This window comes from Eleutherodactylus coqui, chromosome 2 (genome assembly GCF_035609145.1).
Source record: "Eleutherodactylus coqui strain aEleCoq1 chromosome 2, aEleCoq1.hap1, whole genome shotgun sequence".
NCBI lineage: Eukaryota > Metazoa > Chordata > Amphibia > Anura > Eleutherodactylidae > Eleutherodactylus > Eleutherodactylus coqui.
This window is the reverse complement of record NC_089838.1, coordinates 12,926,526-12,985,183: the sequence shown is the minus strand read 5'-3', so window position 1 is coordinate 12,985,183 and position 58,658 is coordinate 12,926,526. Positions and strand designations below refer to the sequence as shown.

The window sequence follows — 58,658 nt, the reverse complement described above, 5'->3', positions numbered from 1 at the left end:
TCAGATTTATGATAGAACACATCCTGTTTTGCTTGCATCAGCTATTATAGTGTGGGAGATTGCCATCAACTACAATCACCCATTGCAAGATGTTGCAGCATATACTTACATGGGATGAGATGTCCCAATCTAATCCTCATTTTACACCATCGTCTGTCTTTGTCCCAATTTTGCCCAAATCCAGACACCTTTAAAACAATGTAGGTTCTGTTCACACCTGCATTGTAGCCTCCATTATAAACGCATTGCCAAAACCTCATCCAAATAAGAAGAAGCTATTACTATAAATGGTAGGTGGGGGCCCAGTTACAGAATTTGCATTCGAGCCTTGGAGTACCAAGTTATAGCTCTGATCCCGTACATTGAATGGAGCTTTAAACAATAAAGCCCAATACTCTGTTTGTAAATCAAGAATATGAGAACTACATTTTCCCAAAGCTGCATAATCGGCCCTATCTTCTTCAATGATACCATCAATACCAAATGTTTCCTGATGATATTCAGAGACTTCGTGAACCAGCTGGATGTCGAGGAGCTACAAAATGGTACATCCAGCAAGACCGGACAACTTGTCACACGTCCAACCAGAGCATGAGAGAAATTCATTCTTTCTTCAGGACAGGGTCATCTTGAAGGATCTGTGGCCACCGAGATCACTGGACCTTACACCGGTAGACTTTTTTCCGTGGGGCCAGTTAAAGGGAAAAGTGTTTGCAAATAAACTCTGCACTGTTGCCCTACTAAATAATAACATTAGATGTGAAATTGCCGTAATCGGTGAGGGCATGTTGCAGTGTGCTTTTCAGCAACATGGAACCTTGGGTTCAGAAGTGTTTAGAGATCGGCGGTGGCCACTCTAAACATCTGCTGTGATAACTCTGAGCTCAACAGGAACCAAGGAAGGCGTCAATATTCACTCTTCATATATCATTGTTCCAAGCACAAGAGTTGGGAAATTACTGGGTTGCACTTCGAGTAAAACACCTTGTAGTTTTGCAACAACTGGAAAGCCAGCGGTTGAAAGCCATTGGTCTGAACAGCTAACGTATAATCTAATCAGTTTTTGGTTGATGTTGGCTTGATGCCCCCAACCCTATCCCCTGCTCTACTGAATAAATCATACAGGAGGTTTTATCATATATCTTTTATTGCACATTAGTTTTCTGTTTTTCCACATCTCACATCAATTCTGTTCATTTCATGCTGCAGAGAGAAGGATATACAGTATTACTTCAACTAAAACTAGGGAGGCCTGCAGTTCACAATAAGCACTGTGCAATGGTGCAAGGAATCAATTTATAATATGGAAAAAAAGATGGTCAAAACTTATCAGAGTATTAAAAGTTTCCACAGCGCCCCTAGAGGTCATAACTAGGGACAGGGATAGGTAGTGATTCCAATTGCATCATTTTCAGGAATTGTTATTTATGCAACTCACTAATAAAATAAAGTGGATCTGTCAACAGACGTGTACATAAAAGTCAAAGGGCTACACAGCAAAACTTTGAAAGGGTCCCACAAATACACTGAGAGCTCCACCAAAAGTGCTACACTTAAGTTAAGGTTAATGTGCACTATTACATTTCTAGATCCAATATATTGTGGCGATTAATTTAATCATATATCTGTATAAGAAGGGGTGTAACTAGAGCACAATGGGCCCTATGGCAAATTTGGGACTTTGCCCCCCACTCCCACCTTCCCCATTCGCCAGGGTCTATATATACCACCATGACAACTTCTGTTAGCTATGACTCATCTCTGCAGAACTTAGCACACAGATATCTTTGGCTCCTCACTTTCCTGGCACATCTCTCTCCCCCTCTAAACAAACACTTCATCCATAGCAGCTCAGACAGTAAAAATGGCACCTTTTAGGCCCCACAAAGTAGTAGTAATCCCTTTGTGCCCCCACATAGTAGCAGTGTTCTCTTGTATCAGTACTTCCCCCGTAGCTTCAGTGTTCCACCTACAGCAATAGTGCCTTTTGTGTTGCGCCTTAGAGCAATAGTGCCTCCAGTGTTTCCCCTACAGCAATGGTGCCTCTAGTGTTCCCCTACAGTAATAGCTTAGTTCGAGGGTGGAGCAACTCAATGATTGACAGATGCATTATCATACAGAGATAGCCATCAGTCATTGAGTAGGACCACCCAGTGGAGTCATCAGTATATAGAGCAGGGACATAAATTGCTATATTGCAAGTTCTTCTAAATCTTTCTCCACTAAACTATATATCAATGTACTCAGCCTGCCCTTCTCTATAACAGACCACAAGGAGATAAGATACTGTGTTCAACCTGCCGGATCCACTTTAAGAAATGTGATTCCAAACAGAACTTCAAATGATACCTGGTTTGTGATCCTCTTACTCAGGGTCTTAATCTGTATCATCAGGACATTCTTCAACTAGAAGAATATGGAAAATAATGACAAATCATCCCATGACATAACACTACAAACTCCACCCATTACATATGGGGAAAAGTTATTCCCCTCTCCCCATTTTATTAATTATCCATGCTGGGATCAGCCAAGCATGCATGTATATGGGTATGGTAGTAGAAATAAGAGCATGGTGAATGTGCGTTTGCTCCACAGCTAATGTATGTCTATAAGCAATAAATCCAAAGGAACGAGGAACTGGACTGCTCTGCTTTATTTCCTTTCTGCCATGTAAAACAGGAGAACACGTTTCGACCTCACCTGCTTCTCATGAGGTGGACAAGAACCGGGTGAAGTTCGAAACGTGTTCTCCGTCTGAATTTATCCTGTTTTACATGGCACAAAGGAAATAAAGCAGAGCAGTCTTTTGTAAAGAATTCCAACTCATTCTTTTGGATTTATTGCTTATAAGAAGACTGCGGTGACTGAGCGATACAGCCGGTAATGAGAGGAGTGCCGCGTTAATGAAGAAAGTGCTGGGACATCAGAGGAGGTGAGCTGTTTTCTCTTTTTCTTGGTATATGCTATAATGTATGTCTATGATCGGCTTAAGAACTGACAATTACTGCAAGTTCCCAGAGACTTTGTGCAGGGAGGTGCGATGCAGATATTTCATTGTGTGCTGTATAAATAAATGACTTACGCATGGTGAACATGTTTTCCTCTCCTCTTGTGGGATGGTGATCTGGCGTTTTAACAGTTGCTGGATCTTCTGTTGCAAAAACAATAATGTATTAAAAGCCGTGTGTAGTAGATGTAGCTAATGGAAGTGTAGAAGTAGCAATCACACCTAAGAAGACACCCATAATACAAATAGCACAAGGACGTTGGGGGTCCCTGTTACAGATTTTACATTGGGGTCCAAAAAGCATAAAGTCAAGTTGTAAACTATTTGTGGTCTATCCTCAGAAAAGGCCATCAATAGTAGATCAGAAGGGGTTTGTCGGCAGGGATCCCTGCCTATCAGTTATTTGCCAGGCCACTGCATTCACGCACTGAGCTGATTTTTACAGAAAGTGGACAACTCCGTTCCCGCTGCAGTGGCTAAGCTTGGTATTGCAGGCAAAGTTCCCATTCACTTTAATGCCTGCAATACCAAGCCTGGACACTGCAGTAAAAACAGAGCTGTCTGCTTCCTGCAAAAATCAGCTCAGTGCTTAAGCACATTGGCCCGAAGAACAGCTGATTGGCAGAGGTCCCTGGCGGCAGACCCTCGCTGATCTACTATTGATGACCTATTCTGCACATTAAAGTTATGTTTTTGATTGCCCCCAAGCCACTGTTGTATATCTATAGACTCAAAATCATTACTACTAAGGATGGAAAAGCCAATCAATTCACATCCCAAATGTATTTTAAGGTGAGCAGCATTGATAGTTATACAGGACATCACTACAAAACTCCATCACTGGTGACCAGACATCTTATATTCATATTATATGGCATTGGTGTCCTAATACTATGGACCTTTAGTAAGTCTCCAAATAACCTAATATTGTCCCCATCTATATATGTATATAGCTTCATAGGGCTACAAAAATGAGAAACATATCACCATTTTCTATCTTCACTTTGAACTCCTTCTTCAGGTCATTGAATAGTCCTTCGACCTCCACACGGCAGCAGTACATTCCTTCATCTTCCTTAGCGGCCTTAATGATGGTCAGGGACACGTCCCCCTGACTGAGGTTCCCCTGTAACTCATATCTGTCAGATTTCCTGCTGGTCACGCTTGCGTGATTAGTACTGATGATCATATCATTACACTTAGACCATGGACATGTGCCTCGGCCCCAGCAAATATTATTTGGATACTTATCTACAACATAATTGCAGGGTAAGATCAAATTGTGATTCACTAGACCTGTCACATCTTCAGCTGATGCTGCCATAGCTGTGGGGAAAAATGAGATGTGAGACTATACGTTATTATATTACTCCAGCAGGCTTCTAGAAATTCACAAATTTATTAAATACCCCAGGGTTAATTAATGGTCTCTTGCTAATTCACCCCCCACCCCACAGGTTTCATAACTTCAAGATCTTCAGATAGGCAGGGGAGGTCATTTAGGACCAGGCACTGTAAATTTACGGCGCCTGGTCCTGGGCTTAAAGCCTAGCAGTATGTAAAATTACAGTGGCGCTTTAAGCCCCCTGCTCTGCAATTAATCAGAGCAGGAACAGGTTATCAGCTGTTAGTGACAGAAGACAGGAGGGGTATTTAACCCTTTCTGCCTTCTGCTTCCCCAAGTACATAGCGCTCAAAGAGCACTGTGTGGGGAAAGTGAAAGTAAACTGTAACTTTCACTCCGGGAGGCATATTATCAATTTCTGCAACACCTCGGCCCTAACAACCAATCAGGTTGAATCAGCCAACCCAAACAACCAATCAGGTTGAATCAGCCAAACCAAACAACCAATCAGGTTGCTGGAATTGTGAATCAAAACCAATCAGGTTGCTGGAATTGCTGAATACGGCCGAGGTGTTGCAAAAATTCATAATATGATAATATGCCTCCGGGAGCCGGGGGGTCATGTGACCGCTGGGGTTACCTGCTACATCAGAGCTGGAGGGTCATACTAGACCCTGGCCAGCTCTGCCAGTGACCAATGTCATTGCAGGGGTTGTTTTCCCCTGTAACTGAGGCTCCCATTGATGTAAAACAAAATTACAGAATATAACAACAATACATACATAAGATAAATAATAACACAAAGCCGATGCCAACCTAAAACCGTCGCTATAAGTTTCCTGTATCCAAAACCATACATATTATATATCAAAACGTCCGAAACAAAATGAGGAACCCGTTCCCATACTTTATTTTAGTGTAAATATACTAATAGAAAAAAAATAACTAGAAATGTAAAAAAAAATTTTTTTTTAGCTTTTTACGCCCGATAAAAATAAAAAAACGGGAAAAAAAAGTCAGTAAAAAAGATATTAAAAAATAGCCCTAAATGTCACGGAAAAAAAGGCAGCAAAAATTATTTTGATAGTTAAAGGGAAAAAAAGGGCAGTTAAACCACCACGGGGTAAAATCCCTAAAAAGTGTCTTAGGGTACAAAACAGCCTAGTTCTTAAGGGGTTGAAGTGACCCTCTGATATATCAGGATAAAATTCTGTCCAGGGACAGGAAAGGGAGGGTATATATTACCTGCAGTTATTCTTTGTTGCACCTCTGATCCGACAGTTTTTTTCTAATTACCTAAAGCACACTATGCAGTGCTCTCTGATTGGCCAGTGCTGATCAATATGAGCAGCTCTGACCAATCAGAGAGCAGTTATAATGCACTAATAGTCAAACAACTACCAATACACTGTGGGGATTAAGGCCCAATGTCCACGGGAAAACAGATTTATTAAATCCGCGCAGGTCTCCTGCAAGCGTGATCCACGCCCATAGGGAATCATTGGGCACCCGCAGGTAATTAAATACCTGCGAATGTCAATTTCCCCTGGTGTGCGGATCGCATGCACAGGAAAACAACAGCCACATGCTCCATTTTTGTGTGGTTTTCCCGTACGGACGGCTCTGTGGCTTCCATTGAAATCAACAGCACAGATGCGGGCCGCAGGAAAGCAGGAGTTAAAAAAAAAGGCACATCGCCGGCGTTCCGGCTGCCACGGAGGAAATTCCTGCAGCACCCAGACAGGTGAATATAATCTTTTTTCTGGCTTCATGTCTGTGGGCCAGGTGGAATCCACTGCAGGCTTCTGCATGGGGTAACCGTGCGGGCCCGTGGACATGAGGCCCAAGTAGTGTGAACATTGTGTCAGATATCTTGGACAGCCGAAAACAGGACTCGGAACCCATTGATCAGAGGGATGGCAGAGAAGAACAACTGCAGGTAACATACTACTCGCCCACTTCGGTCCCCGGACACAATTGCAGAATTAAGTCCCAAAACTGGAGGGTCACTTTAAGACTATAAAGTTTTGAAAATGTTTAGAGGCAAGTCATAATTTGGGTTTCATCTGGTAGATGGGCCTTTTCATGACACCAGAAATAAATGTCTTCTACACTATTCAGGTAACTCCTAAGACTGATTCTAATGTGATACCTGCCCTTTCCTCAGACACTGATCACTTACTTAAAGGGATTGTCCCACTGTTTACTATTAATAACCTATCTGCAAGATAGGTCATCAATTGCAGATAGACAGGGATCCACTGCTTAGGATTCCTGCCAATCAGTTGATCACCAGGGTCGATCGCTGTCAGGGTGAAGTCACACGAACGTATATCGGCTCGGTTTTCACGCCGAGCCGATATATGTTGTCCTCGTGTGCAGGGGGGGGGGGAGGATGGAAGAGCCAGAAGCAGGAACTGAGCTCCCGGCCCCCTCTCCGCCTCCTCTCCGCCCCTCTGCACTATTTGTAATGGGAAGAGGCGGCGCGGGGGCGGGGCTAAGTTCCGATAATTAGCCCCGCCCCCGTCCCACCTTTCCCCATTGCAAATAGTGCAGAGGAGCGGAGAGGAGGCAGAGAGGGGGGCGGGAGCTCAGTTCCTGCACTTGGCTCTTCCATCCTCCCCCCCCTGCACACGAGGACAACGTATATCGGCTCGGCGTGAAAACCGAGCCGATATACGTTCGTGTGACTTCACCCTCAGAAAGGAGTCGTCTTTGTTTCCATTCACTTCAATGGGACTCAGCATGTAATTCCAGCTGGGCCACTGAGTACTGTATGGAACCGCCTGCTTCCAGCAACAAACACAGCATCTGAATCTATATATATAAAATTGAATATATGTGTGTGTATGTCTGTCTGTTTGTCCTTTATGCATTACTACACCATTCATCCAATCGCCATGAAACTTTGGAAAGTTGTTGAGTACACTCCTGGGAAAATTACTGGCATAGTACATCTATCCTATGATAAATGGGGCGCGTGCGAGCGTCGTCGACAGTTACGCCCCCCCCCACGTAGATCGTTCGATTTCCATCATTGCCACTAATTCTCTCACTTCCCGATGTTGTAGAAACATGAAATTTGGCATGAGCATTGATTATGTCATAAATAGGAAAAGTTAATGTGTCCCAACTCGATTATTCAATTCTAATTGAATAATTAGAATTTGGACGCAAAAGAATTAGTGTCCAAATTTTACATACGGAATCTAATTCTCTCACTTTCTGATATATAAAAATGAATGTATGCCTGTCTGTCCGTTAAGCATTACTACACCATTCATCCAATCACCATGAAACTTTGGGAAGTTGCTGAGTACACTCCTGGGAAGATTACTGGCATAGTACATCTATCCTACGATAGGTGGCGCGCCGGCGAGCGTCGTCGACAGTTATGCCCCCCAGACAAAGATCGTTCGATTTCCATCTCAAGCACAAATCAAAAGGCATTACGAGCAATGGGATGCGTGTTCAACTACAAAATGATGCATCCGACGAACGTTCCGCAAGACAATTGCTGGATATTGAGAATGCTGAGGTAAAATGAAAGCTGTGCTGTGATTGGTTGCTATATATTATACTGCTGAGGTAAAATGAAAGCTGTGCTGCGATTGGTTGCTATTTCTTATACTGCTGAGGTAACATGAAAGCTATGCTGTGATTGGTTGCTATATATTATACCGCTAAGGTAAAATGAATGCTGCGCTGTGATTGGTTGCTATTTTTTATATCGCTGAGGCAGAATAAAGGTTGCGCTGTGATTGGTTGTTATTTCTCTTACTGCTGAGGTAACATGAAAGCTGCACTGTGATTGGTTGTTATATATTATAAAGCTGAGGTAACATGTAAGCTGCGCTGTGATTGGGTGTTATATATTATAAAGCTGAGGTAACATGTAAGCTGCGCTGTGATTGGTTGTTATATATTATACCACTGAGGTAACATGAAAGCTGCGCTGTGATTGGTTGTTATCTAGATATATAAAAACGAATCTATGTATGTCTGTCTGTCTTCACAGCAACGCGCGACGGGTAAGCTAGTTGACAATAAACAAGCGTCTGTGTATCACATTACGCAATTCCCTTAGAACTCGGGGGTGTATGCTATCGGCACCCGGCGATTTGTCTATTTTAATTGTTTTAAGGCGACTCTGCACTTCCTCTTAGGTTAGATTGGTGACATTTAGTGGAGAGTTTACTTCATCACCCTGCATCTCATCTGACATTTCATTTTCCTCTGTGAATACACTGGAGAAAAAAAACAAGGTAATTGATTTGCTTTCTTCTCATCACCATCTACAATTTTTCCTACATAAAGGGCCAACACTTCAGTATTCATCTTTTTTCTATTTATACGAGAAAAAATATTAATACTGAATCCTTTTTCTCATATAAATAGATGACGGACAGTTTAAGGTTAGTTTTACTCTCTTTAGCAATAAGTCTCTCTGTCCCCAGCTGTGCTGCTTCTATCTGCTTTTTACATAATTAGTTTTTCTCCTTGCAGGTTTTTAGTGCTTCTTCGCTGCCTTCTTGTTTTGGTATTTCAGATGCTTTCTTTTTGCCGTTTATTGCCCCTTGACATTACATATTGAGCCGTATTGGCTTTCTCCTACTCCTAACCCTTTTATTCCTGTAAGGTATGAACCCCTTACAGTAAGTATTTAAGATGTTTTTAAACATTTCCCATTTATTGTCTGTACTTGAAAACAAAAGCTTTGGTCCGGTGTCGCCAGTAAAGCAAAATGTGATTGTTCTCAGTAAGAGAAACCAAGTGATCTTGTAGATATGATACCCTTTAATGGTTAACATCATGTAGTTTTGTTAGCCATTAACCCTTTCCAATCCAATGTCATGTCTGTCCTGACATCATAATTTCCCTCCACAGCTCCAATGTCAGGACAGGCTCGACACTGCAGTGCAGGAGTGCATCTGCACCGGATCGTCAGACACATCGGGTGCAGATACACTCCTGCACTGGTCCTTATCTAGGACCCCTGAGGAGAAGGCAGAAAGCGTTTTTAACCCTTTCTGCCTTTTCCTTTACACATTACATAGCGCTCAATTAGCGCTATGTAATGCACGGAGATTCCGGACGGCGATCATGTGACCTCCGGTGTCACCTGACCCCCAGCGGTCACATGAACGCTGAGCTGGGAGCCTGCACCGTGGGGGGGCCTGCTTACCTGTCCGGCGTCTTCTGCATTCTCCCTTCTGTCTCCCGGCTCGGCGATCATGTGACCGTTGGGTGCCACCTGACCCCAGCGGTCACATGATCGCCGAGCCGGGAGGCAGAAGGGAGAATATGGAAGACGCCAGACAGGTAAGCAGGTCCCCCCACGGTGCAGTGAGCACCTGCACCCTCCTGAACTCTGTCAGTTCAGGAGGGTGCAGGACAATGTATTTTTTCTCATTTATTCTCACCAGCTCCAATTTATTTGTAGCTGAGGAGAATGAATGAGAAAAAATAATTGGATTGGAAAGGGTTAAAAGGTATCATATCTACAAGATCACTCGGTTTCTCTTATCGAGACCAATCACACTTATATGTACTCTTATTTCTGAGGACATTTTCCTAGTCAATATGATTTTGGGCATCGCTGAGCCTTAAAGTTTAACCCTTTCCAATCCACTGTCTGGCGACATTTTGATTGAAGGCTGTACAGCTCCGATGTTGGAAGACGTCCGACAGGGTATTCTTAGTGTATATTACTGGCCGCTCTGTTGTCAGGGGCCTCTCCAGCATGTCCCATACCACAGTACTGGCTCTAGCCAGCAGATGGCGCCATTGTATAATGGCAGAAAGAGAAAGCCCCCTAGGAAACCTTCAATCTAAAATTGGATTGCAAAGGGTTAATATTTTTGTAGCTCCCTGATAAAACTCCCTTTTGAAAGACAAGTGGAAATGTATTATATTATGGTCACAATTATCTCGGTGCCCCCCAACCTACACCCCTGATATTCTATCAGGCCTGTTAGATAGTACTAAGTCCAAAATGGAGGTCCCTCTAGTCGGGTCCTGTACATGTTTGGTAAGGCAATTATCTTTAGTTATTGACAGAAACTTGTTAGTTCTTGGTAATCCATTTCTGATTGTTCGTTATCAGGGCTCCTACACACTGCGCTTTTCTTGCGCGTTTTTTTTCACACGATATGGCCGCTTGGAAGCCTGCATAGGATTGTGTTAATAAATGTAATGCTATGCAGACAGCTGTGATTTAGCCACGCGAAATCTCGCGCGGCATGCAGAGCCCCACACAGAAACGTCACTCACCTGCCGCCGGCTCCGGTCTGCACATGCGCCGGCTGACTGTCAGCCAGCACATGAAAGAGCTGGGGCCGCAGGAGCAGGTGAGTGACACACTGCTATCTGCAGGCGCTCGGGTCGGGTCCCGCGGCGAGAATCCTCGCCGCCGGATCCGATCCACCCGTCTGCAGGTGGCCTATCGCTGCGTTTTTTTCACACAATTGTCTTTCTTAAGTTAAAAACCCATCGCACAAAAATCACAAAGCACAAACTTGCGATGCATTTTTAACATTTGAAAGTCCCATTGATAATGGCGTAAAAAAACGAGCAAGTGTGCAGGAGCCCTCAGTTTATGCGTGCATGGATCTTGGAAATCTGAATGATAATAGTTGGCGGTAAATGCAGGCAGCGACTGAACAACGAATGATAATTTATTTGTCGGTCAGTTTCTGCAGGCATACAAATCAAACAATAATCGGCCTTTGTAAGCAGACCATCATTCATCTGGTGTAAAAGGGTCCTTAGTAGAGATGAGCGAGCGTACTCGGAAAAGCACTACTCGCTCGAGTAATTTGCTTTATCCGAGTATCGCTGTGCTCGTCCCTGAAGATTCGGGTGCCGGCACGGAGCGGGGAGCTGCAGGGGAGAGCGGGGAGGAACGGAGGTAAGATCTTTCTCTCCCTCTCTCCCGCCCGCTCTCCCCTGCTCCCCGCTGCGACTCACCTGTCAGCCGCAGCGGCACCCGAATCTTCAGGGACGAGCACAGCGATACTCGTATAAAGCAAATTACTCGAGTGAGTAGTGCTTTTCCGAGTACGCTCGCTCATCTCTAGTCCTTAGCTTTGTTTTCTTGGACTCCTATTGCAATCAGAGCTGTGGGGGGAGGCTCCTGCTGCAGGCAGTTCCCTAACAGTGAGGAATGGGATTGTAAGAAGGAGGGAAAAAATGTCTGATCTCCTGAGATATATAGAAGAATTCTTTATGTATTTCTATATTATTGAGTAAAATTTCAATATTTCAATTATTTTGCAATATTTTATTTATTAACTATTTTCAATGTATGTAGTTATTTATTCCTAACTTCAGACATTAGCTATAGAATGTTATACACAGTCCCATACTGAGGATGTTCCTCCTTTTCATTGGTGCGATTATAAATATTCAATGTATACAGACCGATGCAAAGACACTAGATAAAACACTTCGGTGTCCTAAATATAAAATATGGGCAATGACACTATACAGAGTACATAGATTATACCGCCATACTGTGCACATTAGTAATACCGCCATATAGTTCACAGAAATGACGTTACTATATTGTACAAATGAACACTGCTGCTGTTAGCATGCAAATGAAATCCCATATAAAGACAGAATGCCCCCAGAGTGGTCACAAAACTTTACGTCCCTGGGTTCCATACTGGGGTTATGTCTGAATCCCTGAAACAGGATTCAAATGGAACAACGGGATGAAGTAATAGACTTTCATTGCTCACTAGGAGACCAATAAGGTAAGTATAGTCAGCACAAATGCTCAAGTGGAGCATTCATCTCTGCTTGAGCGATGGAAGTCTACAGTTCTATCCCAGGGTTCAATCTGAATCCCATTTTCAGTGATTTAGACTAAATACGGGGGCGTAGACTTTAATGTATTGAGATCGCCCCCTCCGCCGTGTTCACCGGCGTCTACCTTGGTTTGAGTGTCAACTTAAGAAAATGTGCATTTTAACCCAGATGGACCACAATAACTACGGTATATCAACCAAATACTATCAAAGGTTTAATAAATGGAATGTGATATAGCGGCACCAGAAAAAAGTGATCGTATTCTGGTACCCAAAAACAGAAAAAATGGCAAAACCTGATCAGATACCCACCTGTAATGGACAGGAGAAGGATAATGGAAGCTGTGCACACATGCATTCTGCGCAGTCTTGTGGGGGATGAAGATCAGACAATGGCTCTATAGTGTTAAGAAGGCATAGAAATAGGAAAGGGAAGGGAAGTAACTTTGAGGTAGGAAGTATTGCTGCAGCATTTGTGGTAAAATTACCATTGCGGTATAAGGGTGAGAAAAGCATAAAGCTATCTTTTTTTTTCCCATCCACCACCGAACTTTAGCTAAAAATAACAAAAGGAAGAGTCATCAATGCAAGAATAGACCAAGTGGATTCTGACCTACAATACCTGCACCTTGGCATGCTCCTAAATAATGCTGTGTCAGATGCCCGGGCCTCAGAATGCCCCAGGGTTGTACCATATAATAGAGCACACTAATAGTGCCAGGCAGGGGCAGCACAAGGTGTTTGGTGAGAGTCTTTGTAACATAATGGTGGGCTAAATGCAAATATTTTTGAACATTTTCATATCCACCCAACTTTTGAAAATGAGAAAGTGCCAGTGCCCACCACCCACATGTGCCTGCGTGCTAGCGGTATAGTGTGCTGTACATAGCTTTCTCTGTGTTATTCTTGGTGTTCCTAGCACATTACGGACTAGATCCGTATCAAAGTGCCATTGGAATAGACGCAGAAGGATGGGTGACAAGGTCATGAAGACAGTAACTGTGACAAACCGCAGCTAACGTGGCAACAAATGCGGCAGTGCAACAAGCACAGCAATGTGAATGTAAAGGGGCCCATGTGAAGGCTTCAGTAAATATGCATGCACCCAAGTGAACATTCATTCACTCATGACATTTATTCGGTCTAACAAATGTTCTCTTGCTCGAGCGAAGCCCCGCCCCCTCCCGCGGGACTACTAGCAGCCATCTTTGGCTACATAAGAAATTAGAGTTGCACCATCAGGACAGAGCAGCGGCGCTGAGCCAAGTCAGAGGGCATAGTAACACAGCGGCAGCCGTTTCTAACGACTATGGAGTAGAGTGAGCGCACTGTCCCTATACCGGGGATGAGACTGCCGGATGAGAGGGCCCAAAGATCTGGAGCCACAGAGTACAGACCGCATGGAAGGAGGGGGGGGGGGGTCTTCCTTCCCATAAGGGACACGGTCTCCAAAGTAGATGACAGCACCGTTGTGTGGATAAAGAGGAGAGCTGCAGAGCCACTCTTAGGCCACATCCGCTCTAACCAAAATATAGGGGGATTAGCACTGGAAGGCACAGAGCATAAGATCGCAGCATATGCGGACGACCTCTTATTTTTTATCACCAAACCACGAATTTCCCTACCCAATTTAGTGTCAGAAATCAATCGATATTCATCGCTATCCAATTTTAAGATCAGTTCTCAGAAATCTGCGGTTTGAACATCTCGCTCCCACAGGCCTTAGCGGGAGAGCTCAAAGACTCTTTTTCGTTCCCATGGAAGAAAGACCAGATTCTATGCCTAGGGATCAATCTTACATCTACTGTAGCGGGGTTGTATTCCGCAAATTATCCTAATCCTATTAACAAGATTCGACAAGATTTAAACTCCTGGACAAAGGGACTTTTTTGGGGGTTAGGGAGGTGTGCCTTATTCAAAATGAACATCCTACCAAGAGTGCTGTATATGTTTCAGGCCCTGCCGATCCATGTACCCAGACAATTCTTTAGCAACTACTTTTGCTTATGTCCAAATTTGTCTGGGCAACTAAACCAACCCGCATAGCTCGCAACACCTTGACCAGGCCAAAAAAAGAGGGGGGTATGGGCCTACCAAACTTCCCTCGATACTACCAGGCGGCACATCTAGTGCGCATAATAGATTGGCACAGACATCGGGGCCTTAAACAATGGATTGACTTGGAACAGATAGCAACACCTGTGTCCCTATTGGTTCTTCCATGGATACAGGACCAAGTCACACAGAGCTGGCAAGCCATCCTACAATTGGCCCCACGTTGACAATTCTACCAAGGATCATAGAGGGGGCAGGTGTCTCCCCCAGACTTTCTCCCATGTATCCGATCCTAGGTAACCCGGAATTCCCTCCAGGTAACGAGAGCAAAACATACCGGGAATGGTTTGCTGGAGGCAGATTTAGAACAGGTCATTTCCTGCGAGAGGGCCACTGGCTGATGGGAGAGGACCTGGGAGAAACGACCGGCCAAACCAGGCTTTCATTCTGGCAAAACATTCAATTAAGACACTTTCTCCGATCTCTCCCCCACCCAAGCTTATTCTCCCGCCCCAAGACACAATTTGAGATGGCGTGCAGTGAAGAGGGTCCCTCCAGGCACACGCTTTCACGAATGTATGGTATACTAAACACACAAATGGAGACCATGCCCCCAAGATACCTACAGCAATGGGAAAAGGACCGCAATACTACATTCAGTTTAGAGGAAAGGGAGAAAATATTCTCAGTGACGCATTCAGCCTCCATATCAAGCCAGATACAGGAGTCAGGGTATAAGATCCTCTCGCGTTGGTACAGGGTGCCGTCCCGCCTACACAAGATGTTCCCTTCGGTCCCCTCTTTATGTTGGAGATGTGGGATAGAACAGGGCACGCTGTTACATGTCTTCTGGGACTGGCCGGTGCTGGCGGACTTCTGGTCAGAAGTATGGAGAATTACTTCTAAGTTCGCTCAATATGCCCTACCTAAATCGCCAGTCTTTTTCCTTCTGCGTCACTGCGACATCCCTCTATCAACGTGTAAAAAGTCAGTGGTGCGCCATCTGATTAGCGCAGCAAGATCCTGCATTCCCAGACCTTGGACACAGACAGCACCGCCCACCCTAAAGATGTGGCTTAATTCTATAAACTGGATTATGGAGATGGAGGACCTCACGGCCACACTCAGAGGTACGCAAGATAAATTTTGAAAGACTTGGTACTGCTGGATAGATTTCCAGAACACCGAGGAGTACAGGCAGCAGTAAGTCCCTGAATTGATGTTGTTTTCCAACTGCTTTCCCTTCCCTCTCCTTTCCTTCTATTTCTAATATATGTAGGTTCCCATATATGTTTGTCCCTTCTGTATTGCGTATTTAAGCAAAGAAGATAAGACAGTTGCAAAAACGTTCTTGTTCACAGATAGAGTGTTCAGAACAGGGGGAAAACGGAAATCTCCAGGACCATTGAACAGAACTTTGGTTCTCCCTTGTCTGTGTAGTTACATACTGGAATAATTGTTAAAGTTGATCAGAACTTGGATGTATGCTGCTGTAGATTTATGGCAGACCGTCAATGGAAACTGAAAATGTTAAATAAAGAATTAAAAAAAGATGAAAGCTGCAGGAACAACCTAAGACCGTTCCAACGACAGCTGTGTGAACAATAAGGACAGCAGATATGACAGATGGATGAGTTCGGATTGATGGACTATCTCCCCAGGGAAGGTGACATGATGAGAGTGATGTGACGCTCACAGGATATAGGATGTCTGTTAATGTAATGTGATGGGTAAATCGTGATGTGACGGGGGACAGGGCCCTGCGGAAATGGACGCACTATGTTCTTATATGAGATTTACGTGAGACTTGAGATGATGTTCGCACCTTAGGTGTGTGTGTATCCGCAGTGGCGTGGCAGCTATGGTGCATTAGACCGCAATGTCACCATACTGCAGACCTTCTGTAATACGGAGTACAAAGATGGTTATGGAGCATGATATGGTGATAGTAATTATGGTCCCTACCCGTACATGGACAATCTTACTCCGCGGGAAGCACACAATAAGAATTGCCAAACTTACCACTGTATGTGGCATGCCGCACCAGATCACGATTGACCACGTTTTAGGGGAGCAGCAGAGCCACCATGACTACCATCTTAATTTCCCACTGCTTTGCCCCTCTTGTAGGTCTGCACTCGGTTTAGCCTACTACAGACATAGATACATTTGAGCAGGATGCTGCAGCAGGGTCTCGGTGTGTTATACAATCATCACATTCATGCATGCACATATACGTACGCTCACAATATGCAAGGATGCACAGATATGTAGACAATCAAGTACATGCTCATGACACACATTCAACGTGTTTACTAGATTCAAACGTTTTAGGTTTTCTCCTAATTTGCTGTTACTTAGACCTCTCACAATGAGTTTCTGTATTGTGCACACCGTCTGTATCTTATATACGTCTTTCATCAAGTAGCCAATTCCATATGTGCCATGGAGGGGAGTGAAGCAGTAATGGGGGACAGTAGAAAATAGGGCGAGATGTGTTCCTTCCGAGTCACCTGGGAGCAGTGAGAACAGTTTCTATAAGGTAACTGAAGAATATGAGCCCCCTACTGTCCGTTAGTTGATAGTGCGCCCCTTGACTCTCTCCTGGTGAGATATTGTCTATTAGTGGTAGTACCATCCCTAGCAGCCTATGAAGGGCTATTTGTGCCACCAAAAGAATTAATCTAGTCTATAAAATGTTTGGGCGAAATGCCCTTTTAGCATTTTGAAGTATAGAGTATAGTATGAAGTATAGCAGAGACTGGGTAAGCGGTATTTTTTATTGTAATTACATGAAGGCCGCAACACATACAACGTTGTTCTAAAAAGCAACCTTCATAGGAGAATGGAAAAAGAAACAGATCTATATAATCCATATATTCCATAGTACCATACAATCAAACAAAGTTGATCCATAGGGCTAGTAAAGCTACTGATATCCGCTGTAGGATTCGAGGCTGATGAAGCTGTAGACTTCTGTATACTGAGTACAAAATGGCCGTCTTTACTCTACAGAGTTGTTTGCTTCTTTGGGGCTCCGTATAATTCATTCAAAGCTGCAGGGATATGCAATAACACACATTTGGTTAAACATAACAATTAGGAGCCTCACATATTAAAACATAGGAAAACACAATCAACCAAACACGGGCATAGGTCAGCATGGACAAGAAGACCATCCGTTCTCTGAGACAGCTGTGATACATGTACATGAGTTCAATGTACCCAACCCACTCTAGTGGTGGTACTAGATGTTATCTAGGAGACGCAACAATATAAATTCTGAAAGTCACATAAAGAGAAAAACTGGAACTATTTATATAATTTGGGTTAACGTTACCCACTTGGTTGTCCCAGAAAGCTAATAGACCTCTTCAGAGAAAAAGAGAACAGCATGCCTCTTGATATCCAGGGCTCAGAGATATCAACAATACATAACACAAAGGTTATAGAATATAGGCTGTTTGCCATTGACTGGGAGGCAGCTTGCAGCAGCAGAGACTTCCAACTGGGGGATTTTATTCAATGGAGACCAAGCAAGGCTAGCTCCACCCTATTCCTATTTAGTAGGATATGAAGGATTCTTGTTTTTGTGCTAGATTTCTACAAGAATGGTTTTAAGAATGACTAGGTGAAGATCTGAATAATAGGCGAAGCACACCCAAAAAAAGGTGCCTGTAAATGTTATTTCCCATGTTATGAGAACTGGAGACTAAATCTGGGCGGCGGTGCTGCCAATAAGCTCGAATGTTTCACCCAGATTGGTGGGCATGAAATTTGGAGACAGGAAGGCCAGAGAAAACGAGCCTAGTGTACGGCACAATAGGGATTATTTCTCACAAATTCATATAAATAGATTAGTTTATGGTGAATTATAGAACACCAGCATTAAAAACACACGTTTCAAGAAACAAGGGCTCTTCATCAGTTACAATGCCATGGAGGTGGAAAAAACAATGGTGAGGGTGCAAGGCTGTTCCCTGGAGGAAAATTTTGTATTATGTACCTGTCACAAGGATTGACATGGTGTCAGGGGTCAAGCGTGCGGCTACAGGAAACTTGAGGCGTGCCTGAGTCTCAGTGGCAAACCTGACCATTGGCATTAAAGCAATCCTTGCCACAGGTGCCTGATACAAGAACAGTTTTGCACCCTCACCACTGTTTTTTTTCACTTGTAGCCCATAACTGATGCCTGGAAACATGTTTTGATTGCTGGCATTCTATAATTCGCAATAAAAGAATGTACTTATGTGAATTTGTGAGCGCAGGTTTCGCTGTGTATCGGGTCCATTTTAAGAACGAGGAATGACAGATATACAAATAGTTTTTCTACATGTTTGAGTCTGGATACATTTATCACCTTCCCAAGGCTTCAGTTTGGAATGTTTGGAATCCTTGGAATCCATCTAGAAAAGAAAAACAAAGACATTTTGATATTAGCTTGTTTCCACCTTAATAATCAGGCCAAATTTAGGGAATCTGACATGTGTCACTTTAACGGTCCCTTTACACTCAATGATAATCTTTCAAATGGCCAAACTATTGAAAGATTAAGCAATGTATTTGCATTAAGTGTTAACAGCCATTAACACTTTATCATCTTCATTTGCATGTAAAATGACCTGCAGGAGTTGTTTGCAGAGCCCAGCATGTGTTTAAACACCCAGCCAGCTGTGTAAACAGCTGCTGCACATTCCATTGTTCTCCTCCTGGCTGCCAGCAGATTGCATTGTTCTCCTCATGGCTAGTGTGAACAGGCTGCGGGGAGACCATGAAATGTGTTCATTGGTTGAACGATGGATTTTATGTAAAGTAAAATCTATCGTTTAAATGAAAAGTGTCGGATGCCCATGTTTACATGTAACGATTATCGCTGATAATCATTGCGTGTAAAAGGGCCTTAATATAGAATAACTCTGCTTTTGCATATCCAAGTGATTCTGACATTATTTTTTCGCCACATGTTGTACTTCATTTAAGTGGTAAAAATAGACCGATAGAACCTGTGTAAATTTATTAAAAGGGCCAACATTGGAAAAATTGTGAAAAACATTTTCAACTGCAAATATGCGCAAACATACTGTGCGAATTTTTGATAAGATATATATTTCCATCCGTTTACTTTATTCTAGAAGCACATTGAAAAAACTTTAGTTTTTTTAACCATTTAGGAGACCCACAAATGAAGATTAATTATTAACATTTTGAGCAACATTTTCTTTTCCTGCACCAAGCCAAAACTGCAAAGGCTCACAGGTGTCAGAATACTAGATACCCCCCACAAATGCCCCCCTTTTTTTAAAATACGCGTCTTATTATATTCACTGAGGGGGTCGGGAGTATTTTGACCCCACAGTTTTTTTCAAGAGTTAATGCAATTTAGAGGAGGAAAAATAACATTTCATATTTTTGCAAATATGTCATTTTAAATACAGGCTTTTTTTTCAATAGTCACATGAAAATGAAAAAGGATTTGCACCCTAAATGGATCCCCCTGTTTGTCCCAGGTTCAGAAACATACCCATTGTGGCCCTAATCATATATCCGTATGCACAACGGGGCCCAAACCGAAAGGAGCACCCGGTTGTGTTTCAGAACAGACATTTTGCTTGGAGGCGTTTTAGACCCCATTGCCCACTTGTAAAGCCCCTGAGCTGCCAACGATGGAGAACGCCCACAAATGACCCCTTAACAAATTCATCTAGGGGTGTACTGTGTATTTTGACCTCACAGTGTTTAAATGAATCTAAGCAAAGCGGAAGAAAAAAGTATGATTTTCATTTTTCTGGACAATTATGTCATTTTGAAAACAGTTTTTTTGTACAGCACACATATTCATGAAACATGTGCCCCAAAATGGATCCCCCAGTTTGTCCTGTATTCAGAAACATACCCATTGTGGCCCTAATCTGCTTACAGGACACATGGCTCGGCCTGTAATGGAGGGATCACCCTTTGGCTCTCAGGGCACAACTGAATTAATTCCAGGCCCCATTACTCACTTGTAGAGCCATCAAGCTACCAAAACAATAGAACACTCTCCACAAATGACCCTGTAAGGGGTTAATTTTGTTGCTAAGCTATCAAAATAAGAATAAATAGTTGAAATACAAAATATTCTTTGGTTAGGGAAGACAGGAAACAGGTGGTTGAGAACTGATTTCTCTGAACTGTTCAAGGTCTTCCTTATCTCTAGCAGTTACAAGAACATCCTGTGGTAAACTCACAGGGTGTTCTGTCTCTAAGTTTTTTTTCTTTACAATAGCTCATTAAGAAGGAATGTATTCTTGCAATTATATGCTGACCATGAGATAAGCACATCCTGCCTGGACAGTGGTCTATGGTCTATATAATCTGATGTATTTGCTTGAATAAACTAGAATTTATTCTGATCACACACTGCCTGTGTTGTCAGTTCATGTCTTCTCCGAGTATACTCGCAAGACTCTAACAGATTGGGAAGCAGACAGCATCAGCTGATGGGTCCCCTTGTGACCCCCCACAATACTTGGCGCTCCAACGAGGGACAGAAGCTAACTCCATACCCGTAGCCGATACCTGACGACTAGAGATGAGCGAACGTACTCGGATAAGCACTACTCGTCCGAGTAATGTGCCTTATCCGAGTACCGCTGTGCTCGTCCTGAAAGATTCGGGGCGCTCCGCTGCTGACAGGTGAGTCGCAGCGGGGAGCGGGGCAGAGCGGGCGGGAGAGAAGGAGAGAAAGATCTCCCCTCCGTTCCTCCCCGCTCTCCCCTGCAGCTCCCCGCTCCGCAGCGCATCCCGAATCTTTCAGGACGAGTACAGCGGTGCTCGGATTAAGCACATTACTCGGACGAGTAGTGCTTATCCGAGTACGTTCGCTCATCTCTACTGACGACCCTACCTGCCGACCAGCCGGACCAGAGGTCACGGGACCCCAGATCTACAAAACACCGGTGTAAGGTAAGCCCTTGACTTACCACTCCAGCTCTGGGTTCCCCTGACTTCAGTCACGTGTCGACAGAAGGTTAGTCGCTGCATGTTTATAGGACACTTCTGCCTGTTATTTACGGTGTTCTTAGTAACCGTGCTAGACGGAAGAACCCTTGTGTGTATATTGCCATGCTGTCTGCTGTAGAAATTATTGCTTTTTGCCGGACTCATAATGTTAGCTGTAATTTGTAATAAGATTACTAAAAGCCGCCCAGCAAGGCAAGCTGTGGTCCTTCCTCTATCCCCGTAAGTATAGTAGTAAATAAATATCCTGCCCGTTGCGGACGTGGCAGAAGGGACTGAAAAGTCCATAAGTATTTCTGCCAGTTGCGGACTCGCAGAAGAGAAGTATCCTGCCAATACTTGGCAGGACGGCCCTAAATAAATATCCTGCCCATTGCGGACGAGGCAGAAGGGACTGAAAAGTACATAAGTATCCTGCCAGTTGCGGACTCGGCAGTAGGGACAATAGTGGTAAATCAAGAGGTAAGTCCATAGTCAGAATGGGGTCCGACCAGTCTCAGACTTTCCTGACACCCATTGAGATAATAAGATTGGGGGAAGGGAAGGACATCTGTAGGCAAGCCTGTAAAATATATAAACAGATAGGACTTAAAAAGGCGGGAACCTTTAACTATGAGTTCTGGCAATAGTACGGGAGAAAGCAAGTTAGCCGTGGGGAGAGAATCTAGCAATTTGTTGAGAAAAGCAGGTTAGAATTTTGGGAATCTTAGACCAACAAGTTTGGGAAAGATTCAGAGATAGTCAAAGGTTGGATAAAAGTATGTTAGACAGATGGATAGAAGCAAGTGTAGATACGGCAGTAATGGGTTATCAGAGAAAGGGAATTCTTTTATAGTCTGTGTTCCTTTGGGACATAAAGCAAGTTCATGCAGAATCTGTGGACAATTATGTGACAAATAACCATTATTGTTTGTCTTGTATGTCTTGATGTTATGTAATCTAATCTTTGTTATACGTCTTAGTCTTCTTCAAGAAAGTGTAAGAAAGTTATACCCCACTCACGTCGGTGGGGGCTTTTAAGAATACAAGGGTTAAAAATGTTGCGCTGTCAGAAGCACTTAGCATGTTGTCTTTTCTATGTGTTTAACTATTCCCCTGCCGTCTGTGTTTGATAGTCTGTGCAAAGAAATATACCTCTTATATTTACTAATGATTAATGTTGTGCAAGGTCTGAATGTTCTGGCCGCTTTCCAAAAATCTGTTTCATAGAGAGATACAATTCAAGGTCATAGAAGAAAGACAGACGTTGAAAAAATAAGAAACTTGTAATGAATTACTTGAATTATACGGTTTTAAAAATAGAAAACATATAGGGATTTTAAGGTATATTTTTGCTTTTTGGGTAAATGTCAGTTCTGTGATTGGTTGAATGTCTGTATCACTGCTAAATGCTGTTAGTACTGTACTGTCTCTGAGAGAATGTTCTGTAGGAGAAACACGCAAACAGCCATACCTGTACTTACACCTGCTGCCAAACTCCGCCCCTTTCTGGGCCTTGTTTCATACTGCCGCCCATGGATCCACTCTGTTTCCTCTCTTATGCAACTACTCTAGGACTGTCTTTCAATCATTCTTTTCTCTCTCTCTCTCACCCTTGAAGCTCATTTCTCACCCTTCACTTTACCCTTTCTTCTTTTCTGTACTGAATTTTCTGGCCATGTGACAACAGTATTGACACAAAAGCATGGAGGACAACCACGGCCACTTGGATACTACTCCATGAGACTGGGTCCAGTGGCTCGAGGAGCTCCCTCATGTGTGTGTGTGCGGTGGCAGCAGTACAGGCAATGGTTGACAAATCTTTGGAGTTGGTATTGAACTACCCCTAGTGGTCCTCACCCCTCATGACATCCGGAGCATATACACGCAAGTGCAACCCAAGCACTTATTTCTGGCCCGTCAAATCCAGCTACAATGTGCTCTTGTCATTCTTTTCAATGTTGCTACTACCTTGAACCTGGCTACTCTTCTTCCAATTAAGTACCCTAGTTCAAAGGGGGGGAGGAGAAGACGTAGGTGATCTAAGTATTGCAGGTCAGCTATTTTTAAATTTTTTTTTATATAAAGTTCTGATCTATTTGAAATAGAATACCAGCCTGATTGTCTAGCGGTAATCGGTGCAAGGGGTTTCAGGAGTGCCAATTCAGCTGGCAGAAACTGAACCGCTTGAGGTAATGTTTAAAGGGCCACGATGCCTCACGCGCTTCCTTGTGCTGGAAGGTCCTGAAAGCATATTGGGAACTGACGTGATGGGACCCTTGGGATGTTGTATCAAACTTCACCCATCCGGTGAGGCTCGTATACACCCCGGGTCTGAAAGTCACCCGACCTTCTGTCGGATGGCAGCAGACCAAGCGACACCTCTCCCTGTCCTCACTCTTACGCACGCAGAGGAACAAGCTCTTAGCCGCCTTGGTCCGTCAGTACCCCCTGGCACATGTCCAAGAAGATGCAATTGCAGACACTGTCTCTTCTTTATGTTAACTTAAAGCCCTTAATGAATGTGTCTTCCCAGCCAATACCCCCTTTTGTTCCCCGTTAATAGAAAGAGTTTAAAGGGCCAGCCAGACTGTCAGTATTTGTTTGCATTTATTTTCAGAGGAAAGCAGTACTGTTGGACAGTGCTGCCATAAGGGGCATGGAATAGCCCAAAACCAGTTCACTAGATGCATGATCTGGTATTAGACGCCTGGCCAATTCCCGAGGGCACCGCCCTCTTGTAATATGTTGATGACTTACTGTTGTGTGCTCCTCACCCAAATAGTTGCCTCAATGCATCACTTAGCCTTTTGTGTTTCCTCCATCAGAGTAGAATGGCTCCAAAGCCAGTAAAGACAAACAGTTCTGCAAATCTCACGTAGTGTTCCTGGGCCACTGCCTAGGTCCAGGTACTAAACACCTGACGCCGGAACGCACGAAGGTGGTAAGTGACATGCAACTTCCCACCTCCCATGCTCAGTTGCGTACCTTTTTGGGACTGGACTCATACTGTTGGCCGTGGATACGCTCTGCCTCCATGACCATGCAGCCTCTGTACGACTGTTTGTGTTCACGGCCATTTGCCCTGACCCCGCAGAGAAAGTACAGATAACCAGTGCACCCGCACTGGGGCTGCCAGACTATGACAAACCTTTCCAGATATACGTCACTGAGATGGCGGGACACGCCACCGCTGTACTGACACAAATGCATGGTGACAAAAAGCGACCTGTAGCATACTACAGTGCCCATCTTGACGCGGTGGCTAGAGGGTCTCTATCATGCGTCCGATCGGTTCTAGCAGTCCAAGCACTACTGGACAAAAGTTCTGACGTTGTCCTAGATCACACCATGGTGATCTACACCCCACATGACATACATGGTATCCTGACTCAGGTAAGCCGTAGACATCTGTCTCTTGCCAGACAGATAAAAATGGAACTCGCAGTACAGTCCTCCTCGAACATCTCATTCCAAAAGGTGCACCACCTTGAATCCAGCCACCTTACTTCCATTAGGTGACATAGATTCAAATGGGGGAGTAAGTACAGGGGATAAGTTGTTTTACAACTCCCTGACTGACGAACAGGAGGCATTTGACATTGGAAACCAGCATGACTGTGTGGCCCTCATGGCCCAGGAAACGGCTGGGTTTGCGCATGTCACAGACAAGCCCCTGCAGAACCCCCAGTTTGAGCTGTTTGTGGATGGATCCAGATACCTAAATGACGAGGGAAGGTTTGTAACAGGTTTTGCAGTGGTCACACAACAAGATGTCCTAAAAGCAGAATGCCCCCGCATGTTTCAGCACAAGAAGCGGTACTGAAGGCCCTCACTGAGGCGTGTAGAGTGGCGAAAGGTAAGACGGCAAACATTTACACTGACTCCCGGTATGCATTTGGCATAGCTCATGATTACGGCCCAACATGGAAGGCCAGACAGTTTTTTTTTACCTCAGCAGGACAGCCAATTAAGAATGGTGCAGCGGTGCAGAGTCTCACGGAGGCCCTCTTCTACCTGACAAAGTGGAAAGCTCACACCAATTCCTACACCAGAGGAACAAGAGTCAATGCCATCACAGTCTACACAGCAAAGGCAGCGGCCCTCAAGCCGTGGAAGAAAAGAAGAAAAGAAGAATTTGATAAAAACCTTGGACTTTGATAAAAACCTTGGACTTTGATAAAAACCTTGGACTTTGATAAAAACCTTGGACTTTGATAAAAACCTTGGACTTTGATAAAAACCTTGGACTTTGATAAAAACCTTGGACTTTGATGGTACGCTTAAGTTAAAAGAAGTTTTGTTTGGCTCTGTGCCAAGATTGGGGCTGTATCATCCACAGGCCCTACAGCAGGGCTATGACACAGTAGCTGGATATGTAAAGCACCTGTGTGACCAACTAACAGTAACCCAGAATCTAGTCTTTTTTCTCCCATTCCAGACCCAGACAACTTAAAGGGATCTCACTCCCTACAACCTGGAGACTGGGTGGTCGTAAAGAGGCGTGTCCGGAAATCCCTAGGGCCAAGATTCAAGGGGCCCTATCAAGTCCTGCTGATTACACCTACTTCGGTGAAAATTGAAGGAACTGTTGCTTGTCTTGGGACTAATGGGACTTTTCACGCCCTGCTTTGCCCCCCATGAGAAGGAAAATTAAGGACATTTTGTTTATTGATGGACTTTTGGACTCCTCACTCCATGCTTTGCCCTTATGAGAGGGTGCAAAATGACAATGCCCAGAACCACTTTGTTAGACACCACCAAATACTGGTAGATGGACTGAACACCTCACAGGTGAAAGACTGTTGGACTTGTACACACACCTGGTGCCACTAGTTTTCCTTTCCTGACTGTTCCTGTTCCGTCGAAAGAACTGCTTGCATGGACAAATGAAAACTCAGAAACCAGAGATAGCTGGTGGGGTAACACATTTAGTTCTTTGAACCCTGCCAATTGGTTCTCTGGTTTAGGAGGGTGGTTCATGGGAATTTTACAAAGTATGCTTCAAGTAGTGATGATTTTGCTCGTCATATATATATTGCTTTAAAGTTAATCATGTCTTGTACCACACGTTGTAGTGAAAAGGCTTTTGCTAACCTTTAACCCAGATGGACTTTGGGACCACCACATGACTCTAGGGAATCTGGCAGGAGCCGGCACCACTCGGGTGAAGTACCTGGCATGATGGTGGACCCTATGTCCAAATGGGGGAGATGTAAGGGGTTAATTTTGTTGCTTAGCTATCAAAATAAGAATAAATAGTTGAAATACAAAATATGCTTTGGTTAGGGAAGACAGGAAACAGGTGGTTGAGAACTGATTTCTCTGAACTGTTCAAGGTCTTCCTTATCTCTCGCAGTTACAAGAACATCCTGTGGTAAACTCACAGGGTGTTCTGTCTCTAAGTTTTTTTTCTTTACAATAGCTCATTAAGAAGGAATGTATTCTTGCAATTATATGCTGACCGTGAGATAAGCACATCCTGCCTGGACAGTGGTCTATGGTCTATATAATCTGATGTATTTGCTTGAATAAACTAGAATTCATTCTGATCACACACTGCCTGTGTTGTCAGTTCATGTCTTCTCCGAGTATACTCGCAAGACTCTAACAGATTGGGAAGCAGACAGCATCAGCTGACGGGTCCTCTTGTGACCCCCCACAACCCAATTTTAAAATCTAGACACCTTGAGTCCATTTATCTAGTTGTGTACCGAGCATTCCGACCCCACAGTATTTTACTAAAATTATTATAAAGCATTTGAAAAATAAATAAAATTTAATTTTTTTCATAGATGTCACTTTCATGACAGTTTCCTTTGTTTCAAACAGGGATAACTGGGAAGACATACCCCAAATTTTATAGCACTAGTTCTTCTGTGTTTAGCAATACCCTTAATCTACTTACAGGACACATGGCTAGGCCTATAATGGAGGGAACACCCGTTGGATTTCAGGGAGCAACTGAAGAAATTCCAGACCCCATAGCACAGCAAAAAAAAACTACCGGTACTTCCTATAAAGAATTTTTTTTGATTGTTTGTTTAGATTTCCCACGTCATCACTAAGTGCTGTAATGTTGCTGCGTATGGGCTGCAGGTATATCTGCGACCGTGGAGCACAATGGGCTTTATGTTGCGGATATCTACGGTAAAATAGAAACTGCTGTGTTCTGTTTTCTGTAAGTGGATTAGGTAATTCCTATCGGATCGTGTGAGACCGGCCTAAAGTAGATCGCTACCTTTTTATCACATGACTGGGGACTGCTCACTGTGGCCCTCGGTCACTGTTCCAGGCTCTTAGCTACCTTTTTTCGCCAGGAGCAAGTAGATTTAAAATTTCCTGGGCCCTCCCCACCTTCTGTGGTGCGTCCGCCATTTTGCAACAGACACATGCGCAGAAGCCACAAAAAGGTCTGCAGATAAAGATCCCATCTGGGGACAAATCTGGGGGCCATAGGTAAGTAATTTCACCACTCCTCACGGATCTAATTATCCAATGGATCAGAAGACTAAGGACAGCATGCCCAGTCCTCCGTGAAATCTCCAGGCTCTCGGCTACTTTTGGTAGCCAGGAGCAGGGAGATTTAAAATTTCCCAGGCAATCGTTGGGTTTTGCGCATGCAGACGCCATTTTGCTGATGGACACATGCGCAAAAGTCGAGAAAGGTCCTTGGATAAAGATACTGTCGGGGTACAAATCCGGGGGCCTTCGGTAAATATTTTCATCGCCTCTCATGAATACGATCCGTGAGGGGAGATGAAACTTATACTTTTTAAAAACTTTTTCTTAACTTTACATAAATCGCCGTTATCCCGAGGACCGCATACCGGAGCCCTCGGTGACATCTCCTTGCTCTCAGCTATCTTTGCTAACCGGGAAAGTGAGATTTTACATTTTTTAGGCTCTCCGGTATTCTGTGCATGTGCCCGACATTTTACCTTTGACACGCATGCGCAGAAGCCAGCGGTAGGTCCTTTCAGGACCAGATCGTCACGGGACATGGCGGAGGCCAGCAGTGAGTAGCTTCAGCTCCCGTCACGGATCTGATCTGTGACAGGAGATGAAAGTAACTTTTTTTTAAAACTCTTAAGTGATGGCCGTTATGCATTGGATAACATCGGCTGCGTGACTTGTGGTCGCACACCGCGGTCCCTTGCAGCTGATAGCAGGGAGTTGTCACACGCACAGACCCCGGGGCTTTAGTATACAGGGTCGGCGTGTTTTTAAGGCGTGTTTTAAGGGGTTTGAGAGGGTTAACCAGGCAGCGCTACCGGCATCTGAGTCACATCAATGGGTTCAATTTATTGTGCATTATGCGCAAAACAATTGCGCACATAATATGCTGTACAAAGGGGTCAGAAACGCTCTTTTCTCCTTAGGGAGAGCAACTATATACTATAAACTAAGTGAGGAGACTCAAATGGCCACGCACGCTCCTCTGGGTAATATGCAAATAAGGGAGATGGAATAAATCCTCCACAGTGCCACCTATTGAAAGGCAGCATTCCTTCGAGTCAAAGTGGGACTTTTTATAGAAGTCTTGTTACAATGACCCACTTTGACTCGAAGGAATGCTGCCTTTCAATAGGTGGCACTGTGGAGGATTTATTCCATCTCCCTTATTTGCATATTACCCAGAGGAGCGTGCGTGGCCATTTGAGTCTCCTCACTTAGTTTATAGTATATAGTTGCTCTCCCTAAGGAGAAAAGAGCGTTTCTGACCCCTGTCCCAGGCCTCTCACTAGCAAAAGCCAGACTCCTACTGTACACTGATGATGGGCAATAACCTGGAAACAGCTGTATGTACATGGAGTCTGGCTTTGCTTTTGATTCCCAGTCATTGTAACAAGACTTGTATAAAAAGTCCCACTTTGACTCGAAGGAATGCTGCCTTTCAATAGGTGGCACTGTGGATGCTGTACAAATACACACATATGAACGAGCCCCTACTATATCATTACTATTGGCCCTTTGAAGGCAACCATAAGGTTGATGTGGTCCGCGGTTAAAATGAGTTCAACACCCCTGCTCTAGAGTCTCTATGTGCACTCAGATTTTTCGTCCCAAGGTTCCATCTGGAGTGACGAAAAGGGCATTTAGACGAAACCCTAGATGGAGCTATAGGTTGTCATTATGAAAAGGTAGACCAAAGCTGCGAGCTTTATTCTCCATTTCAACAGGTTTCATTCGTTTTGGCATTTCTGCCGGGCAGAATAGTGTCATCTATTATGGTCTTCTGTCTGGTGCAAATGCTGGAATGGAGGAGATATACCAGTACTGATACTACTAGTTAGAATTATCGTTGGAACTAAGAGGACGAGTAACTTGTACATCATCATCCCAATGTAGATTATGTGCTAGCTGAGATAGAAACCATGCTGATGGTCAACCACTGTGCAAACAATCTGCTCACACAGTGCATGAAAGAACGGTGATGGGTTTGTATTGTTTGTCAAATTTCATGAAGGAAAGTTTCAAAATGTACAAATTCTGCCATAACATTGAAGACAATGATGGTGGTGGGCTACTTCAGCAAGTGGAAACTTCAGTACAGCCATGGGTCAAAAAAGTCAAAATCAATGACTCTTCCAATCTATCACTCTGTCAGATATGATGAGCTATGAACATGTCCATCAAGTGCCATAGCAGTTTGGTTACATGTTGAGTGCTGCTGCCTGTGCTGTACATAGAAGATCTATTGCAATGATAAAAATTAGACCGCTTTCAGCAGCTGCTTGACACCAGCATACTACTAAGGATGCTATTAGACAAGCACTAACGGCTGACACTAGCGCTCGCTTTTTCCCAACAATTGCTAGGCTGACAGTGCAGGTGTAGCCCAACAATTAGTGCAATTACATGAGCGATAAAGGTGTTGTGCCAAGATCAACTCTTATCACCTGGGACCGCACTGATCCTGAGAACGGGGGAGGGGGGGGCTGTAAGTAGGTCCCATTCTACTTACTGTGGGCTCACTGCACCTACTGCAGTGAGGAGATTGAATGGAATGATAGCATAATATGCACTGTGCCGATACATTCATTTTCAACAGGTCTGCCGGAGATAGCCGAGTAGAAGCGCTTGGCTCAGCTTTTGCATCAACAGCTCCATTCATTATGACATCATTGCAGATGGGAGAAGCAACCCACAGTGACAAGAAAACGGGGAATGGGGACCCCCATTCTTGGGATAGGTGGTTGGCTCAGCAGTAAGACCACCACCAATCAGACTTTTTCATGACCTAAATTCCACCTTCCTTGTTAGCTAACACTATGACACCTGTGGAGACCCCATACTTATGTAGGTTGTCACTACCAATGTGTACGGGCCCTTTGACAGGACCTGATAAAGCCTTCAAATTCCTGCATCCAGCAGATGCTGAGTGTAAATGCATACCCCGACTGAAAGACGAAAAATCATTTGTTTGCTTCTCTTCATCATTCAGTTTCTACATGCAGAAAACTGAATGGCGGATCGATCCCTGTAAACAGGTAGTCGCTCACTTATGAACGACTGCCTGTTAATTATGAATGGAGGCGGACGGGTCGGAATGATCCCTGGGCGCTTCACCTCCATTCACTGAGTGATGCTCGTTCCTGTATAAAATCATAGGAACATTCATCGCTGGCATGGCCTGTCGGGCATCTGCACCCAACAGGTTGTTCCATGTAAAAGGGCCCTAATGGACTCACTCACTAGATATGCTTGACATGCGCCTCTATGGTATATACGTCCTTGTTCTTGGGCACTCCAGATCCCCTTATGAATATATAAATTCTAGATCTAATCAAAAATTATTTTCATGATCGTCGAATAAGTTACCATCTTCCACATTCAAACTGATTTCCTTCGTCTTGTCGTTGAACAGTCCCGGGATCTCCACACGACAGCAGTACGTTCCTTCATCCTCCTTCGTCAACCTTTTGATGGTCAAGGACACGTCTCCAGTTTTTATGTTCCCGATCAACTTGTATTTTTCGGACATAGTCCAGGAAACTGCTTCGCCATCGGTCCAGACAATGCTGTTAGTACATCTAGATATTGGACAAGTGTCTTTCCCCCAGCACACAGGGGATGTGCCCTCACTAACATTGTATGTACAGGGTAATGTAATGGAGTCACCTGCGCGTCCAGAGATGACATCAACTGTGAATAGAATGGAGAGAAATTATATGATCACAGCCCATTGTACACAGAGAGTCTCTCCTAAATACATGCGGTGCCTCATGGAAGCACATGAATAGCCTATTGGTCTGTGATACGTATGGGTCGGAAGGGGGGTCGGCTCTCCTAAATACTGTCATACGCATGACAGACGCATGGCCATACCACTCTGCAAGCCCGGCGTCAGATCCCGACCAACGCGGAAAGGTAATCTGTCCACTCAAACATGTTGTCCAAACTGCAGGCATCATGTTGTAGAGCAGGAGGAGCTGAGCAGAGTGATATATATATTTATGGGGAAAGGTTCAGTATAATTAGAATTTTATCCATTTATATATTTGCTGATTCAGACCTGAACAGTCCAATGGGCGGAGCTATCAGTGATTGGAAAATGAATTTTATATAGCCCAGTACAAAAACACTCACGAAAAAAAGGTACAAAGAACATGGCGTTTTTCATAAAAATGTATGGTACCACCCTAACTGCTGATTCACATAAATCTACTCTGCAGAATATAGTCTGCTGCAAAATTTTCAATGGCTTTCACTTATTCAAGAAATAGGTGGAATATTCAGCAATATCTACAATACAAGGAATCTCACTGCCACATGTGACACAAAGGGGCCCACTCGGGCTCTATCGCCCAAGCGCCTACATAAACCTGGAGCCGGCCCTACCACCCTGCTGCATCTATTCTATGTACAAAACACAGTAATATAATGGTGCTCTACAAATAAAGGATGCGAAATACTATACCGTTACGTATCTCTACACGGATTTCCTTCTTTATATCGTTAAAAACTCCAGGGACCTTAACTCTGCAGCAGTAGACTCCACCATCATCCGCATTGGCCTCCTCGATGGTCAAAGACACGTTCCCCTTTGCTAAGTTCCCTGTTAATTGGTATCTTCTTGACTCTCTCCAGATCACATCATCACCATCACTTTCAAGAATCTTATTGTAACATGTGAGCAGTCCGCAAGGGCCGTGACCCCAGCATGTTGAGTATGTGCCTCTGTCGGTGTCATAGGAGCAAGGTAATACCAGTGTATCCTTCAATGACCCTCTCACAAGAGTGACTGCGGAAATAAAGGTACCGTAAAAAAGTAAAATGACATGTAGATAAAGCATTCTGTTTCATTTCTAAGGACATTTTGATTTGCCTTTAACTAGTGGATTTGGCCAAAACTAGCAAAATTCTTCCTAGAGGCTTGCACCATGTTTTCACCTTCCCTTGAAAAAAATGGAAAATTTTTGAAAATTGATGTTATGCACTGTGAGTGTGGATGCACTGTGCCAACCAATTGGTTTGGCTTTGGGCTAAACTTGAGGGCATTATCCTGTTGGCTCCCTAGTATTCACCCTTTAACCCCTGTACAGGGATCTGGACTTCGCCGTGGAGAGCCGAGCAGGCCCCTACCTCTTGGAGTAGTCCTGGTGTGGTTGGCAGCTGACTCACGGTGGTCAGAAGTGCAAGGCACCATGCGCAACAGGCTGAATGGTAACTGGAAAACGGAGCAGAGTTGGGACAGACAGAGAACAAACGGATAGGAACAGGCGCAGAAATGAGGGCAGACAAACAAGGCAGAGAAAGGTGCAGACACACTAGTCAGAGACAAAGAACCTGTGCTGAGTGACAGAAGCAAACACACACCAACACTCAGGCAAGGAAGAAGGATCCCCAGCTCAGCTAAATAGGCAGGTAATAGCACTGTGGAGTATTACCTCCTGCAGTGCTGACAGAAAGTATACAGCAGTTCATTAATACAGAGGGAGCAGGACAATGCCCACATTTGCCAGGAATAGCAAGAGGGTGGCAAGCATGAGTAACTGGTCTAACAAATGGTAAGCCTGACTTAAAAGGGTTGTCCAGTTGTAAACTATTGGTTACCTATCTGCAAGACAGGCCATCAATAGTAGATCAGTGGGGATCTGTTGTCTAGGACCTTCACTTAAAAGCTATTCACCAAGCAAGTGTACTCGTGCACTGAGCTGATTTGTGCCAAAAGCAGACAGCTCTGTTCCCACTGCAATGCTCCGGCTTGGTATTACAGGCAAATTTCACATTGAGGTAATCCCAATTAAGGATGTTATACCTGTAATTCCAACCCTGAACACTGCAGAGGGAACACAGCAGTCTGCTTCCTGCTTGAGCACATGAGCCCAGCAAACAGCTGATCAGCGGGGGTCCTGAGCAACAGACCCCCACTGATCTACTATTGATGATCCTAAGGATAGGCCATCAATAGTTTACAACTGGACAACCTTTTTAAAGGGATTCTCCAGGACCATAACATTGATTACTTTTCAATGGAAATAGTCATCAGAGTTGGGATCAGTGATGGTCAGACCTCAAGTGATTGAGATGAGTTGAAGAACAATGCACAACCACTCATTTAGACATGCCACTGTACCTAGATATGCAATGAAAGGGACTCAATGATTCTGTGAGAGCATCAGAGCCCTCTATTATGCTAGCCAACTGAGGTCACCGATGTTTGAGATCCACTAATAAATCATTGATAACCTAAGTACACCGAGCAATATAATACCAGAACCCTACTGGAAACCTAACAGACCCCATTATAAGTCAGTGGGATCTATTAGGATGTGTTAGGATCTGTTTGAAAACAATTCTATCCTACTGGGCATGGCTCTATTAGGAACAGAAGCCATGACAATAGAGTGATTCGAGCTTTAGATGCCTCGATGCTACAGACAGTTGTGAGACACCTTGACATTAAAATTTTGGGCATTGCTGCCCAGTTTTCTATGAGAAGAAAGGATTGGTTAATCCAGGAGAGATTTTTGAAAACATTAAAAATTCCCATGACACTGGACATGACATCTAGGCATCGAAAGTGCTCAACAGCTCTCTTTATATGGTTGAGGTCATAGCCTGATTTTCACCAAGGGATGAAATACTGGACTATGTAAAGCCAGTTGGTCTTCTTGAAGTGAAAGAAAACCCTACCAGAGGAAGACCCTCTACATGGGATATTGCAATGCTCATAAAGTAATAAAAGAAATCCTACCATCTCGTATTTCCAGTTTTATGTCTTTTTTAATGTCGTTGAATATTCCTGGGACCCATATATGGCAGCAATAGGTCCCTTCCTGGTCCTTTGTCAGCCCACTGATGGTTAGAGATACATCTCCATTTGTGATATTCCCCAACAACTGGTATCTGTTGGATTCAGTCCAATCCACGTTGGCGCCATCAGTACTGAGAACCTTGTTATTACACTTGAAGATACTACAGCTACCTTTTCCCCAGCAAACCTCTCTTGGACCATCATCAGGTGTATATTTGCAGGGTAGAGTCAATGTATCATCTACTGACCCTTGCACAAGATTGTCTGGCATCATGGCTGTGGAGAGAATGAAATTTTATATAAGTCATGTCATGCTGGGGTTGTGTAGGGGTTGTGTCCCAGTCTAAATAGCTAAGCCAGTGTCTCCAGTAAGTACAGCTGTCTAGGAATCTTGTCATACCAACACACCTTTTTAAGGATGGCCCATTTTAAGGGCTACAAACAGAGATGCGTATTGGGAAAGCTGGATGGCCTACTGATATAGAAAATTACTTACGATGCTGTATCTCCACATGGATCTCTCTCTTCAGATCAATCCCGAGACTTACAATCTTCACGTGGCAGCAGTACACTCCCGAATCGTCCAAGTTCACATCAGCGATGGTCAGTGACATTTCTCCATCAGTAATATCTCCTTTTACCTGGTATTTCATAGATTTTGTCCAGATCACTCTGCTTCCATTGACTGTGGCTACAGGGAAGTTGCATCCAGTACTTGAACAGGCTCCCCTTCCCCAACATGCAAGACTTGTATGATGGGTAATGGGGCTCACACAACGTAAAATCACGCTATCACCAACTAGTGCTGTGGTCCGATAGGCCGATACTAGCCCTACAAATGAGAAACAGAGAGAACATTAAATATATACATCCAATCAAAAAGACTCTCCTTCCCCCATAATGATACCACATTCCCTCAATCCTTTAGGTCGGGAATATATTCCAGTTGATCTTTCAGCCAAAGAACAGCTTTGCATAAGTATGCTGAATAGTCTGAACACTGACCTGAAGGCAGACCAACATATGGAATTGAACAACATATTCCATCTCACCCAAATCACCAATCCTAATTTCTGCCCTTTACAGACCAGAGCTAATGTGATGGACCAGTTTCAAGCACAGGTGGAGGAGCTAGTAAATTTGGATAAACAATCTTTCAAAAATAAACAGAATTTATGGTATGCTGAAAGAAATGCCCTTGAGGAACTGTCCCGAAATCCCAACATTAACATTAAAGAGGCTGATGGGGGGGCACGATTGTGGTTCTAGATAAGGCATTATACATCAGAGAGGTGGTGTCCATGCTGTCTAATTCTCTTACATATATGTTTCACTACCAGTGGAACCCCACTGGAAATTATTCCAAGGATCTGGACAACCTACTCGCTAGAGGTCTTACTCTTGGGGTGATTAACCCTAAACAGTGCAAATTCTTTGGGGAAGATCATCCTATTTGTCCCATATTTAATGCCCTCTCCAAAATTCACAAAGATTGTTTTCCTCTCAAATTTAGTCCTATTAATGCCAACAGGGGGTCCCTCTTTGAAAAATTATCTCAGTGGTTGGATGCCCTGCTCCACCCATTGGTCACCTGGGTTTCGGGCTTTCTCAAGGATACTAAATTTGTTCTGCAGGTTCTTGATAAATTACAATGGAAGGAGCACCACAATTGGATAACCTGTGACGTACAGGCACTATACTCTTCCATACCACACAAAAGGGCCCTTCTAGCAATCCGATATCATTTGGACATTTTCAGTAACTATTCTTGGGGTCAGAAAGAATATATTATTATGGTGACTTCTGTTTTGCTAACACGCAATTTTTTCTGGTTCGACAACAAATTTTATTTACAATTATGTGGATGCCCTATGGGCTTTTTCCCCTTCGTTGGCAAGTCTATGCATGGCATGGTGGGAGGATTGTTTCTTGTACAATTCTCGTAACATTCATCCCCAAATTTGCACAGATTGCAGCCCCGTTGCAAGAAGTTTTGCGTGGGCACTCAAAAGAAACTTTTAGGCGTCCCGTTGCCATACATTGAGAAATAGAGCAAGAGCAGGAATTCCGGGTATCAAAAGAAAAACTAACTACTCCCCTATTCTTGCTTATCCCGATTATGCGCTCCCATTTAACCTATACATGGATGCTAGCTTCAAGGGCCTAGGCACAGTGCTTAGTTAAGTACAAGAAGGCAAGGAAAGGGTAGTTGCTTATGCTAGCTGCTCATTAAAGGGTTTACAACGAAATAGCCAATTACAGCTCCTTCAAACTGGAACTCCTTGTCCTAGTCTGGGCTGTGACTGAAAAGTTTAAGGACTACCTTGCTGCCGCCACTTTTACTGCCTATACAGACGAAATAGCCAATTACAGCTCCTTCAAACTGGAACTCCTTGTCCTAGTCTGGGCTGTGACTGAAAAGTTTAAGGACTACCTTGCTGCCGCCACTTTTACTGCCTATACAGATAATAATCCAGTTGCCCACCTAAACTCTGCCAAACCAGGGGCATTAAAACAGAGATGGCTGTCCTGCCTGGCCAACTTCACCTTCCAGGTCAAATACTGCACTGGGAAGAGCAACACCACGCTGACACTCTCCCTAGGCTACCCACTACACTAGACAATATCTCTGAAGTAGACAAATGGGAGGATGTTGAAATGCCGGACTGTACCCTACAACAAGCCCATCAGAATTGCCAAATCATTTCTCCTAATCGCTCATCAGAACTTGTAGACACGTTAAAAAAATGGTTCTTGCTTCAATAGGACAGTAGGATTTTTGGAGATTTGCAATAACATTTGCTCACAGGAGCAACCCCGAAAAGGATATTACGCAAATCCATGGACCCTGAGTTACAGCGATTATGGAGACAAAGAAAGAGACTGTTTCTAAAAGAGAAAAACATTTACAGAAGTTCCATCGATCATGCCTCTGGACATCGCCTGCACCAAATAGTTATTCCCCCCAGAGATGCCAATCAGGTGCTACTTTCTTACTATGACCAATCCGGACACTTTGGAGTCCATAAAACTGAAGCTGTGATCTGCCAGTGCTTTCACTGGATTGGCATGAGAAATGGTATAGAGAAGTGGTGCCAAGAATGCACAGTTTGTGAAACCAAAAGAAGAGCCCAACACGATCAAAGAGCCCCATTACATCCCATCATCACCAACAAGCCCTTGGAAATCCTCACCATTGACCATTTAAAAGTAGAAAATAGTAAGGCCGGGTATTGCTATGTACTCACCCTAATTGATCACTACACCAAATTTACAGTTGCCATCCCTGTCAAATGTCTCACCGCCAGAACCAATGCTGCTAACGTCTGGAAACATTTCATCTTCAGTTACGAATGCCCTGACCAAATCCTTTCTGATAGAGGACCAGCCTTCGAGTCAGAACTGTTCCAGGAGCTATGTGACACCTATGACTGTAGGAAACTACGTACCACCACTGGCCTCACATTGGCTGGCAATCAGGTTTAATCTCAATGGTGCAGAGCCCCAAGGGCGGGAAACAAATATACAAGTCCCTATGCAAGTTGGTGGGTAGTGAGAGAGGTGATAAAAGGAAGTGAAGTAAAGCAGTTAGCAGACTCAGCCAGGAGAGCGTAAGGAGAAAGTTGCAGTTTCTGTAGTCGGCAAGGAGGAGTGTTCAGCGAGTTATTCTCATCCAAGGTAGAGTGTGGTGAACAACCCGCTCCCTTGTTATTCCACAGCAGAGTTCCAGAAGACCCTTTCAGAGGTGCATCTTCATCAAAAACTGTGTTACAGCTGACCGGTGAAATCAAAGTCAGGATCAGCATATTGTCACTAGTCTCTCTGCTTCAGAAAAATACCTTCAGTTACAGTAAACTCCAATCTGTTCATCTAACTTCACTGGTGGGGAAAATTGTCTAGTAATTCAGTCTTCAGCTAAATAATAGAGAGAGAGTTGAAAATCAGAGAATCAAATCAATCTTACTGGATCTTGTCTGTCTTATATTGCATCCTTGTTCACCTGAGACAAAGTCCTTCACAGACAGTTGTAAAGTTGTAAAGTTAACCTGTTGTTTACCGATACCAAAGTCAGTAAAACTGCTCACTCTCGGTTTACAAAACTATACTGGACTGGTCTCTGTTTCTGCGTCATCATCATCCGGAAGGTCCAAATAGAGTGTGGCGTCAGCGTGACAACAAAACGCCTCTGGCTATACCAACTATAAGTGCATTGGGGCATTACACATGTATTATAAGTGGCACATAGTAGGTGGGGGCATTGCTCTCGACCATACTGTTTTATGCTAGATTTTCTGGTCACAAAGTAGGTGGCTGTTATGAACTAAGTCATCTTATGGCTTACTGTTAGCTGTCTTGATGGTCAGTGTTCCTATGTTCTCCGCTGCTCCACTGTTTTCTGTGTGGACCCAAACCACCTGTACTGCCTGTTTTTTTTCTGTTCCTTTGTTGCTAGTGCGGTGTGCCTGTTCCTGGTCTTTGTTTTATTATCTGCTGCATCCAGCCTGGTCATCTCTGATGGTCCCACCTCGAAGGGGACCACAATCTTGTCTCGCCCCGCTTTTAGGACATCTGGTCACCATGAAGGTGATTACCTGCCAGGGTGCCGCAACTCCCTGACTGGTAATCACTCAGTGGCACTGCTGTGGGATGCACACAGTGATGGCAGTGTGTATAGCCAGGATTTTCCTCCCTTGACCTCTCCTCCTTGGTTTCGCAGGAGAGGAGAGGAGAGGCGGCATCCAGCCACACACACCTCCGCCCGCAGAAGCACAGAGAAGCAGCAGTACTTTAAAAACAAGGAGGAAGTAACTATATCGATTTTAGGGGGGCTACTATGGGGATCACTACTCATACTGAGGCCGATATAGGGGACACTATTAGTAATAGTGTCCCCTATATCAGCCCCAGTAGTAATAATATTACTACTGAGGCCACTGTGGGGGTGATTATTACTACTGGGGCCAATATAGGAGGCACAATTACTACTGAGGTCACTGTGGAGGTCATTATTACTACTAGGACTGATATAGGGGACACTATTACTACTGAGGCCACTCAGCTTGAGCTATGCTGTGGCAAATTATGCAGCTTTTCTGCATCCAAAAACAGTCAAAATTTGCACCACTGGTGCAGATTTTGATTGGAAATCTGCCACGTATCCGCAGCTGATTTCATACTATGCGGCACTCCTCCTAACCTCCTCCAAAGGCTTCCAACAATCAGTGCTCCCCGGCTTCCTAGTGAGCTAGTCAGTTGTGGCACCACTGGTCAGGTGAAGTCATTGCAGGCCGCATATATCTATATTACACTCAAGTTCAGCACTATGGGGCAATTCCAGCAACCTCATTCGTTCTGATTCACAATTTTAGCAACCTGATTGGTTGTTTGGCTTGTCTGATTCAACCTGATTGGTTGTTAGTGCCGAACTTGAGTGTAATATAGATATATGCTTACAGGCCTCTGGGAACCGGAAGCCAGGGAGCGCTGACAACGGTCAGCCTTTGGAGAAGGTGAGGTGAAGCGCTGCATAGTATTTCCAGTCAAAATCCGCACCAATGCTAAGGATTTTGACTGTTTTTTGCTTCCTGTCTCTTATATAATGATGGAGGTGAAATCATGTTGTGGTAAGCCCCGCCACTTACCCCACCTCTCTGTCCCGCTTTGACCCTGGGAAAATCTGGTGACTTTAGAAAATATAATGTCCTCCCTGCCCCAAGAGGAGGTGGGAGTTCAGTGATTGCATGATTTCCATAGATCCTAGCAGCAGCACAAATGTCATTGCTTTGGTGTTCAGACTCATCTCCACGTTAATTTAGTAGCATCAGTCACTATTGCTGGACATACAGTTTTACAAGTTTTCGGCCAGCAGCTCCGCCATAAACACACACGCTTGGATCAGCGGAGCATAAGCTGGTTTATCTCCCATTGAACACCAGATTGGGCATGGTTGGATCTTGCATATTAGATTATAGGGTTTCCAAGGCAAAGGTTTTACAGGGTAGGTCACCAGGTCTTTCCCTAACCCTCCCCATTTTTCCGGGTTTGGGATCGGAGTATATGGATGACTCCTACATCGCTTGGTGCAAAACCGAAAAACATGGAGGGAGCTTGCCTTTAGGGTCGTGAACGACTAAATCGCTAACAACATATTAGATTATTGATGGATTTTGCAGAAGTGAACCCATCATCATGTATATTTCATGGCTTCATACAACCAACAAGCCTTAGTCCACACCCATAAAGGTCCATGGGATTGCACTGCACCTCTATGTGCCTCTGACTCTATAAGGAGGTGTACAGCAGTTTTTGTGGTACATTCCCTCAGATGTCATACCAGAGGTATATTCTTCCCTAGAAGTAGGAGCGTAGTTAAAGGCTCATGGTCCTAGGTGCAAAAGTTTATCTTGGGCCCCCCAACTTCTCTTCATCAGCAATGATCTAAGTAATATGGTAGTATAGGGAGGTGCCATTTGTTGGCTCTGTCATATGAATCTGCAGAGACTCTTGTTTTTCAGAGGATTAGAACATGTTGCAATTTTACAGCACAAACAACAGTGTACAATCAGCAGAAGTTGTGAAAGTCTCTGGCAATGACTTCCCAACATTTGGAAAGCATGCAATTTTTTTTCCACTATAGGCAGCAAACATTCAAAACACATTTGCCCTACAGTCGTGGCCAAAAGTTGAGACTGACACAAATTGTGGTTTTCACAAAGTTTGCTGCTTCGGTGTTTTTATATCTTTTAGGCCGCCTGCAGATGGCCGGGTTGGATGCCCTGCGAGAATTCTCGCAGGGGACCTGACCCGCGCCCTGCAGGGACCGTGGCTCCGGCTCTGTGATGTACCGGCTGCTGCCCAGCCGGCGCTTGCGCAGAGCAAAGCCAGAGCACCGGGAGTGACATTTCTGTGCGGGCCTCTGCGAGACCCGCACAGAAATAGAGCATGCCGCGATTTGTCTTCCACGTGTATTTTCACAGCCGTCTGCATAGGATTGCATTTTGTAATGCAATCCTATGCAGGCGGGCACGGGCGGAAATTCTGCGGAAAAATCCCGCCGCTGAATTTCCGCCCGTGTGCAGGGGCCGTAGTCAGAGATTTCTATGGTTACTGAAGTACAATTATAAGCCTTTCATAATGTTTCAAACTTTTTTTTGAAAAATACATAAAGTTTAGGCAAAGACTCACTATTTCGGCTGCCTTCACATCTGCGCTGGAACCTCCATTCAGAGCATCCATTGTAGATCTGGCACAAAATACTGGAAGTAACACTGCCGATGTGAAAGCAGCCTTACGGTGTTAACCATTACTTTCCAAGGCTTCTGCAATTTGCCCTGGCACGCTGGATATCAGCTTCTTGGCCAAATCCTGAACGATGACAGCCCATTCTTCCTGATCAGTGATTGCAATTTATCACTATTTCTGTATTTTTTTTTGTCTACCTGCTTTCTGAGGATTGACCACAGATTGTAAATGGGATTGTGATCTAGGAAATCTATTGGCCAGAGACTGAAAGTTTCAACTTTTGTTCACAGAGCCACTTACTTATCACTTTTGCCTTGTGACGAGATGCTCCATCTTGCTGGACAAGGCATTATTCATCACCGCATTGCTCCTGTATGTTTGGGAGAAGCACAGCTCTACTACATCTATCCTGATCCTCCACACATAACACACACAGCTGTGCTACATCCACATCCATCCTGAGTCCCAGACATCACATACGCAGCTCTACTACGTCCTGATCCCTTCAGCTCATCCAGCAGGGAAGGGATGACAACCAGCACAGCAGACTCCTGGATACAGTGATCAGTCCCTGCTCATATGATCTGACTCCACCCACACAGGTGAGCACATGATGGTGATGTCATCACAGGTCCTGGTAGCGGTTGTCGGCTTACCCAGTATAAGGTACTTTCTACCAAACAGCAGTGACATCACCATAGGTCCTTCGGCCGCTGGATCTCCGTGGTGGTGGTAGGTAAGTGCCTTCTGTCAGGACCCCATAGTTGTGTCTAAGAGAATAACGACTTAGTTGTATTCTCATCTTGTTATTTTTGTCCTACCCTTCCAAGAGCCCCAACTTTGTTCTTCTGTTGGTCCGGCTCTGTGTTTTATACATGCTGTAGGACCTGCGATGACATCACTGTTATGTGATCAGGGGTGGAGTGATGATGTCACCAGTGGCAGAGCACGAGAAGCACCCACACACAGACAAGTGGTCGTTAGTGGTTTGATATTAGTCTGCATGCTGAGGAATGGGTGCATTACCCGCTCTTTTGCATTAGCACAATAGTAAGCATATGGGCATTTTTTGTGGGTTTTTTTTATGTCCCTTAATTATTTTTTTGGTGTCAAGAACGGCAGCAAAGAAGCCACTTCTATCCAAGAAAAACATCAAGGACAGACAGACATTCTGCAAGAAGTACAGGGATCGGACTACAGAGGACTGTTAGGTTGCTTTTCATCCATGGGAGTAGGCTCACTCACAGCCTAACGGCACGACCACGTATAAAGAAGAGGATCTAAACATCGTCCAGGAGCAACTTCTCCCAGCCACGAGGAGCACATTGGTGGTTGTTCAGCTGATAGCTGTTGAAGGTGGGTAGAACGTTAAGGCTTAGCTCACACAGGGTGGATTTGCCACGGAAATTCCGTCTGGGATATTGCTGCGGCAAATCTGGCTGCGGCCGCTAATCCTATGCTTAGCCAGCCATATGGACAAGATTTGTCGAAAATCTCGTCCACATGGGACGGCCAATCTGTCGCGGAAAAGCTGGCTTCAGCCAGTGGTGTGACGCGTTTTTTTCCAGCCGCAGCATGTCAATTTTTTCTTTCCTTTGCGGCTGTGCTCTTTTCTATGGGAGCGCCGTCCAGGAACAGAAAAGCATACGGTCAAGCCGCTTTAAAACCCGCAGCTAAGTGCCGCAGATTTTCGAGCTGCGCTTTCTGAGAGGAAATCTTGCGGTTTTGCCGCAGCGATTTCCGGTGGGATTTTGCCCTGTGAGAACCCAGCCTAAGGGCTTACTTACAGGGGTGTATTGTTACTGCATATTACGTGGTGCTAAAAGACCATTGACTTCTCCTGAGCCACTTCTACCTGCGTTTTCTTTTTATCACTGGTCACCCGGGTGGTGGCTGAGGTTATATGGGAGGACTATTTGCATTCACTCGTTCAAGCAGTTAATCGTCTGATAGATCACCCAGGTGTACAAGTACCTGTAGTCCTTTCTTTACGTTTCCCATTGCTTTTTATTCCACTGATGGCCTCAGCCCAAAACCTGCATCAAGAACTGCAGCGTTTCTACCCCGAAATAAAACCCTCTATATAAAACAACCTAAAGGGTACTTTCACACAAAAATACCGGGCGGGTTGCAACCCTAATCATAGGACAAAAATGGCAGAATTGGGGATTTTTATTCTCTAACCTGCAAAAAAAAACAAAAAAAAAACCTAATAAAAGTTGTACAATAGATACCTAAAAATGCTACCAATAAAAACTCGTCATGCAAAAAACAAGCCCTTATACGGCCGTGTCAATGGAAGTATATATATTTTTTTTTAAAGTTAGGGCTTTTGAAAAGTGGAGATGAAAATCCTCCAAAACTCGGTGTCCTTTTTCCAAAATAGCCTGTGTCACTAAGGGGTTAACCCTTGTATTTAGATGGTGAAATCCGCAGCATAAATAGGCGAGATAGATTTAAAATCTGCGGTTTCAAAAATGCTGTCCGTTTGGTGCAGAAATGTTCCAGTCCATTTTCAGGAGATTTTAGACATCTTCCCCCATTGCTTGTACTGTAAATAGTGCAGAACCTCCGACCCATGTGGAGCCGACCTAAGGGTGGTAGTTTACCTTGAGGAGCCTCTTACTTAAAGCTTCCCTTAATATATGTTATTACATTGAAGCTCCCTAGTATCTAACTATCCATCCACATTGATGCCATAAAAGACCCATCCGCCTATAGCCATAATGCAATGCTTCCTCGGCTCTTACCCGGAGTTAGGAGGGCCAGCACGGACAGCAGTAGTGTGTACATCCCCATCGTGTAGAATACCCTGCAGCTGCTGGAAGGTAGATATATACCAGGAAAGGGAAGGTGCACCACAGGAACACGATGGCATCATTGTTAAATATTTAACATGGAGATAACAGTTCAGCAAATACAAAGCAGGAGACAGCTGGCTTCAATCCAGAGAAGTTGGGAAAACTTAGTCCATGTAAACACATATTAGAGCCAAAAGCAAAGTCCCCCTTATACGGGGGCAGCCATCATTCAGATAGTCGCTCAGAAAAGACATTGTCGAGTACAACTTTTGATCGACCAGTGACTTTTTTTTTTGCGAGGCGGTGCAACTTAATCGCTCATCACCCTGCCGTGGTCTTGTGTACACTGAACAATTAGGCCCAATGTGCACAGGCAAATTCAATTTGTGGAATCTACACATGCCGTGGACATGAGGCATTACACTGTGCACCAAATAGTGGTCTGTAGCTGCGATGCCCTCTTTCTTCTGACACCCATCATTGCCAGCAGGAACGCTTCTACCGTGGCACTTCTGTGGGATCAGACCAGTTTTTACTCCCCAAGCACATGAATAAACCTTAGATGCTCATGGCCTGGACACCAGATCACTAGTTGACCTTCTTAGAATCACTTTTAGTAATATTTACAATTCAAGGATACATATACAGTAGTGAAGAAAAAAATTAAAAGGAATTAAAGCACAAATTATAACTCATTTCTATAAATGTATTGAAAATACTACTTTTTCCTATAAAAAAAAAAACCCTGACATCTGTGCATTGCGTCAACCAACTTCTGGCACCTCTGCGCAGGTATTCCAGTCCAGGAAAACGGTTCTGCATGCTGCAGTTTTTTGGTTTAAGCTTTTATAGTCTTTTCTTGTGCAAAGTCTTTTTCACATGTGCTGCTTAGCCCAATTCCTCCCATTCTGTATGTGCTTTTTAAAATTTTTCTTGCCCAGATGTAGGACTTTGCATTTCTCCTTGTTAAATACCATTCTGTTAGTCGCTGCCCACTGTGCAAGCTTTTCTCGATCCTTTTGAATATTCTCTCTTCCCTAGTGTTCGCTATCCCTCCTAGCTTTGTGTCCACGGCAAATTTGATCAGTTTCCCCATCAATTCTCTCCTCCAGATCATTTATAAAAAGGTTGACCAACACTGGGCCTAGGACAGAGCCTTGTGGTACCCCACTTGATACATTCTTCCACTTGATGTGCACTCTTCCACTTGGATGACCACTCCGAGTACGATCACTCAGCCAGTTGTGAATCCACCTAACAGTTGCCTTGTGAATCCCATATTTGGTCATTTTTTCAATAAGTATGGTATGAGATACTTTGTCAAATGCTTTACTAAAGTCAAGATATACTATATCCACTGCATTTCCCTGATCAACCCAGTCTTAGATTGTCATAGAAGGCATTTAGATTTGTCTGGCATGACTTGTTAGAAACCCATGCTGGCTCTGGTTAATTACTCCATTTTCATCCAAGTGCTTGCTTACATGCTGTTTAATAATTTGTTCAACGATCTTTCCCGGTATAGAAGTCAGGCTCACAGGCCTGTAGTTTCCTGGATCCACCTTCTTCCCTTTTTTGAAGATGGGGACAACATTTGCCCTTTTCCAATCTTCTGGGACTTCTCCTGGTCTCCAGGAATTTTCAAAGATTATGGCGAGTGGCTCAGCAATTACCTCCGCTGCTTCCTTTAGTATTCTAGGATGCAATTCATCTGGATCTTGAGACTTGAATTCATTTAAGTTAGCCATGTGTTCCCTCGCCATCTCTCTGCTTACAGATAGCCTGCATTCTTTTATTTCCCCAATAGCACAGGGAAAACCAGTTGATGTTCCATCTACTTTGAGAGAAAACCGATACAAACCAGGAATTTAAAAAGTTCTGCCTTTTCATCATTCTTAACCAATTCACCATTTTCATCTTGTAAGCATCCAATAGCATCTTTGACTTTTCCTTTGCATTTGACCCCCCCCCCCTCCCAATCCTTTAATTGCTTTTGGCCTCTGTTGCAAGCCTCAATTCATTATTAGCTTTAGCTTCTCTGACACTTGCCCTACAGTTTCTGCAGATCACATTATATTCTTCTTTAGATATTCCTCCTCTTTCCATTTGATAAACACATATTTTCTTCCTTTTTAACATGTGTGCAAATCCTGTGTTCATCCATCCTCGTCTCTTTAAATGCTTCCCATTCTTCCTTTTAGGGATTGCTAATGATTGTGCTTTGAGAATCTCATTTCGCAATATTTCCCAACCTTCTTGGACATTTGTCAATTGAACATCCAGGCATCGGATTCTTCCTACCCTCTTTTGAGTTTATTAGAAACTAACTTTCTAAAATCTAACCTTGAGGTCTGAGTTTTCTCAGGTAATTCCCCATTTTTATCCAAAATTCAAGGATAGCATGATCACTGCCTCCTAAGGTCCCAGCCACCCTTACTTTCTCAACCATTTCCTCCCTGTTGGTAAGAATTAGGTCCAAGATTGCAGATCCCCTTGTTTTCTCTTCTACCTTTTGGAAGATAAAGTTGTCAGCAAGAGCGGATAAGAATTTGTTGGATCCATTACTTTTACCTGAGATTCCCAACAAATGTCTGGATCGGTAAAATCTCCCATAATCACTATATCATGCTTTTTTTGAGAGCTTGGCCACCTGATGAAGAAAGAGTTCATCAATATCTTGTGCTTGTCCAGGCAGTCTATAGTAAATGCCTACAATGGTGTCCTTTCTGTTTTCGCCTTGTATTCTTACCCAGTTACTACAGCACTCCTATGTTCCGAAGCATTAATCTCAGTGGAGATGAATGTTTTCCTAACATACAACGCAATAGCTTCTCTTTTTGTAGGTCTCTTTCATAAGAGAAAATAAAATTGTATCCTTCAAGCCAGTTTTCCTGATGCCTATGACATCATATTTCTTTTCCTGTGATAGGAGCTCCAATCCTCGTTTGTTTTTTTCCCATGCTCTGTGCATTTGTGTAAAAACAGTTTAGTTTGTGATCGGTGTCTCTTGCTCTTCTACTTCCCTTCTGAATTTTTTTTGTCTTTGTTCTTTCTTTCCACTTCTAATAGCGAGGTTCTTAAATGTATTAATTAGCTGTATATTTTTACCTTGCCTTTCACTTCCCCTTCCCACATTGTTCTAGTTTAAAGCTCTCCTAATGAGTGAAGCAAGGCGCCCAACAAATATATGCTTACTAGAGATGAGCGAATGTACTTGGTAAGGGCGATTTTGCAATCGAGCACTGCGATTTTCGAGTACTTCACTACTCGGGTGAAAAGTACTCGGGTGCGCTGGGGGTGAGCGGGGGGGGGGGGGGGGGAGGGAGGGAGAGAGAGGGCTCGCCCCTGTTCCCCGCTGCTACCCCCCGCTCCACCGCGCCCCCGAGTACTTTTCACCCGAGTAGTGAAGTACTCGAAAATCGCGGTGCTCGATTGCGAAATCACCCTTACCGAGTACGTTCGCTCATCTCTAATGCTTACCTGTTTTTGTAAGGTGCAGCCTGTCTCTAGAAAGCAGTCCATCATATAGGTAATTCACTCCATGGTCTAGGAATCCAAATCTTTGCTGATGGTACCATCGACGTAGCCAGTTGTTCACCTCTAGAATCCTGTTCCATCTTATTCCATGGCCATGCACTGGGAGGATGGATGAGAAGACCACCTGTGCTCCTAGTTCCTTCACCTTCTTCCCAAGGTGTTCAAAGTCTCTGCAGATAGTTGCAAGGTCTTTCTTTGCAGTGTCATTTGTCCCTACATGTATTTGTAGGAATGGGTGGTGTTTTGTAAGACTAAAAAGAGTCTTGACAGCCTATCAGACACTTTTGATTTGTGCACCTGGAAGACAGCACACCTCTCGTGAAGTGTCAGGTCTGCAGACAGCGGCCCCTAATCCTCTCAATAGGAAATCTCCCACAACCACCACTCTCTTCTTCTTAACAGCACTTTACCCATAGAGAACTGTATAGTAAGCACACAGTCCTCTTGAATGGTCATTTTTTGCTGTACCTCTTTCTCCTCCGCTCTGTTCTTTGTGGAGGCGATAATAGGCCGAGTCTTTGAATAGATCGAAGAATATAATAGCCAAAATGGCAACTAGTTCCCCACTTCCTTCTGCGTCTTTCATGTTTGGGTTGGCATATCAAGGCATTGGAGATAATTTTTGCTGATCAGCCTAGAATTTACTGCACTTCTCTATATAGATTTTCCCTTTTCAATCAACTTTTTAAATCAGAATAGTCTGGAACATATTTTCACCAGTATTTTAGAAGGAAATGCACAATAACCAACATGTGTGACATTTGCCACCCTCCTATCTTAAAGAGTCAAAATCCTCCCCTTTCCCCTTCGTTCCACAGAATTACTTCAATTTAACTCCCCACTCCTATTTTGAAAACTCCCATTTCAATTCCTGAGAACGAGCGGCACGCACATCCCAATTGTTGGCACTATTTTTAGGCCTGTATCACAAGTGCTAATTTGCAGCGCTGTGTGTGATTAGTACACAGATTTCAATGTGTTTGTTCACACAAGCGTATTCTGCGCACACATTTTGAATGATTTCCCAGTGGATTTGCTCAGAAAGGGAGTGAATTTCTTACCGAAAATTCCTTTTTCCCGAATCATCCTGACGGCAGACATGGAGGTTGCACCTTGACCTCGTAGGGACAGGAAGCAAGAGACTTCAAAAGGCTCCTCCCGTCTCCCATTCACCAGTGTCTTCTAACTTACTTACTTACATGGACATGTCGTGGTTAACCAAGGAAGATATTTATTTGCTCCGAAAAAAATAACATGGTTAGTTTCATTTGAACATAAACAAGAAGAGGGTAAGCTTACCCGGACATAACACAAGATAATATGCACAAATTTTCCGCATAAAAGGAAATGTCCAACATAGGAGCCTCTGGGCTACAGATTCGTGCCCGCATAAACGTTTATATAAACGTGTGAATTTTTGGGAGGGAAATACGTGCCGTCAGGATGACTCGGGAAAAAGGAATTTTCGGTAAGAAATTCACTCCCTTTTCCCGGCGTCATCCTGACGGCAGACATGGAGTATACCAGATTAACTCTTTAGGGAGGGACCACTGCCTGCAGGACCTTTCTCCCGAAAGAGAGATCGGAGGAGAGGTCCGCATTCGGCCTGTAATGTTTTGCGAATGTGTGCAGGTTGGACCATGTGGCTGCCTTACAGATTTGGTCCGGCGTCGCCATAGCCCTCTCTGCCCAGGAGCAGGATACTGCCCTGATTGAATGGGCCTTGAGTCCTTCCGGGATAGCGCTGTTGCAGGATGAGTAGGCCTGCTGGATGGTGGATTTTATCCGGTGGCTAATGGGTCTCCTAGAAGCCGCTCTTCCTCTGCCTGGCCCCTGAAATTGAACAAAAGACAGTCAGCCTTCCTAAAAGGATAATGTCTGCTCTGGGTAGCATAGAATGGCCTTCCTTGCATCCAGGCTATGGTAGTCTCTTTCCCTATCGTTTTGGGGATTTTGACAGAAGGATGGGAGAATAATTTCTTGCTGTCTGTGGAATTTTGAGGCTACCTTTGGAAGAAAAACAGGGGTCTGTTTTTTGTATGACCCTATCGTCCTGGCTTAATAGGTAAGACGTCTTACAAGATAGGGCCTGGAGCTCGCTTCCGTGCCTTGCTGCTGTGATAGCTACCAGGAACACAGTTTTAAACATGAGGAACCTAATTGGAATCTGATCGATAGGTTGAGGGGGCCTTTGCAGAGGCTTTGGAGAACTAGGTTCAGGTCCCATGGGGGGGACTGTACTACGGCTAACTGACCTCATTCTTTCTGCCGCTTTCATGAACCTGCGGATCAGTCTATGATCCGCCAAAGGTTGGTCTACAATGGCTGAAAGCGCTGCTACCTGTACTTTCAGGGTTCCTGGTCTCAGGTTTTTATCTGGAGGAAGTCCAAAATCTCCGCCACCAAAGTGTCAAGATTGGAGACCTCCAGCCCCCTCCAGGAGGAGAATTTCTTCCCCGATCTTATTATAAGTAGCTGAGGTTACAGGTTTTCGGGACTGGCGTAGAGTCGCGATAACTCTGGAGGACAGACCTTGTCTTAGCGTCTGTTCCTCAATATCCACACTGCGAGGTTCAGTCTCTCTAAATTGGGGCAAAGAACTGGGCCCTGCGCTAGAAGGTCCTTCCTGGATGGAAGGCGGATTGGCTCCGAGATGGCGAGCTTTAGGAGCACCGGAAACCATGCCCTTTTTTCCCAGTGTTGGGTGATCAGGATCAGCGTGATGTTGCTCTGCTGGACCTTCTGAAGAACTCTCGGGATCAGGGGTATGGGGGAGGGGGAAGGCGTACGCCAGACTGAAATCCCAACTATGGGAAAAAGCGTCTAACCCCTCGGACTTGTCCCTCGAATCTAGGGAAAAATAGGCGGGACATTGAGTTTTTGCTGCTCGCAAACAAGTCCACCTGTGGACTGCCCCAGGTTTCTGTAATGAGACGAAATTCCTCTTGATTCAGAGACCATTCCCCGGGGTCTAGGCCTCTTTGACTTAGAAAGTCGGCTGTCAGGATCTGGGATCCTTTGAGATGGACCGCTGTCAGGGACTGTACCGTGGACTCGACCCATCGGAAAATCCGGGCGGTTAATTTCAGCAGGTGAAAGTTTCTGGTGCCTCCCTGGTGGTGAATAAGTGAAACGGCGGTCCCGTTATCCGAGAAGATCTTAACATGCTCCCAGATGGCCCTAAGCTCTCTGAAATTTGAGGTCTAGGCACGCAATGTCGGACCCCATTTGCCCTGGAGCAAACGCTGCCCCACTTGAGCTCCCCAGCCAGGCTGGCTTGCGTTGGTGACTACGGAGATGAAGGGCTGTCACCCATGGGGACTCCGCCTCTAGGTTGCCAGTTGACCGCCACCAGCAGAGGGACCTTGTGACCGCTGATGACACGGGCATTCTGCGGTCCAGAGAGGTTGTTACCCCGTCCCAGTCGCCCAGGGTGGCTCTCTATAGCGTCCTTGAGTGAGCCTGGGCCCAAGGAATAATGCCGATACAGGAGGTCATGAGGCCCAGGAGCCTCGTTGCGTCCCTAATCGTTATTTGTTTCTTCTGGCCGCATTTCTGTGCTGCCAGCCTAAGGTTTTCCTGCCTGGGTGGAGGCAAAGACAAGATCTGAGACACTGAGTCTATCTGTACCCCCAGGAGGTTTTTCGCGTCTCGGGGAGAAGACTAGATTTAGGGAAGTTAACTATCCACCCCAGTCTCTGAAATAGGGAGATGATTTGGCTGGTATCCTCTTTGAGGATCTTCGGCGCGGATGCCATTACCAGGAAATCGTCCAGGTATGGGACAATGTTTATGCCTGCCACATGGAGATGCGCCACCATCTCTGCCGCTATTTTAGAGAATATCCTGGGTGCCGTTGAAATTCCGAGGGGTAGGCACTGGAATTGAAAATGGTGTACACGGCTGCCCATCCTGATGGCAAACCGCAGGTACTTGTGATGTTCCGACAGGACTGGGACGTGGTAGTATGCGTCCTTTAGATCGACGGTACTCATAAAGTCCCCTATTTTGATCAGAGTTACTGCAGACCTGATGGTTTCCATCTTAAACCTTTTGTAGGTAATCACCCTGTTCAGGCCCTTCAGATTAAGGATCATCCGAAACTGTTCGGTTTTTTGATCAGAAATAGGGGTGGGTAGAACCCCAAGCCCTGTTCTACTGCGGGGACCTGGACTTCCGCCCCCATCTGTAGCACCTTAGAAATTTCATTTCTAAAGATACCCTGCACGGCGGGGGATTGCGTGGGGGCCGGGAAAGCTTAATAGTCTGCCCCCCACCTGGTACTCGCCTACAGGGGAAGGGGTTGTTTTTGTCTTACTCCTGCCTCCTTTGGGGTAGGACCAGCACCCAGTCTTTCCTTTGCCTCGGTATGGCTTGAAGGATGGCTGAGGTTTGTGGGGAAATCCCGTTCTTGCTTGGTCCGGGAAACTGTGGGTCCTGTCGGTAGCTCTTTTTAGGATCTCCTCCAAGTCCGCGCCAAAGATGTGCTGGCCATGAAACCGAGATGTTACACAGCCTTCCTTTGGAAGCCATATCTGCTTTCCATCTTTTCAGCCAGACCGCCTGTTGCTGATCTAAGTAGAGGCATGCATTCCAGTAACACATCTCTAGGGGCCTTCTGTTTAATCTGGTCATCGAGTTCCCCCAATCAGAGGATCAACCTCGCCAGAGAAGTCGCTGCGATATTGGACTTCAGCGTATAGGCCGTTGTTTGCCAGGCCCGTTTCATCAAGGCGTCAAACCTGTCCATCAGGTCTTTAAGATGAGTCCTCGAATGGCAGGGCTGTCTTTTTGGCCCTTATGGCCACCTGTGCCCGACGCCGCGCGCGGCCGCACCGGCATGCTTGGAGGAGAGAGGCATCTGAGCCTATGGCCCGCCGCTCTCCCCAGCTGAAACCACTGCGCCGAGCTGTGGCAGGGGAAGGAGGGGACCCAAGGACCTCTGGTCCGCCCCTCCGACTGCTGTGGTGGTGAACCCCGGGCGGTCAGACCTGTGGCCCGCCGTGATCCCGGACCGCGCGTAGATGCTCACGTCTTTCTCCGCAAAGCGGAGTCTCTCTTTATATACGCGGGACAAATAGAGGTGTTTGTCCGCGCAGCCCACTCATACGTGATTACTTTCTTCAGGGTATCATTAACCGGAACACTGTGCGGTTCCTTGGTCTGAGCCCGCCGGACACGACGTCCTGTACGGACCTTGGCTCGACCACATCCTCGACCTTCCTTGTATCCCCGACTGCTGTGATCAGGTCAACCAGGTCCCCAGATGAGAAATAGTACTTTTTATTCTCATCCCTGGCGTCAGGGGGGCGGTCAAAGAGTTCGCCATCTGACAAGTCGCCCAGGGATTGCTCAGACTCTGAGCTCGTTAGCGGTATGTGGCTCGCCCTTTTAGCGGCCCTTCCTTCCGCTGAGCTGGGGGGAGACTGGAAATCGATGCCCGGACCTCCTCTCTAACCAGGGATCTAATATCTTCCCTGAATGCGCCTGTTCATCCGTAAGGATCTTGGAGGTACAATCGGGGCATAGCGGCTTTTTTATACGCCTCGTCCAGTTTTTTTTTTTTTTTTTTAAAACACAGAGCGCCTTTCCTGTGTTTTTCCTTTAGGTCCTGTTTAGACCGAGTGGATTCCCTGTCCTGCAGAATATACATGCATGCACATAAGGGAAAACCCCCCACACAATGCTAAATCCCTGAGCATAACATTCCTGCAACAAGTAACACTTACAGTTTGCAGGGCTTCCATCTCTGGTTCCTTTGTAGTCATGATGCAGAAACGCAGACACAACCAGATTAGACAGATGAATCCTTCTCTGAAGGTGTGCTGTCAGTGGAAGCTTGTCGGGGGGTCTCCATTTTCAAATCTCCCACTGTTCCGGGTCAGCTGACGGCGTCTGACGTCACCGTGTCACGCCGCATCATTGGCCGCGCCGGCATGCCTGGAGGAGAGAGGCATCTGAGCCTGTGGCCCGCCGCTCTCCCCGGCTGAAAAACAACTCCGAGCTGGAAGAGGAAGGAGGGGACTCAAGGACCTCTGGTCCGCCACTCCGACCGTTGCGGTGGTGAACCCCGGGCGGTCAGACCTGTGGCCCGCCGTGCTCCCGGACCGCGCTGACACCCCGAAGGGAGATGAGAAGGGAAGCAGCCCTGTGGACCGTCAATCCCTACAGTCAGCCTGCTTGGAAAAGGGTGAGGGGGGAAAACAGCCCTATGGACCGTTCCCCCAGCTGTGATCCTGCAGCTCCCTGGAGGGAGCTCCTCTTGCATGTCCCTGTAGGGACAGGAAGCACTGGTGAATGGGAGACGGGAGGAGCCTTTTGAAGTCTCTTGCTTCCTGTCCCTACGAGGTCAAGGTGCAACCTCCATGTCTGCCGTCAGGATGACGCCGGGAAAAAACACAATGGTCTATCAAGTTAAATATGCTAAGGAGCATGCTTTGTTGCTGCATGTGCAAAAAAAGTGGATTATACCCACCTGATAATCAGGTTTCCAGTAGTCTCCACGACAGCACAAATTGAGATCGCCTCATCCTGGTAGGACAGGAACATACTGAGAGGTTAAAAGCTCCCCCCCTTCCCCACTTTCCTTAGTGGATTCTAACGAATTGCCGGGGCAGGAGCTAAACTTAAATTTCTTCCCCTAACCGGGGTTTTTTTATTTTTGAATTTATTATATTACTTTTATAGGGGGGGGGGGAGGTACGGGTGCTGTCGTGGAGACTACTGGAAACCTGATTATCAGGTGGGTATAATCCACTTTTCCCCCCAGTCATCTCCACGACAGCACCAATTGAGACGTACCAACTAAAGTTTATTAGGGTGGGATTGCTGCCGAGAGGACTTTGCGGCCGAAGGCCATGTCCTCGTCCTGCTGCACTTTTACCCTATAGTGTTTAGTGAACGTGTGGGTTTTTTTCCAGACTGCGGCCTTGCAAATTTGCTCGACCGAGGCTGAACTGTGTTCGGCCCATGAGGACGCTACTGCCCTTGTGGAATGGGCTTTAAGAGCCAACGGGATCTCCTTCCCGAGGGCCCTATAGGATTCTATGATGGCCAGGCGGATCCACCTGGCTATGGACCTTTTTGCTGCTTTGTTACCCTTATTTGGGCCACTGAACTGGACGAACAAGTTGTCGTCCCGCCTCCAGTGGCTCGTTGTATCTATGTAGGTTAGGACTGCTCTCCTAACGTCCAGACAGCTTAGGGTTCTTTCCTCCTCGTTTTTTGGGTTACTGAAAAATGAGGGGATTATTATATCCTGGGACCTATGAAAATCTGACACTACTTTTGGCATAAAGGCCAGGTCTGTTTTAAATATTAGTTTGGTGTCTGCGATTTTCATGAACTGGTGGCGGATGGACAAGGCCTGTAGTTCGCTAACCCGTCTTGCGGAGGTGATGGCTACTAGGAAGATGGTCTTGATTGTAAGCATTCTTATAGGTAGCGCCTCGATCGGTTCGAATGGTACCGCTGTCATGGACCCTAGAACCCAATTAAGGTTCCAGTCTGGAAACAGGTTTATGGGCCTAGGGCGTAGTCTAGCTGCCGCTGTTAGGAACCTGTGGACCCATCTGTCGTCTGCGAATTTTGTGTCGCAAATGGCGCTAAGGGCTGAAACTTGGACTTTTAGGGTGCTCGGGGAGAGGCCCATCTCTAAGCCCTCCTGCAGGAATTCTAAGATTAGTGGAGTGTCGGGGATAGAATCCCCGCGATCCCTTCCCTGTCTCCATGAGGAAAACCTTCTCCAGACCTTCTGGTAGATCAGGTGGGTCGTCTTTTTCCTACTGGACATTAGGGTTTCTACTACTTTCTCTGAGAATCCTTTCTTTCTTAGCGAGGATTCCTCAAGAGCCATGCCGTTAAATGGAGTTTGTCTAGGCCGGGGTGGTTCAGTGGCCCCTGCGATAGAAGATCGGTCCAGGTAGGGAAGGTGACTGGGTCCTGGACGCTCAGTGTTGTCAGAAGACCGAACCAGCTTCTTTTCGGCCAGAAGGGGGTCACCAGGATTAGCGTGCATCCCTGGGTTCTGAAGTGCTGTAAAACCCTGGGGATTAGTGGTATGGGAGGAAAGGCATAAGCAAGCCCTTGTCCCCAGTCCTGGCCTAGGGCGTCTACCGCTATCGGACGATCTCCTGGCCGGAGGGAGAAAAAGTTGTCTACTTTTCTGTTCTCCCTGGTTGCGAAGAGGTCCAACTGTGGGGTCCCCCACCGGTTGGTTAGGATTCTGAATGCCTCTGGGGAGAGGGACCACTCTCCTGGGTCTATTTGCTTCCTGCTGAGGAAGTCTGCTTTTTCGTTTAGTGTCCCCTTCAAGTGGGTTGCCGTGATCGAGAGGATGCGGCCCTCCGCCCAGTGAAAGATTTTCTGTGTGATGCTTTGCAGTGGGGGAGATCTTGTGCCCCCTTGGTGTCGTATATGAGCGACCGCGGTGACATTGTCTGACAGTATCTTTATGTGTTGGTTCTGTAGCGAGTTGCCCAACTGCTGTAGAACCTGCCAAACTGCCTGTAGTTCTCTGAAATTTGAGGACTGTTCTTTTATCCTCTGAGGCCAGGGACCCTGAAAGAATTGGTTTCCCACATGCGCTCCCCATCCACAGGCGCTTGCGTCTGTTGTGATGTGGATGGCTGGGTTTTGTAGCCAGTGAACCCCTCTCCGCAGGTTCTCTGGGGATGTCCACCAACGCAGGGATGTTTTCGCCCTGTTTGGGATGTACATTCTTGCCCCTAACGAGGACTGCCTTTTGTCCCACGAGGATAGGACTACGGCCTGCAGAGCTCTGGTGTGGGCCTGGGCCCATGCTACTCCTGGAATGCATGATGTCAAGCTCCCCAGGAGAGACATTGCCTCCCGAATTGTGCAGAATCGTCTTCGTAGGAACGTTTTGACTATTCTGCGGATTTTTTGTATTCTCTCCTCGGGTAGGTAGGAGCATTGCGATTCTGAGTCGAGAGTTATTCCCAGAAACGTCTTCTGCTTGTCGGGATCTAGGCTGGATTTTTCCCAGTTTATGATCCATCCCAACGATTGGAGAAGTTCCAGCACTGTCTCCAGGTGTTTTGTTAGGAGTTTTTTGGACTCTGCTATTAATAGAACATCGTCCAGGTAGGGTACTACTAGGATCGATTTTTCTCTCAAGTGGGCGGCTACCTCCGCCATAATCTTGGTAAAGATTCTGGGGGCTGAGGATATCCCGAAGGGCAGGCATCTGAATTGGTGGTGCTCTATTCTTCTGCCCATGTCCACTGCGAACCGCAGGTATTTCTGAGACTCTTTGTGGATCGGAATGTGAAAATAAGCGTCCTTTAGGTCGATGGACGCCATGTAGGCTCCTCTGGGGATCAACTTTATTGTCGAGGAGATGGTTTCCATTTTGAATCTCCTGTATCGGACGCAGGTGTTCAGGTCTTTCAGATTTATTATCGTCCGGTGTTTCCCGCCGGGTTTTTTTTTACTAGAAAGAGCCTGGAATAATAGCCCTGGGTTTCCTCGTTTCGCGGTACGGGAGATATTGCGTTTAACAGTTGCAAGTCGCGCACGCTTTGCCTTAGTAAATGTAGCTGTTTTTTTGAGGCTTCCGTGGTAATAAATTTCCTTCTGGGGATGGACACTAGCTCTATCCGGTATCCGTACTGTAGGATCTTTGGGATCCATGGGCCTCCGCAGATTGCGGCCCATTGATCCACAAAGCTCCCCAGCCTTGCCCCTACGGGGATGGCGTCAGGGTCTCTGCTTCGGCTCCCCCTGGTGGGGGTTGAAGAGGATATTCCTTCCTCTGCCCCCCTTGGGGTAACTCCAGTGGCCTGTCTTGCCCTTGCCTCGGTAGGCCTCGGGCTGCTGCATTGGAGCCCGGGAAAAGGTCTTCCCTCTCTGTGGCTTTTCCTCAGGGAACCCTTTTTTCCTGTCGGCCGCCTTTTCTAGAATTTTGTCTAGGTCCGGTCCGAATAGAAATTGGCCGTAGAATGGGAGGGCACACAATTTATTTTTTGAGGCCAGGTCGCCTGACCATGATCTCAGCCATAACACCCTTCTGGCTGAGTTAGAGCGGGCTGTGGCCTTTGCTGAGAGTTTGACGGTCTCGGCCGCGGCGTCCGCTAGGAAGTTAGTTGCCATGCGCAAGATGGGAAGGGAGTTAAGGATCTGATCCCTCGGTGTTTTGTTGGTCAGGTGTAGTTCCAGCTGCTCTAACCATACCCCCAGGGTCCGCGCCACGCAAGTGGCTGCGATCCCTGGCCTAAGGATGTTTGCCGCAGCCTCCCATGATTTCTTTAGGAGTCCCTCTGCCTTGCGATCCATGGGGTCTTTTAGCTGTGCGGCGTCCTCAAAAGGGAAGAGTCGTCCTCTTGGCTACCTTGGCCACCGGGACGTCTACTTTAGGTATTTCATCCCAGCTTGCGCAAACTTCCTCTTCCAAGGGGTATCTCCTTTTTACGCCTCGAGCGGAGAAGGAACCTGCGTCTGGTTTACTCCACTCTCTCTGAATTATTTTAGTGATGTTTTTGTGGACCGGGAAGGTATGTTTACGCCTCTCCCCAAGTCCACCGAATATTTCATGCTGTAGAGTCCGCGGCTCTCTGGGCTGTTCCATTTTTAATGTAGCCCTGACTGATTT

The 58,658-nt window shown here is 45.3% G+C and overlaps 2 protein-coding genes across 2 annotated transcripts; both read right to left on the bottom strand.

The window, feature by feature from the left end:
• Window positions 1-1,131: 1,131 nt before the first annotated feature.
• LOC136610176 (hepatitis A virus cellular receptor 1 homolog) lies at window positions 1,132-12,539 on the bottom strand. Its single transcript, XM_066589418.1, has 5 exons — window positions 12,482-12,539; window positions 3,998-4,336; window positions 3,086-3,154; window positions 2,350-2,406; window positions 1,132-1,203 (listed from the first exon to the last, which is right to left on the bottom strand). The coding sequence occupies exons 1-4, from the start codon at window positions 12,525-12,527 to the stop codon at window positions 2,378-2,380; spliced, it is 483 nt and encodes a 160-aa protein (XP_066445515.1). The 5' UTR covers window positions 12,528-12,539; the 3' UTR covers window positions 1,132-1,203; window positions 2,350-2,377.
• A 4,445-nt stretch (window positions 12,540-16,984) lies between these two features.
• LOC136610175 (polymeric immunoglobulin receptor-like) lies at window positions 16,985-44,521 on the bottom strand. Its single transcript, XM_066589417.1, has 7 exons — window positions 44,459-44,521; window positions 34,963-35,298; window positions 34,407-34,742; window positions 32,127-32,450; window positions 31,028-31,351; window positions 18,585-18,630; window positions 16,985-17,280 (listed from the first exon to the last, which is right to left on the bottom strand). The coding sequence occupies exons 1-7, from the start codon at window positions 44,505-44,507 to the stop codon at window positions 17,271-17,273; spliced, it is 1,425 nt and encodes a 474-aa protein (XP_066445514.1). The 5' UTR covers window positions 44,508-44,521; the 3' UTR covers window positions 16,985-17,270.
• Window positions 44,522-58,658: the final 14,137 nt, after the last annotated feature.

What these genes read in the sequence shown, in the direction of transcription:
- LOC136610176 (XM_066589418.1), bottom strand. Translation starts at nt 12,527, where the DNA reads ATGCATGTGTGCACAGCTTCCATTATCCTTCTCCTGTCCATTACAG. An exon ending in CCTTCTCCTGTCCATTACAG is followed by an intron (nt 4,337 to 12,481) that starts GTGGGTATCTGA and finishes TTTTCCCCACAG; the next exon opens with CTATGGCAGCATCAGCTGAA. An exon ending in GGAAAACATGTTCACCATGC is followed by an intron (nt 2,407 to 3,085) that starts GTAAGTCATTTA and finishes ATATTCTTCTAG; the next exon opens with TTGAAGAATGTCCTGATGAT.
- LOC136610175 (XM_066589417.1), bottom strand. Translation starts at nt 44,507, where the DNA reads ATGGGGATGTACACACTACTGCTGTCCGTGCTGGCCCTCCTAACTCCG. An exon ending in GCTGGCCCTCCTAACTCCGG is followed by an intron (nt 35,299 to 44,458) that starts GTAAGAGCCGAG and finishes TCTCATTTGTAG; the next exon opens with GGCTAGTATCGGCCTATCGG. An exon ending in CCATGTGGAGATACAGCATC is followed by an intron (nt 34,743 to 34,962) that starts GTAAGTAATTTT and finishes TTCTCTCCACAG; the next exon opens with CCATGATGCCAGACAATCTT.